General features: G+C 52.1%; 1 protein-coding gene across 4 annotated transcripts; it reads left to right on the forward strand.

The window, feature by feature from the left end:
- The first annotated feature begins 619 nt into the window (after positions 1 to 619).
- KCNC4 (potassium voltage-gated channel subfamily C member 4) lies at positions 620 to 35,090 on the forward strand. Of its 4 annotated transcripts, none has more exons than XM_044238875.1 (4): positions 620 to 1,364; positions 11,761 to 12,697; positions 14,728 to 14,931; positions 34,491 to 35,090. In XM_044238875.1, the coding sequence occupies exons 1-4, from the start codon at positions 687 to 689 to the stop codon at positions 34,514 to 34,516; spliced, it is 1,845 nt and encodes a 614-aa protein (XP_044094810.1). In that variant the 5' UTR covers positions 620 to 686; the 3' UTR covers positions 34,517 to 35,090. The 4 variants fall into 4 exon arrangements, with proteins under 4 accessions (XP_044094810.1, XP_044094811.1, XP_044094809.1 ...); XM_044238876.1 differs by lacking the exon at positions 34,491 to 35,090 and adding an exon at positions 20,724 to 21,955; XM_044238874.1 differs by lacking the exon at positions 34,491 to 35,090 and adding an exon at positions 20,786 to 21,955.
- Positions 35,091 to 70,250: the final 35,160 nt, after the last annotated feature.

The following is a 70,250-nucleotide window of genomic DNA, read 5'->3' on the forward strand; positions in this document are numbered from 1 at the left end:
CCGCTCAGCCCCGCCCGCCTTCGGAGCCCTGCGCTGGATTTATGAATGGGGGGAAGAGGCCACATGCCTCCGCCGCCGCCGCGTGTTGACCGCAAGCACCCCGGGCCCGCGGAGCTCCGGCTGCCGTGAGAGCGTCGGCCCGGCCCCGGCAGCCGCTCCGAGAACTTGTTGCTGCTGCGCTGCCACCACCGCGGGGAAGCCGGCGGCTCCCGGGACTCGGCACGGTCTGGGAGAGCCGGAGGGTGGCCCGTGTGAGTGTGAGCGCGCGCGCGCGCTCCCCGGACCCTCGCAGTGCGCTGGGACTGTGCGCTAACTCGCCTTCTGGGGGTGAGGGGGGGGCGTGTCCAGAGCCCGAGCGTCTGAGTGTCCAGTCCTAGCAAGGGAGGTGTGTATTTGCCCCTGCCTCCCTGGGCCCCTCGCCCGGGTCCTCGGCTAGCCTTTTTCTTCCCTGCCTCCTCGCCGAAGCTGCCTGCCCAAACCCCAACCACCTGTGCACCCGAGAAACCCAACTCCTCCTGCTCGGCGCCCCGGGGGGGAGGCAGGGGCAGGGCCAAGCCGCAGAGGGGGCCGCCGCCGCCTCCTGCCTCCTCCTCGCCTCCTCCCCCTCCCCCGTCTGACGCTGCCTCCTCGGGAAGGGTGTTTAGAGGGCAGCGGCCGCCCCAAGCCGAAGCCCCGCAGCGCTTCTTATGATCAGCTCGGTGTGTGTCTCCTCCTACCGTGGGCGCAAGTCGGGGAACAAGCCTCCGTCCAAAACATGTCTGAAGGAGGAGATGGCCAAGGGCGAGGCGTCGGAGAAGATCATCATCAACGTGGGCGGCACGCGACATGAGACCTACCGCAGCACCCTGCGCACCCTACCGGGCACCCGCCTCGCCTGGCTGGCCGATCCCGACGGCGGGGGCCGGCCCGAGTCTGATGGCGGCGGTGCGGGCAGCAGCGGCAGCAGCGGCGGCGGGAGCTGCGAGTTCTTCTTCGACCGGCACCCGGGTGTCTTTGCTTACGTGCTCAACTACTACCGCACCGGCAAGCTGCACTGCCCCGCCGACGTGTGCGGGCCGCTCTTCGAGGAGGAGCTCACCTTCTGGGGCATCGACGAGACCGATGTGGAGCCCTGCTGCTGGATGACCTACCGCCAGCACCGCGACGCCGAGGAGGCGCTCGATATCTTCGAGAGCCCGGACGGAGGCGGCGGTGGCGCGGGGACGGGCGACGAGGCCGGCGACGAGGAGCGCGAGCTGGCCCTGCAGCGCCTGGGGCCCCACGAGGGAGGTGCGGGCCCCGGCGCCGGGTCCGGGGGCTGCCGTGGCTGGCAGCCCCGCATGTGGGCGCTCTTCGAGGATCCCTACTCCTCCCGGGCGGCCAGGGTGAGTGGCAGGAGCCTGAGTCTCCTCTCAGGGGTTGCAAGGGGGCCCGTGGCGGTGGGGATAGGGGCCGGGAGGGGCCGGCAGAGACTGATTTACCTGGCCTCTCCCTCCCTCCCAATTCCCTCCCAGCTTCCCTGGGCCCCCAGGGGACTCACAACCCGCCCCCCCCCACTCCCCCCACACAGCCTCTCTTCTGCACGCCTCACCAAGAGATTGCACACACTTGACTTAACAGTTGGCCCTCGTCCCAGCTGCCTGCTTTGCCGCATCCCCTCAGAGGGAGTGGGGTACCCTTAGCTGAGCTCTTCCACCCCCTTCTTTGTGTGGGGACCGCCTGTCTTCATTGACCCCCTCCGCTCCTCCACAGGGCCAGCGTCCTGGAGAGCTGGAATGAGGCCTGTTGCCTGAGGCAGGCAGGTTTGGGGGGGAAGAAAACTGGGTGTGTTAAGGGCCTACTCGGTGGCAGGCCACCTCCTTTAAATGCTCGGGGTACCTCCGAATGCTGTGAAGTATGAGTTTTGCAAAGGGGATGCCAGCTTCAGCCCATGACAGAAGGAGCTGGGACCAGAACCCAGGCCTCTCATCCAGGTTTCTGGAGAACCCTTTTTTTCAGGGAGATAAGCCAAGATGTCTGTCCCATGCCATGCCCCTAAGGCTTCCCGGTCACCTGGGATGGCCTGGCTTCAGTTGGACAGCGAGGGCCTAATGTTCTGGACACTGCAGGCTCCCGTGGTCAGTGGCCAGCCACAGGCTGCCTGCGATGATCCCAGATGTGTTGCCACTTCTTTTCTTCCTGCTGCAGCACCGTTTGGCTTCCCAGAAAACCCTGGTTCAGGTTACTGCTTGAAACGGGTATATGGGGGAACAGGGGGGATGGCATAGGTTGATCTAGGCAAGGTCTAGTCCCTTCCCACCACCTCCTCCCCAAGTCAGTCCAGTTTCTCCCAACCCCCTTAGGTGAAAGGGGGTGGAGGGGCGGAGATCTGCTTGGAGAGCTTTAAAAAAAGAAAATTCCTGAAGGATGGCTTTAAGATTCTTTAAAAAAAGAGAACCCTGGGGGCTGTTGTATGGCTTCATGGTTGGCAGCCTGAAGCCTGGCTGGGGTCGGTCTGGGAGACAGGGAAGAACAACATGTTTTGGGTGTAGGGTTCGGGTCTTGCTGTGGAAGCTGGTCCTCACTTCTGGCATCCCCAGTTGTCCTGTTAATGAATCTCAGAACCCTGTCACCCTCCTCAGCACCTCCTGGGCTGGGCCTCAGCCTAGTCATGGAAGGAAAAGTTCTAATTCCCCACCCAGGGGAGGATGGGAGACCGAAATGAGACTGCAGGGTGGGCCAGGCTGGCGTCAATGCCAGACCAGGGCAGAAGCAGCTCCTGCCTGGGAGGAACAGAGGTCCCTGTGGTGGAAGCCTATAAGGCTGGGGCTGCAGGCATCCCCGGGGGAGGCCCCTGGTGGGCAGAGAACTTTCTCAGGACTGAGAGTGAAGCCGGCTGGGGGCTGGGGGGGTGGTTGGGGAACTGCCTTTGTTTCTTCTCCTGCAGTCCTGAGTTACAGTCCTGAGATCAGCTCAGAAGGTGAGGGCCCGGGGCATGGCCTGGCCAGGGTCTGCTGTGAGTTCTGGGGACTTCTCCTGCACCTCACTGACCCTGCTCATGTCAGTTCGAGGCTATGTGTGCTAGAGGAGAGTGACAAGTGTGGAATTAAGGTTCTTTCCAAATTGGAGGTGAGAGGAGGAGTCTTCATAGACCTTGGGGAAGGGGACAAGCCAGGGAGGCAGGAGTGCTGTGAGGTGGTTAGGAGAGTTAGGTCCTATTTCTGGGCATTCTGGGGTCTCTGGGGGACTTTTCACGTTCTCTGGTTCTCCTCTTTTGGATTCCAAGGGACTGTTCCATCAGTGAGCTTATGTTCTGCCAGACAAACCCCAGGGCAGGCCAGCCAAGGGGCTCTCTGAGCAAACTCAGAGCCTAGCTGGCCCTTTCAGTTCCTCCAGAAGCCCAAGATATTTGTCCTCTTGATATGGAATCCCGTCAGCCAGCGCCTTCTCATTGAGGTTAGGAGTCCGGGTCCAGGCAGGGTTAATTCTCCCCACTGAAGTGATGAAGATACCAGGATTCGGAGGCATTAGATGTCGTCAAACACAAGTAACCACAAACAGGACACCTTCCCTAGGTTCCAGCTTTCTGGTTGTGAATACTGATGTGAACAGCTATATGGAGCTTAATGGCACTTGTCCTAAAAGAGGAATTGTCTCCTGCTAAGGAGCACAAGAGGGAGGCAAACCTTCTGGTTCAGCCGTTCCTGGGACATACACGTGGGAATACATCATCTCAAAAAATTCGTAACTGCTCTTCACTGTACTTTGCATTAAGCTCTAGCACTCCCAGGAAACTTAGGGGGGAGGTGTCCTCCCCGGGTAGTGGATTGGGGCCTCGGGAGGGTAAAGGGCTTGCCTGAGATGACACAGCCGGATAGTGGCCCGCTGGGAGTCCAGGCCCCGCTCCTCGGACTGCCACATGTGCTTTCTGCCATACGTGCTGTTCTTCAGACAGAGAGCTGGCTTATTCTGGCCTGGAAGGTGTTCTGAGGTTCTGGGGCTGTGCCCTCCCTGCTTAACTCTGTTACCCCCAGGCCGGTACCATGGCGGCTCCAGCAGTGGCCCCTGGGTCTGTGGGCGTCCCTCCGGTCCTCGGGGCCTGGGGCGTTCACTAGAAGTGGGAGGGCAGTGGAGCAGCGCTCTGCGCCAGGCGTCTCTCTGCACTTGGCCCCTGGTCATCTGCGGAGTACGCCATGACAGGAGCAAAACAGATACAAACGGAAAGTGGACTGAGTGGAGCCTGTTGCCTCGCTCCTGGCCTGGCCTACAGAGCCATTCCCCATCAGGCAGGCTCCAGGCAGGCCAGGGTGCTCAGCCCTGCTTCCATCACTGGGGCCGGGCCCATGACAGCCGCTGCCGTGCTTCCGTTTCCGTGGCCTGGCAGCCGGCACGATAAACTGGCTGATCCAGTCCCCAGTCCCCACCTGCCCAGGGCCCGTTGTCCCAGGCTCTGCCGCAGCCCGCAGCCCGGTGGCTTCCCAGACTCAGGGGGACAAGTGGGGGTTTGGGCAGTATTGAGAGTGCTGAAATAGGCCTTCCTTTTTTCCTGAGGGCAGACAGGAGACCTGAGGAATGGGACCCCGGAGACACTCCTGTCTCTCACCCCCAACCTCTTGATGACCTAGGAGTGAGACTGGCTTTGCCTCAGTTACCAGCTCTATTGAGAAGGATAGTCGATCTCCTGTGGCTAAATCCGTACCTGGGTTAGTTTTCCCATAACGTTTCCCTTCTGAGTAGAGGATGTGACCCAAGGCTCCCTGTTGCCCCAGGGAGGCAGCTGGAGCTGGGTTTTCACCTGGATTCAGCCCCCACCGCATGTCAGGGGCTGTCACCCCTGCTTTCGAATCTCATCTGTCCTGTGTGAGGCAGGATCATTCACCTTAGTCTACAGTGAAGGAAACTGAGGCCCACAGGGACTTGTCCAAGGTCACACAGCTGGCCATAGAACTAGGCTCCAAACCCAGATCTAGTGAACCCATGTCTGTGTTTGTAGCACATCTGCAGAAGGCCTCTGACTTCTGGGGGGCCTTCTTTCCTCTCACCTGTCCCCTTACTTCTCCCTCCAGACTAAAGCTCCCATCCCCTCACTCCTTAGATTGCTTGCCTCTGATCTTGCTCTTTCTTTTTTTTCTCACTGTGGGACTTCAACAAAAAGAAAGGGGACTCAGTTCCGAGAGGAGACTAGGTGTCCCCTGGCCCAGGCAGGGGAATGAAACAGGGCTTCTTGGAAAGAAATGCAGAGCTCTGTTCCTGCTCCTTCCTTCAGAAGACCCCCTGCCTCTCTGGCCCGGACATTGCCTGGGACTAGCCAGTCGGTGGGCAGGACCCTCTGGTTCCAAGCCCGCTGGGCTCGGGAGAGCCAGGAAGCCAAGCCTGGGAGGTTGGCTGCCCTGTCTTCCCCAGCCCTCTAGGAAGGGAGTGCCAGCATGCGCCTTCCCGGGAGCAGGAGGGGAGTCAGGCCAAGTCTGCAGGCCTGTAGCTGCCCTGCCCTGAGGCAGCCTCCCAGTTCCTCCTGGGTTTGTTTTGTGTTTTTCTTTTCAGTTCTCAGCAGACCAACATTTGCCTCTGAACATCTTGTCTCCGGATAATGAGGTGTTTCTCTTTGTCACCATTTGGGGTGGGGTGTTAAGTGGGGGAGGGGCTAAAATAAACTTGGGCTATTTAGGGGCAATGGGGGAAGAACAGGCAGGAACAGAGCCAGGCAATTGGGGCTGGGGAATGGGGGGTCCCCAGGCCCCTGGCGTCCACCCGTGGACAGTGCTGTCTTGACATGCCCGGCACCAGCCAGCCCACCACAACCTTTGCCCCAGCTCCCCTCTAGGTTTTTTTTGTTTGTTTGTTTTCTAGCCTGGGTGATAGTGACCTAGCCCCTGGCATAGGGCTCCATCAGGCAGTGGTCTTGGCCAACCCTGGAAAGCCACAGAGTCTGAGAGCCCACGTGCTTGGAGGTATTGCTGGGCATACCTGTCATCTCTAGCCCCAGTTAGTGGGGCTGACCATGTTTCCTCATGACAGGCTCCAGGAGAAGAAGCAGGCAGTCACCTTGGCTCCAGGCATTCAGGAAACATTTATTGAGTACTTACTACATGCCAGACACCAGGCTGGGCCCTATAAATATAAAGATGAGTCAGACGTGGTCCCTGTTCCTGAAGAGAGCTAGGTCAGGGGGAGTAGATGGCAGCTGAGGAAAATTAGGTGACGAGGAATAGTAATAATAATACAAGAAAGATCATGAGAGGTGCCACAGGCATCTTAAAAAATGAAGTCCAAGAGGAGGTGCGAGGAGAAAGCGATAAATCCCGGTCCTGTGTGAGGTGAGGCGAGGCGGGGGAGAGCGTTGGCAGGCGGGGAAGCTTCCCCGAGGAAGCAGAAGATAAGCTGGATAGGCCCTGCAGGATAATGACTTAGCTCCCTTAAATAATTTTTAGAAGGAGGCAGGCTATAAATAAATATATAAATAAATAAGTTTTTCAATGTGGGTAGCGCTTAACCATGCAGAGTTAGGGAAGGGGTGAATTTTCTGGCCAGGGGACCAGCCTGGGCAGAGATGGGACAGCACAGAATATGGATAGGCAATAGCCAGGAATTGCATTTGGTTGGGTAAGTTCTTGGCCAGTGAGCCGGGCTGGACTGGATTCCTTCTGGGGCCAGACTCCTCAGTTCTCGGCACCCCGGAGGCTCTGAGAAGCCCCATGTGCTGGCTTGGCAGGAGGTGGGCATGGGTAAAGGCTGGCTCTGGCTCCTGGAGCAGAATGGGAGGTCTCGGGGCCAGGGTCTGCTCCTAGGGGAGCCCATGAAGGGAGAGGAGCAGGGGTATGTAGGCTGGGCCTGGACTCACAGGGCAGGCCCTCATTCAGGAGCCCAGGTACAGCAGAGAGATGCCTTGCCTGGCAGACTCTCTCTCCTTGCCTGCCTCTGAGCCCCCAGGGGCTGCCTGCTCCCTTTGCAGCTCTGCTTGGGCACTAGGATCTCACTTCCCCGGAAGCTTCAACTCCTTATTCCATCCCCACAGATATTCGTCTGCAAGCATCTTTGGCTGTGTTCTCAAATTTCTCTTCTCCTACACTTCATCCTTAATATAGGTTTTGGGCATGAGTCTTCTTATGTTTATCTGTCCATCTGTCTCCTTGGCCCTTTCTCCTTGGGCTCCCCTCCCCTGCCCCCGCTGATTGTATTCAGTTCCCAATGACTGGTGTCTGTCACCTCCCCCCTAGGCCCCCCCACCCCGACCCAGCCTGTGCCAGGTTCCTGAGACACTCCAGGCTCTGTGCTGAGTTTTACAAATATCATTTCTTTTAATCCTTAAAACAGCTCATCAGTTGGGCACTGGTCTCATCCCCTCAACACATCAAGCACACTGTAGCCTCAGGGCCTTTGCACTGCCTGCTCCCTCTGTCTCTTGAGCTCTCCTGGACCTTCACATAACCCCCTCTCTTACTCCTTCAGACCTCTGCTTAGATGTCACCTTGGCTGAGGCCTTGTCTCATCACCCGATTTGAAATGCTTCCCTCACCCTCATACTCCTTACCCCCTTGACTCTTATTTTTCTTCCTAACACTTAGAGCAGCTGGCATACGATATAGCTTACTAATTTGTTGACAGTTTCCTTCTACTCGAATGTAAGGCCTAAGGGACAGGGGTATTTATTTTGTTTCCTGCTGTTCTCCAGCACCCAGGACAGTGTCTGGCACATTGTAGGCACTCAGTTTCCATTCTATGAGCAAAAATCTGAAGGCTCAGAGAGGTTAAGAACTTTGCCTAAGGTCCCTCAGGCAGTCGGCAGCAGAGCCCAACTTGGACCCAGAAGTGTGGGACTTTAGATTTCCACCACCAGCTATCTCAGAATGAGTTCGATGAAGGAGGCTGATAAGAGAGCTGATCCACCAGCTGAAGCACCTGGGTCTCCAGACCAGCGGGTCCCCAAGAAGATAGAGCACCAGCCATGTGGGGTCTGAGGGAGCAGGAAGCTGGAAGAAGCAGCGCTTTCCTGCACACCTCTAGGTTCCTCTAGGTTTCCTGCTAGGAAGTTCCTGTCCAGGATGGTGAGAGCACCCTGTAGCCTTCCAGCAGGGACAGAGTAGCCGCTGGCCAGATCAGGTCACACAAGCGGTTTTCCACTTGAGCAGTTTTGTCTTCCAGCAGAATCTATGCCCCGTGTCCTCAGGTCTTAGAAAGAACTGACCGCTTCCGCCATGAGAACCAGGGTGAGTCACTCCTCCCCTGGGGAGAAAGCAGGGATTTTGTGATTTTTCTCACTCCAGATTCATCTCTGCTGTCAGAAGCTGCAGGCAGGGGTCTGTGGAGGCCCACACACCTCGGCTCTGTCATTGTCTTACTGAGCACATACTGTGTGCCAGACACTTGGCCATTAGAAGCTCCTTTAGTTCCTCAGTAACACCATAAGGTGGGCTCTAGTGTGTCCCCATTTTGTAGGGAGAGACAGGTACAGAGCACACCGTTTACCTAGCAAAGGCCCGGGGCGGGGTGGGGCCTAGGCCGTCTGACCCCAGGGCAACTTAGCTCCGTGGGCTAGCTCTCTTGTAGGCAGGGGCCAATACCGGGAGGAGGGGCCGGTGCTTGTGGCTCGCTGTCCAGGATGGCCTTGTAAGGGCTGCTCAGAGAGCTCCAGCTCCAGGCCTTGATGCCTAAATGGGGTGATTTTTGCAGCCACCGCCTTCTTCCTTGGCCCTTTTTTATCCCCCAAAGCCCTTCATCAAGAGAGTGGGAGGAAAAAAAAGCAGTGTCCCTACGCCAGAGGGGAAGGCCTGGTGAAGGGCCTTGATTGAGTTTGTTTAGGACCACCACTTAGGAAATAGTGCAGTTTGGGGAAAACTTAGGGGAGAAAAGAATAACTGGGGTCCCGAAGGGGGACCCATAACCTCAGGACTTAACCGGGGGCAACGTGGCCAGGGCCCAGATGCCTGCATTTGTCACGGCTTAGCCTCCTCGGGGAGGGACGGCTTTCTGGGGCCTGCCAGGCACTGGCTGCCAGCCCCAGAGCGGTCACATGAAGGGGTCACCAAGGAAGAGTGGACTGTCCCTATTTGTTTGGTTAGAGGGCCAAGTGGAAAGAACTCTGAGCTGAGAGGCAGGAGCCGTGGCCTCAGTTCGATCCTGAGCCAGTCATCTGCCCTCTCCCGTGAGTCTGCTGCCCTAAGAAATGGGCACACATGGGTGGCTACCCTTTCCCTGCCCCACCTTCAGGAAGGGCGGAGGTGAGTGGTAGGAGTAAATAGATAGAGTTCTGTGTTTTAAAAACACAGCAAAAGTGAGTGAATACTGCGGAAATTCAGGGAGTTGTTCCCTAACATGGGAGGAGGAAGGGACTTGGAAGGAGTTGGGCACAGGGGCCTCCCTCCCTTCCCCCCTCTCTGTGCCCTCTGCTCAGCCCCTTGGCAGCTCTTCCTGAACTTGTTTTTCCAAATCACTAATTAACTTCATGCTCAGCTCCCCCGTGGGCCAACTCTCCTGGCTAACTTCTCCTCGGAGAGAGCGAGCGGAGAGAGCGAGCTCCTGCTTCCCATGCTCCCTGGCAGAGCCTGGATATGCTGGCCCCGCCCCTTACCCCAACCTCCTCTGCTTCTGGGGATGGGGGAGTGGGCAGTGCCGGGACTCTGGGTTGCCAGCATCCTGCCGCCACCAGACAGGTCCCTCCACCAATTCGTCTCTGGATGGCCGTGGAGAGCCCCCAGCTGGAGCCATTTGCCTAAGGCCCACATCACTTGTAGTGCCTGGCCTGCCCACTGCTCAGGGAAGTAAAATGAGGTCAGAAAAGGAAGTTGAAATTTACCTTTACAGGAAAGCAGGAGACAGGAGAAGCCCCAGGCAAAGTTGTTCAAGGAGGGGAAGTGTTATCTGTGGCCTGCCACCTCCCTTCTCCTTCCTCAGTGATCTCATCAACTTGTCCCTGTTCAAGGGTAACACACGAGAGATCTTAGTGTGTGATGGAAGTCTGTCTTAATCCAAAGGTACACGTCTCTAAGGTTGAAGTAGCACTCATCAGGGAGTTGGCTGGGGGCAGGGCTGACGGTTCAGAGAAGACTGTCCTGGGTCTATGAACTGATCCTGCCTGGGAGGTGGTGAAGACAGTGTGTTGTAAAGAGAAGGTACAGCCTCTGAAGTTAAACCGTGGTGAGTTCAAGTGTGGTTTCCACCCTTTCCAGGCTGTGTTACCTCAGGCAAACACAGAACCTCTCTGATACTCAGTTCCCCATCCGTGAAGTGAGATGACGAGGCTTACATCGTCATAGGGTCATGGGGGGGGGGGACTGAAGGCGGTAACATGTACCCGTACCCAGCCGTGCCAGGACGGAATAGACAGCTAATGAATGTGCATTCCCAAGTTCTCTCCTCAGACTCGCTCCTGCTTCAGAAGCCCGGGAGATGCTGCTGCTTCATTTTCCCAGCTTCCCTTGTAGGAGCTCCCATTGGTGTTCAGCAGAAGTAAGAGCAAGGCATGCCTTCTCTCCCTCCCAATGCAGACTCTCAGGGAGCAGAGCATCTCCGAGAGGCACCATTAGACAGGAGGCAATGCCATAGTCAGGTGGAAATCAGGGCGGGGCAGGCGTGGGGGTTGCCAGGTGGTGGAGGGGCCACAGTCCTTCCTCATGCACCTGTTTGAAGTACAGCCCTCTGTTAGGGGAGGGCGGGCTGCAGCAGGGGGCGTAGACCTTGGCAACAGGTACCCTGACAGTGGTGAATAACAGATGAAGGCTCCCTAATTGGTGTTATTACACATGCATTTCCTCTCCATTCATAATGATTGGACACTTAAACCTCTGCCGAGCGCTGCTGTCATCGTTCTAGCTGAGATCCCAGCAGCTGTCCGGACCAGCCGCTGCCACACTCTGATCCCAATGGGTGCAGTTTATTTTTTGTTGGAGCTCAGTTGATTCTGAGCACACTCGCTCTGTCTCCTGCCGTGGAGCATGCTGTCTTCCTTCAGACTCTTCTCACTGTCTGGGACATTCTAAACTGAGAGGCAGGGGAGGGGGACTGGTATCGGGGGCCTAAGGAGGTGGGGGTGGGTCATGGCTGGAGCTTAAAGACTCAGTTGGCAGAGAGAGGCCACAGGTTATTCCCACCAGCCCCCTGTCTCTGGGCATATCCCTTAATGCAGCAGACCTCAGAGCTTAGCGTGCATCAGAATTACCTGGAAGGTTTGTTAAAACAGATTATGTGGACCCAGTATATCTCATTCAGTAAGTTTACGCAGGGCCCGAGAATTTGCATTTCTAATTAGTTCTCAGGCGGGGCTGCTGCTGGTCCTGGGCCTCGCTTTGAGGACCACTGTCTTCAAGTCTGGTTCCTCCAAGTGTGGTCTGTGGACCAGCAGCCTCACTTGAGAGTTTCTTAGAAAAGAGAATCACAGGCCCTGCCCTTGACCTCCTGAATCAGAATCACATGTTGACAAGATTCCCAGATGGTTTATATACCGGTTACAGTTTGGGAAGCTTTGAGGCACCACAGCACTGCAGGATCACGGAGCTGGGCATGGAGCGGGGCCGCTTAAGAGGCGGGGCCAGGCAGCTACTGTTCCTGTCCACTTGACTATCTTGCGATCTTCTGTGCACCAGGACAAAGATTGGGAAGTATTACCTTAAAACACCCAAGCAGATGGATAGAGACCGTCTAGGGAAGGGGTTTCAGCCCCTACTGTGTACCTTAATCCTGCCTCTCGCCACCTGACAACTGCTTGGTCACCTCTGCCCCACCTCCTCCACTCCCGTGCACAAGAGAACCCCCCCCCCAACCCCTTCCCCCTGCCCTGATAGCCACCCTGCTCTCCTCCTTGCCTCGCAGGTGGTGGCCTTCGCCTCTCTCTTCTTCATCTTGGTCTCCATCACCACCTTCTGCCTGGAGACCCACGAGGCCTTTAACATCGACCGCAACGTGACCGAGATCCACCGGGTAGGGAACACCACCAGCGTGCACTTTCGGCGGGAGGTGGAGACAGAGCCCATCCTGACGTACATCGAGGGGGTGTGCGTGCTGTGGTTCACGCTGGAGTTCCTGGTGCGCATCGTGTGCTGCCCGGACACGCTGGACTTCGTCAAGAACCTACTCAACATCATCGACTTCGTGGCCATCCTGCCCTTCTACCTGGAGGTGGGGCTGAGCGGCCTGTCCTCCAAGGCAGCCCGAGATGTGCTGGGCTTCCTGCGCGTCGTCCGCTTTGTGCGTATCTTGCGCATCTTCAAGCTCACGCGCCACTTCGTGGGCCTGCGCGTGCTAGGCCACACCCTGCGCGCCAGCACCAACGAGTTCCTGCTGCTCATCATCTTCCTGGCGCTGGGGGTGCTAATCTTCGCCACCATGATCTACTATGCTGAGCGCATTGGCGCCAGGCCCTCCGACCCGCGGGGCAATGACCACACCGACTTCAAGAACATCCCCATTGGCTTCTGGTGGGCTGTGGTCACCATGACGACACTGGGCTATGGGGACATGTATCCCAAGACCTGGTCAGGCATGCTGGTGGGGGCGCTGTGTGCCCTGGCTGGTGTACTCACCATCGCCATGCCTGTGCCGGTCATTGTCAACAACTTCGGCATGTACTACTCCCTGGCCATGGCCAAGCAGAAGCTGCCTAAGAAAAGAAAGAAGCATGTGCCCCGGCCGCCCCATCTTGAGTCACCCATCTACTGTAAGTCTGAGGAGACTTCGCCCCGGGACAGCACCTACAGTGACACCAGTCCCCCTGCCCCAGAAGAGGGTATGGTTGAGAGGAAACGGGCAGGTGAGATTGGGGGTTGGGAAGGAAAGCCACCTCTCCCCCCGTGGCCCAGGGAGTCCCCAGATGAACTAAGGCCCTTGGAATTTGGGGTTGTGCTTTACTACTCCGGGCTTCCCTGAGGATACTTTGCCTTTAAGAGTGCAGAGTATTGAGGCCCATCTCTATCTTCTGGTGTTCGAGTAGCTTTCTGAACGTCGGGGTTTGGGGAGTGAATGTCCCACTCAATTTAGGCTGTGATGAGCAGGGCATGGGGTTGTAAATTCCAGTACCACTTTTGCTGCTGCGCTGTGTGACCTGAGGCCAGTCACTTACCCTCTCTGATCCTCACCTGGTAAATGGGAATGATCTATTCCCAAGATGTTGATGAGACCCAAACAAATGACAGATGTGAGAGGGCTTTGAGAAGGAAAAACCACTTTACAAGCACCAGGCCTTGTCGTTATTAGCTAGACAGCAGGGACAGCTGTTCTTCCAAGGTGCATCAACGCATGAATCATTTCTTTCCAAACACTGGAGTCTGATGTCTCTTGGCCTAATAAATGTGATAACGTAACAGCAGTGGGAGGCTGCCTTCTGTTCAGCACAAACTAGATTGAGTCCTGGGCGCAGGGTTTCACATGGGATGGGAGGGAACCAAGAGGGAACAGCCAGACAGAGTCAGGCGGGGAAAAGGAAGGGTGGAAGAAGTGGCCTCTGCATCCTGGAAGGGGAGGGCCTGAGGGCCTGGAACCTTCTTGAAAGATGAGAAAGGCCGCCCTTGGGAAGATGGCTTCCACCCGAGTCAAGAGATGGGAAAGGAAATTGGCTTAACCGGCAGCAACTTCAAGTTAGGATGGAGAGCGGGAACTTGAGAATTAAATATGCGGTGGGCTCCCGAGGGAGGTCTGGGATTCCTAGTCTGGGGAGCCCTTGGATGCCAAGCCCTCCCAGGAGCTGGGGTGGGCCAGGAGACAAAGGTAGTAGCTTCTACAGCCAAGTTCAGGGGGCAAAGTGGGACTCATCCTCTGCGGGGGGATGCCTGACTCGAGACTCTCACTTGGCCTGTTGGTTGGGACCCGGCGTACATGCTGGGGCTACTCACTCTGTGGGGTCATTTGGGGGCCTGGGTCTTCCAGAGACCTTGATGGAACAGGACCCCTCAGGCTCCCCCGTCCTCCCCCACCAAAGTGCTACCTCCTTCCCTGATCCCTGAATGTAAATCTCCCAGCCAGTGCCCCAGGGGATTTCAGCTGTACCCCGAGGCCCCGTTCAGAGCTCAGAGGGAAACCTAGTGTCAGAATGGAGAAGGCCCAGCACCAGCTCCTCGATGCACACTTACCACGGCCCCGTCAGCTATGCCTCAGCCTGACCCTAACCGTTTGGCCATGGTCAGGGCATTTGTGGCAGATGCCGAGGCCACTGCCTTTAGACCGAGCGGGCCCCTCTCCAGAGCTGAGGGCACCCCCGTGCTGCTGCCTGACGGAGGCCGGGGGTTTGGGGCTAGAAACCCACAGCAGTGGGAGCTGCACTGGAGCATCTCTGGTTCAGGGTCTTCCCCAGGCAGGAGAGCCCCAAGAAGAGGGCTCTGAATCCTTCAGGCACTCCACTCTGCCTTCTTTGCCCAGTGAACAAGAGTAACTGCCTTTAGGGGGCCCAGGGAGATGGCTGAGGAAGCCACTTTAACCCTGACAATGCCAGCCCTCATCCCAGCAAGCCAGGCGTTCTCTCATCCAAGTGTCAGCCTGAGCCAGACCCAAGGAGGAAGCAGTCTGCCACCTGCCTCAGGCTAATCCCTCGGGGCAGCCCACAGCAGACAGATTTTAGGAACCCCTGCTTCGGGTATCTGTAACTCGGTGTCCTGGGAAAGATGCTAGGCCAAGGCTGAGAAGGAGGTAGGGCCCCTGCCCCCAGCCCCCCGCCCTCCCAGGCAGATGCCAGGCCCTCCTGGGTGGGGGAATTGACACTCTCGGTCTGGGATCTGAGACCCCAGGCAAGCCTGTGGGGAAGGCCTGGGCAGCCCCTCACACAGCCTCCTTTCTGTCTGCCCCCTTTAGACTCCAAGCAGAACGGTGATGCCAATGCGGTGCTGTCAGATGAGGAGGGAGCTGGCCTCACCCAGCCCCTGGCCTCTGCCCCCACCCCTGAGGAGCGCCGGGCCCTGCGACGCTCTGGCCCCCGAGACAAAAACAAGAAGGCAGCCGCCTGCTTCCTGCTCAGCGCCGGGGACTATGCCTGTGCCGATGGTAGTGTCCGGAAAGGTATGGCTCCCCAGGCCGGGCAGGTGGGGAGCCCCCGGGGAGCTGAGTCTCCTCAGTGTCCCCCACAAAACTTGAGGTCCCCTCCTCCCCTGAGGCCTTGGCCACCATCTCCTCGGCCTTGGACGTGCCCCCGCTTTTAAGATGGGTACTCTGATCTCCCAGTCCCTGGATTAGAAAGGCCTCAGGCCATCCCCTGGAGGTACACAGCTCAGCACAACCCACCCCAGTTGCCCACGGGGAAGACAGGTGCTAGAGGGTAAGGGGATACCAAATCAGGTGTTCCTGCCTTTGCCCTTCATTTTATCACCACCTCTCCCTCTGGTGCCTGCTGCGACCTTGAGGTCTGGCTCCCCCGGGTCACAGCCACCCTTTCCCTAGACCTCCCTGAAACACAGCTAGGATTTCCTAAGTAAGTAGTCCCGAGAGATGCCAACAACATTCAGGAGTCAGGGTAAGAATGAGGGGCTGGTGTGCGGTCTTCGGAGAGCCTAGCATAGGCCCTATCTCTGCCATCCCTCATGGGGTGGGGGTGGGGGTGGGGGGCCCAAGAGCCCAGGAGGGTCCCCCCCAGCTCTACAGACCTCTTGAGGCAGAGCCAGAAGGTGACCAGGAGGTGGGGATTGGGGTAGGAGTAGGTATGGAATGTGTATCCCTCTTAAGTGTGTTCTGAAGGAACCCCTCCAGGGTTCTGGGAAGTAGCGTGATCTCTCCATAAGGGAAGGTTGAAATTCTACAAGCAGGCCCCAGGCTGCAGCAGAAACAGGGCAGAAGCCGGGCGTGGAGCTGGGTATTCCTCGCCTGCCAAAAGGGGGTCAGAAATGATCGAGGATGGTTGAGGGCCAGTAGTGGCTGAGAACAGGAGTGTCAAAAGCAGGTGCTCCTGCCCCGTTCCTGATCCTTTTTTTGTCTTTTGTGCCCTGTTCCTGTGACATAACCTGCCTAAACACTTAGTTCTGGGATAAACCTCGAGTCTCCCCGTTCCCCCAAAAAAAAGCTTGTCCCTGGGTTCTCAGGCCACTTCTTAATCTTCCCGCTTTTAGCCAAATTTGCTCCCCCCACCCCTCCAAACTTCTCACTAGCCCCAAGCTCCAGACCAAATCTGGGTTGAATGAAGTGGGGCAGGGGCTGCTACGGGATTAGCCCAGGATGCCTAGGTCCTTCCAACGATGTCCCCTCGCCTGCCCATCCCAGACTGCAAGGCACCTTCCTGGCCCCTGGCCCCATGGGATCTCCAGGGCACTGTGACCCTAACCAGGCCCTGAGGGGTATGTGTCCTGCTCTGCTGGACATACGTCCTATTGGGTGGCAGCAGCGGGAGCAGCCATCTGGCAGCTGGAAGGAGAGGGCCCAGAGGCCCTAGGTACTCCTGTGGGGCAGGAGGGATCCCCACCTCCCATGTAGGACTTGAGCCGAGTGCTGAGCACCAAAGTTTTCCTGCTGGTATTGTGAGGGGCTCATTGGCAGCGTGGAAGAAGCTGCAGTGGGTCACACCCAGGGCTGGGGTCGCACGTGTGTGTGCATGGGCGGGAGAATCTGGATCGCACACAGCGCCAGATCCCTCTGGGTGCCTGTGTGGCCCGGCTGTTTTATTTTCAAGATGCCTCCACACTGCTTCTTGGCAACAAGCATGTAGCTCAGCCAATTAGAGTGACCTTCGAGAAGGAACAGGTGGGTTGCTGGGAAACAGGCCCTGCTAAGCAAGCGTGGCAGTTAGCATCGCCAAACTCCCAGGAAGCACTCGGCAACTTTCCCCGTGCCAGACCGTGCCTCCCTTCTCTGCATTCAGGCTCCGTGTCGGAGCTGGAGCGGGGAGCCCGGGGCTCCTTCAGCCATGGGCAGAGACCCCATGGTTAGACTCCGGCTGCCTGAGGATCACAGTGTGAACTTCCTGGGAGGAAGGGGACTGGTGCTGACTGGGGTTGCTTAGGATGGAGAAGAGGGCTGCTGGAGGTTATGGGGTCTTTGGGTGGCTGGAGGGGAGCTTACCTGGGGACAGTGGCAGAGCAGAGATCAGCTGGGGGGGGGGCCCTGAGGTCTGTCCTCTGGAGCCCAGATGAACTGGAACGCAGGGAAAGTCAGGGAGCCTTCCCCAGGCAGGCCAGATCCCTCAACCAGTGTGGGGCTCCCTGCACCACAGGGCCCCTCTGGAGCATGGATCCCATGGAGCTGCTCAGATGAGGGGCCATGCCTCTCTGACCCATGTGCCTTTTCTTCACCAAGGCTGTGCAAAATCCCGGAGTCTAAACAGCATAGCAGGAGCAGCTGGAACCAGTCTGGGGCTGTCTCCACTGGCATCGAGATACAGCTCACCCTATCCTCCGAGAAAGCTCCTGCTCTCCCACCCCTTCCACCCTCTCACCAGCCCTCCACCCGGACACCCGGGCCCTTAGCCGTGCCCCCGGCTCTCCCCACCTCTGGGCGCATGCCACGCTCACATGCCCTCCAGCCCTCATTTCTCCGTAGGCCCGAGGGAGCCGGGCAGGAAGCAGGAGAACCCAGACCCCCAAGCCTCTCCCCGAGAGCACCCAACTCCCCAGAACATTCGGCTCTGGAGCCTGAGAGCAAGGGGAAGATTACTCCCAGGGCTCCTCCTGCACTGGTGCCCGGCCTGAGCCGGAGCTGCTGGCATTACCCACCACTGCCCCCTGGGACTTGTGCCTCTGAGCCTTGCCTCCCCTCAGGTCCCACCTTCATCCCGGGGAATGCATTTCCACTCCTCATGGCCTTCAGTCGGTAACCAGCCTGCGACTGACTATCTCTGTCTGTCTGTCTGTCCATCCCACTCCGAGACCAGCAAAGAATAAGGCTGTCCCGCAGGCGCCCCATCTCTGCTGGGTGCACAGGGAGCTGGCTGGTCAGGGGAGCGGTGGCGCCCTGGGAGAGGAGGCCTGATGCTCTCCAGCTCTGGCCTGGCATGCAGGTGGGGTCCCTAGGGCCCCACAATTGGCTGGCTGCCAGGGCATGGGAATGCCCTCCTCCCGGGAGTGACACCCTGTGGCGGCAGAACCTGGCATCCCATCTGCACCCATATCTCTCCCGCGCTGCTCTCTCTGCTTCCACGAGTTTTTCTTCCCTCCTCCTCCTGCTGCCTCAGACTCCCAGCCCTGCCTGAGTCACCTGCCGCTCCCACCCAGCCTCTGCGCTCTGGATGGCTGCCAGAGCCAGAGACTCATCTAATTTCTATAATTAAGTGTATTCATTTACCTAACGAGCCCGGGAGCACAACAGGTGTGTGAGTCATTGAGGGAGAAGGGGTGCGCTCTGGGCAGGGGCAGCTGAGGGGAAGTGTGGGGACAGAAGCCATCCCACCCCCTCCTGCTCCTGCATAAGCATCCTGTCACTCCCGGCAGGGCAGGGCTGGGCTGCAGGGGGCCCCTCTCTAGCAGTGAACTGGGGGAGGCTCTCCAGGCCCCCTCTGTCCCAGGACCCAAGAGGGCCTCAGCCAAGACATTCCTGTTTTACCTGATGGGAATTAGACCTGACAGCGGAGCCTCGCAATTTTTAGAGTCAGATTACGCAGCTTTGGAGAGGGAATGACTAAGGTCCATAACTGCTCCTTCCAGGGTGGGCAAAGGTAAGAATGGCAAGACAGCCTTCAGGGACTCAGCAGGAGGCCGGGAAGTGTGGAGGTGCCCCCGAAAGGTGAACTGGGCAGAAAGTCCAGATCATTTCATGAGAGTTGGATGTTGTGAAAAGGCTCTGCCAGGACCACCCCCCTTTCAGTGCCCTCTGTCTTCAGCCTGGGGCAGACATAGGAATGTGCCTTCCAGAAAAGTCTGCAGCGGGTCCTGGGGATACCCCAACCCTGCTGCGGTCCATGGGGCCTGTCTCTGGCTTGCTCTCAGAATGAGATGTCCCCCCAAGAGGTGAGAAGATATGGGGGCATCCATGTGACCACCCTTCAAGAGGGGACAGGCCCCTTCAAGTGACAGGGACAGGGGCAGGGAAGCCGTGTAGAGCAGATGCAGACTCTAGGAGCCCTATCAAAGCTGGGGCTGAGAGCCCAACTGCTTCTCCTAGGTGAGGACAGATTCAGTCCTGTCCCAGCAGGGGTCCCTGGCCCTGGGGGTCCCGGCCCCAGCAGGGATGTGGTGTCCGGCTCAGCGCGAGCCCCACAGCGCTTCTGTGCTTGGGCCTGCTTTCCTGGCTCAGGGAGCTGAGGCGGCTATTTCTGAAACGGCCCTCAAGTTGTCAGGAGTCCAAGTTTCCACGGCACCCACCTCCTCTTTCCCTCTCTTCCCTCCCACAGGGACGGGCATGCTCATGGCACCCCCCTGGTGGGTACAGCTGTCCCTGGGCAACATGGTACGGGAGTGCTGGGCTGGAGCCCCTTCTACCTTTGGGAGATGGGCTCCTGCCTGTCCCCGCACTGGTTCTCTGGCTTCTGTTGGGGAAACACAGGACCTAGCTAATGACGGCGGAGTAGGCCATCTGCCACAGCAACCTCTCAGGACCTCTGGGCCCTGGGAAGGGGCAAAATGAGTCCTCGATTTATAGAGACCCACTGTATACCGGGCCCTGCCTAGGGAGGTGGCTGCTTGCCCAGGCCTCAACTTATCCAGACCTGGGGCCTCCCTCCTCAGGGAAAGACTCTCTCCTCTGCCTCTAATCTGAGAGCACAGTTTGCTTTGTGTTGCATGTGGACTTGGACCTGTAACCATTACTTTGTCTCTGAGAAGCCTTTCCCCCACAGCTGGGGCCCATGCTGTCCTGGCAGAGCAGGGAAGCAGCCCAGATAGGAGCTGTTAACCTTACTAACAACCTTAGAGGCATTTCTCAACCTGGGCATTGAGGAGGAGCTCTTCCCCTGGGCTGTGAGCTGAAACCAGGGTTGTGGGGGTGGGGGGAGTCCATTCACCATAGAAGCAGGAGTCAGAGGGGAGACGGAATACCAGCCCGAGGGCTGGGACTCCAGGAGTCACCTGTTGGCCCCTGGGTTGCCCTTTCCCAGAGTCCCCTGGGAGAGGGGGGGCCTCCTCTGCCCTGGCCAGAGTATCACCCCGAAATCCCTGCCCCCATGGCAGCCTTCTTGCCTGCCCTTCCTGTGTCAGTGCTGGGAAGGTAGAAGAAGGGAAGGCCCACGCCACTGACACTGCAGGCTGAGGATGGGATGGCGAGAAGGGCTCACTGCGCTTTGGGTTTCTCAATAAGATGCTTTTTTCTGGCTTTGTCTCCTGAGATGGACACATGGGTCCTCCCTGACCTTCCCCTTTGGTATCTACCCTCCAGCTGCTCCAACTCTGTTCCTGCCAGATTGAGGAAGAGGGGCTGGGCACCACAAGGCAGCACACTTAGGGACCTTCTTCACTAGCCCCCGGGGACAGTGGAATGGCCCCAGCTGGTGATGGCGGGTGGAGCTCTGTGGGGGTTCAGGAGCTGTGTGGGAGCCCAGGTTGGACCACAGGCCATGCTAGGAACCTCCCCCAGTGCCTCCATGCCAGGCTGCAGGGCTGTGGTCCTCCTGCCCCCCACACTGGAGTTGGAGTTGGGACGACCTGAGGGCTGGGGATTCCTGGAGCTCATTACCTGAGTACGTATGGAGATGAGCTGTAACATGACCTAGGAGTCACTTGGCCTAGCTCTGGGTAGGCAGCTATGGGTGGCCGGAGGGGCTCACCCCATTCCCCGACCCATCCCTGTGCTTCCCGCCTCTTCGCCCTGGGTCCCCTTGCCTTCCAGCTCTGCTCCTGGCCTAGCCCTTAGCCCACAGGCTGTGGGTCAGCAGCTGGCTTCCTTCTAACATCTCATTCTTTGTTTCTCCCTTTCTTTTGCTGAACTCCTTGCCCCCCCAGAAGGCAATGTTGAGCTGAAAGCGTGCGTCCCAGTGTCTCACACCTGTGCTCTTTAAACACAGAGACCTGCCGAGACGCCCTCTCGCCCAGCTATGCCCAGGCTGAAGTCCTCACCCTCTCTTAAGCGGCACCAACGTGAGAGAGGCAGGCAGACAGACAGAAAGCCAAGGCTTAGGGAAACTCTGGAACCCTGGCAAGAATCTTTCGCTGAGAAAGACTCAGAGATCCTTGTTTGCCCAGGACTGATGGAAAACCTCCCATGTGACCCTCTGGGCCCAGAGCCATCTGGGCCTGATGTTCTGTTCTGTTGTACATTGAAGATATATATATGCACATATAGCATCTATATTCATACATACTATATTCTCGTGTGTAGTGCACGTGCTTTTGGTGGTCTGTCTTCTTTGTCAGACTGTGTCTCCCCCAGCCCAGGCCCCACCCCCAGGCCCCCCGACCTTCATCCCCTTCCCCTTCACTGACTCCTTATTTCTGCTGGACACGTATGTGGAATGTCCCAGGAAAAGAGTGTCTGGGAACAGCCAGTCCCACTGGGGGGGATCCCAGGCTAGACTTGCCCTCTTGGGGTGGTGTCTCCTGTGGCTTGTGGTCTGTGGAAGGCCTGCTTTCCCCCCAGGGCCACTTCCCCACTAGCCCCATCCCACCCCATATTGGGGTTCTACCTCCCACCCTCGCCTCAGTTTGGGGGGGGACTTCCAGGGGCTCCTTGGCTGCTCCTTCCACTCCTTCCTCCTCCTTACCTCTGTCCTGGACTGAGGGGGGCGTTTTGTCTTTTTTTTTTTATTTGGGAGTTTTTGTTCTGTCCCCTTCGTCCATTTGTTTTCAAAGATGCTGCTGGGCAGACGGGCAGGGAAGAGGTCTGTCTGCCCATCCAGCTCAGGGGTCTGAGAAGGGGACGCCTCGGGCGAGTGGAGACCAGTTGCAATACTGTACTTCCTGGCCGGTGGCCAGAGGACCGTGCAATAGCAGAGGCCGGGTGACCCCTTCGACCTTGGCCTCTGCCCCTCCCGCGGCCCTCCCTCCCCACTCCACGCCCCCCACCTCCCACGCTGTCCCTTCCTAGTGTTGGTCAGTCCTTTTCTAGAGCTGTCCCGTCGTGTGTGTCTGAGGCATGCCGAGGCTGGGCCCTGCCACCCTGTCTGGATGTCCCCCACTGTCATGCCGTGCTCGAGCCCCAATAAAAACATCTGGAGCGTCCTGCTGCTCCTGCCTGAGTGACTGCCTCTGCTTCTCCTTTCTGGCTCTGTGTCTGTGGGAACATCCTGGGCTTCTATCCTAACACTTGAGAAATGCAGCACACTCCTATCATTGGCAGCTCCCCGCCCAGGAATCATTGCTACCTTACCACCCCTGCACTCAGAGCTAGACGTGAGTGCTCAGAGAGGAAAAAGGATTGCATGGGGTTGGGAAAGGAAGACCCAGCTCCCCCACCCCCAGCGTCCTGGTCTCCGCTGGTGCCCCCTGAGCCCCACCATAGCCTGGAAGGACAGAGGGGTTTGGAAGGAGTCCCCCTGTATTCCTGCTTGTTTCTGTGGGGGAGGGGCTCCTCCCTGCAATTGTGCTAATTCTATATGGGCCAAGGCCCTGGGGATGCCCAAGGCGCGGTGACGACTGGGTAACTGAGGCCAACAGGGGAGTGACAGCACATCTGGGACTACTGAGGGGTGGGGAATGACCAAATCCTGGGCCCAGAGAAGATGGGGGTCGTGGTATGTAGTGGCGACACGGCCCCTCCCGAGGATTTCCCCACTCACTCACGTTGGGGCACCTGCGGGGCTGACTCCCAGGAGTGCAGCTTCACGCTCAGCTGTCACCATCTTGAAATCACAGCAGAGGAGGCCCTGCGTGTTCATTTGGCACTGGGCTCTGGAAGCCACGCAGCCACATCTGGGGACATGTGTCCATCCACCTCACCCTCTTACTCCAGGCAGAAGCCCAGGGCCTCAGTTCAACGTCTGGATTCAAAGCTCTTCACATGCCAGCTGGGTAACTTGGGGGCGGCTCACCGAGCCTCCATTTCCCGGCCTGGAGAGAATGGGAATCACAACAGCCCCCATTTCAGACACCGTGAGTGTCCAGACCTGGCCTGGAGCCCTCGGTGTGCACATGATGGGTGCCCGGCAAGTTGTTAGTTCCCTCCTCACCCCTTGCTGTAGCTCCCAGGTCTTTGCCCACAGACTTTTGAGCTCTCCTCCATGTCTGGTCACAGGGGGCAGGGGCGAGGGAGGCAGAGCCGAGGGGATGGAAGAAGTGAGGGGACGCCTGCTCCTGAAGTGGGAGAGGAAATCGGGCTTGGAGCTGGAGCCAGCTGAGGCAAAACGATGGCAGGCAGCCAGTTGTCAATTAAAGATAAGATCTCCTCCGGCCATGGAGGGCGAGTGGGGGCTGCAGGGCCCCCCCCAGACCGGAGAAAGCCATTTGCAGCCAGGCTCGCCTCAGAGAAGCCTGGCAGGGCGTTAATGGGCGGGGACTGCTGGCTCTGTAATGATATTACGCATCAGGGCCCACGTCCAAAATGGTTGTTTTCTTGTTGTGGTTTTTTTTTTTTTTTTGAGGATGAGTGGAACCATTTTATGGTCAGGGGCCAAGGGCCAGCAAACAGCCCAGGGGTACCAACTGCCAGGGTGGCCCTGAGGGGACCAGGGCCTGAGGGGACCAGGAGATGCAGCTGGAGTCCCTAGTGACCGTCTGATGACAGACTTCTGGAGGGGAGAGGGGCTGTGTACAGGGGCGGAGAGTTCAGGGAGAGAACAGACCAGCCCTCTGCCTCACCTCACAGAAACAGCGGGCAGTGCGGTCAGGGAGAAAAGGCAGTGGCTTCCTCAAAAAGCAGTGCCTGAGCCCAAATTACCGAGCTGGTCAAGAGAACAGGACACAGGTGTCCAAGACTGACATTGGGAGTCAGAGAGACTCAGCTGTCTGGACTCAGGAGTTCTGGCTCCAGGACTTTATTTTATTTTATTGTTTTTAAAGATTTTTTTTTTTTTAATTTGACAGAGATCACAAGTAGGCAGAGAGACAGGCAGAGAAAGGAGGAAGCAAGCTACCCACCAGGCGGAGAGCCCGATTCAGGGCTCAGTCCCAGGACCCTGGGATCATGACCTGAGCCGAAGGCAGAGGCTTTAACCCACTGAGCCACCCAGGTGCCCCTGGCTCTAGGACTTTAATCCAGACTCAGGAGTCCTGGCTTTGTAAATTCCTAGCTGTGTGACCTGAGGCAAGTCACTTAACCCCTGTGAACCTTTGTTTCCTCATCCATGGAGTGGGAGTAAGGAGAGCGCGCACCTCACCGAGCTGTTGGCAGCACTCAGGGAACTCGCCTCTAAGGCCGTGGGTGCAGTGCCCAGCACAGAACCGTTGCCCACAGATATTGGGGGCAAGGGGAGTGTTGTGGAACAACTTACCCCAGTAGCCCTCCCCAGTTTGGTTTGCAGCCTCTCCTTCCAACTAAGTGCTACAGATTAACCTCATTTCGGTAAAGCCCTTCTCTTTGTGTGGAGAAGGCAGAGTAGGGGTCATAACACCAGACAGCTAACACTTACGGAATGTTGGCCAATATATCCAGTCCCTTAAATACGCATTCCGAGATTGGCATCCCCATTCTTGTTTCATGGAGAAAACTGCGGCACAGTACATAGGTTCATTTCTCCAAGGTCACACAGCTGAGAAGTGGCAGAGCTGGGATTCGAACCCAAGCTGTCTATTTCCATGAGTCCAAGGCTCCGCTGCTTTTTAAAAGAAATGGGGCTTCAAAAAAAAAAAGAAATGGGGCTTCTAAGTCAGAACCCCAAGGGTAGGTAGGGATTTGCGCTTTTAATGTTTTTCATTTCTTTCATCTCAATTGATTCTGATAACAAAGGTATTGTCCCCCCCTTTTTTAAAGATTTTATTTATTTATTTGACAGACGGAGGTCATAAGTAGGCAGAAAGAGGAGGAAGCAGACTCCCGCCGAGCAGAAAGCCCAATGCGGGGTTCGATCCCAGGACCCTGGGATCATGACCCGAGCTGAAAGCAGAGGCTTTAACCCACTGAGCCACCCAGGTGCCCCTGTTTTCCCCTTTTATAGATAATCGAGGACTGAGGAAGTGAGGGATCTGGTGGTATTCCCCCTCTCCCCCAACATACACACACATAAAACGGAATGTCATTAATTAATTAGCATGACTCCCAACTCGGAATTGGTTCCTTCCTCTGCAATCCGCTGAGTTTTATTGTCTGAGGCTCAGAAGGGGCTGACTGGGATGAGGTCGGATCTGGAGACCAAGTTACAGCAGGAGCGGCTCTGCCTGGAGAAGAAATGGGATTCCTGTCCAAGGGGAAGTGGGTTTAGCTTATTTTCTGATCCCAGAGAACGGACCTAGGACCAAAAGATGGAAATGTTAGGAGGACAGATTGGGGTCAAATAAAGAAGAACCTGACTTTTTGTTTTCCTTGCTATTAACAAATTTCACACACTGTATTAAAAGCACCCCATACCAAATCAACAGGGAAGGAAGGCCCAGTCCCGCTCCCATAGTCCTACGCTCCTCCTTGGAGGTGACTCTGTTAATTGGTGACACTGACAATTGGGTCCTTCCAGACTTTGAGAAAAAGGGAAGCTTTCTAACAACTGCCAAACCGGAATGGCCTGCCCTGTGGGTATGAGGTCCCTGTCTCTGGAAGTGTCTGGAGAGATCCTGGGTGGTCACGTGCCAGGGTTCGTGGGAAGAATATCTGCTGGGCGTGGAAGGTTGAATTAGAAGACCTCTTCCGGTTCTCACATGTTCTGCCTGGGGCTTGGGGGTGGCACCCCGCAATTCCGTAGTGGGGTAGGAAGGTCTGGAGCCCAGGTCTTCCTAACAGGACCCAGATGAACTCCTCTCCCAGCATGATTTTCCTCCCAGTCCTTTACTCTGGTGGGGAACTCCCTGGTAGACTCTCTGTTTGCCTCTTTCCAGCCAATCATGGCTGCCTGCCAGGACAGAGACTGGCATTTGTGGGGCATCTGGGCCGATGACTTGGTTGACACCCTGGGCTCAGGTTGATGATGTGTAGCCAGGCCCCACCCCTACAAGCCTCCTGGGGCTCTGACAGCCTCGTCACCATGAGCACCTGCCTTCCTTGCCAGGCTCTGGGCCTTTGTGGGGTCGACACGACAGGTGGCCCATGAACTGGCCCAGTCACTTGGGGCTGTGGTCACCACACCTGAGCCCCTGACAGCGTTTCTCTAAAGGCTACAAGAGCTGCCAGGGACGCTGGGCCCTGCTTTCTCCTAGGGAGGCTCAGTTGGGCCTGACCATAGCATCATGGGCTGAGGAAAGGGAGACAGGAGGAGAGCTGTTGGGTCTCCAGGTCAGAGGGTCAGAAGCCTTCTGCTATTGGTGCTGGAAGCTTCTCCTTTCCTCATGGGGCTGAGGGACCAGCCTGTCCCCCTACCCCCACCCTCACCCCCAGGCACTATATTTACCTGCCTTCAGGGCTATTCCCTAAGAGGCTCCTCAAACTGCAGGGCTCTGCTTTTTGCTGAGTTAGGGTCTCTGCTTCCCTACCTCAGCAATCCCCGGTGTGGGGAGAGGGACTGGTCAGAGGAGGTCCCTTCCTTTCTCTCTCTCTACTCACTCTCCCCTAGGTGATCTATCTTGTCCACACCTACGGTCTGAAACAGCTTCCAGGACCTGGCAATGGCCATGTTGGTAGGTCGGGCCCAGAACTCTCAACTCTATTTGTTCACTGGACAGACACACAGTGAGCTTTTTCTCTATTCCCAGCCCATGTTGGGTGCACATCAGCAGCCCTCCCCTTCCTACTCTCCACACACTCACCCTGCCCACTCAGGCCCCCCCTCGCCCACCCGACACTGGGCTCTGAGTTCACGGCTCTCCCCTCCGTGTGCTACCACAAACTCCCTACCTCCCCAGTCTGAGCCAGAAACTGGGGTGTCATTGTTAACCCTTCCCTCTTGAAGCTGAATTCACTCACTCACTCAGCACACATTAAATCTTTATTTACCAAAGGCCTATACCGCATCCTGGGGCACCGGCAGGGAACCAGGCCAGCAGGACCCCTGCCCTCAGGGGGCTCATGTTCCAGTGTCACGAAAGACCAGTAAAGATCTCTCCCACCCTCATGCCAACCCCTTATGGTCCCATAGTTCCTTCCTCTGAAATACACCTCACAAGCCCTCCACCTCTCACTCTTCCTCGCTGGCTCCCAGCTGCCTCCCTATAAGCTGGTCTCCTTCCAGCAGCCAGATAGGGCTTCTTAAATTGGATAGGAAGATCCTGTCCCGGAGGCTTACGCCCTCTGTGGCTTTCATGATCCCACTGCATTTGAATAAAATCTGAACTCTGTCAAGGTAAGGGGGAGAGGAACCTCAAGGGCCTGTGGCTCCTCAGGCCCCTCCCAGCCTCTGCCCTGTCACCCAGGCCTCTCCCCTTTTAGCCGCGGAGCCTTTCTTACACGCACCATCTCTTCCAGCTTTAGTGGAATACTGTGCCCACCTTCTCAGACTTCTTTTGCCAGGCTGAGTTCTCATCCCTCTGCTCTGGCTTTAAATGTCACTTCTTAGTGGCCCCCTCCAGTGCCCTGTGCTGTCTCCTACCACTGTAGCAGGCTCCTTTTCTCCCAGGGGCTTAGCACGCTTTGGAACGTGCTATTTGTCTGTTGCCTGCCTCCCTGTAAGTACCTGGGGCCCGGCACAGTGCTAGGGGCTCCATAAATATTATATGAATGAATGAACGGGCAGACCTGGCCAGGCCATGAGCAGCCGCTGAACTACACCCTCTCCTTTTCCTCCAAGCTGTTTCCAGCTGGCTTCTGCACCTCCCTTCTAGGGCATTCCTGGGAGTCCTTGGGGAGGAACGTGAAAGCTCTTCTCTTTACATTATGCATTTCCTGCCTGAGAAACTGTCAGAATAATGAGGAGGGCTGAGAGGGAGGGAGGCTGAGAGGAGAGCTCTCAGAGCCCTTCCTGCTCTCCCTTCTGGAACTCGGCTTCCACCTGCAGTTTGGGGAATTTGTGCAAACCCCCTCCCCCACCAGTGAGCTACCTGAGGAAGCTCATTCACCTTGGCTCCCCTGCGGAGGGGGGCACACCTTGCGTGGTAAGTGCTCCCCCTGGAATGGGGGAGTGAAGGAAGGAAGTGAGGGAGGCAGGAGGGATGAAGACTTGATGAAGAGGGGAGAGACAAGGCTGCAGGGGACAGAGGTTGGGTGTGTGGAAGAGGGAAAGAACACGAATTGCATGGGCCAGCATGGCCCTCAAGCCAGTCTGCCTCCCGGCATGTGCTCTTTCTGGAACTCTGAGCCTCCTAGTCCAGCTCAGGTCTCTGGGTGGGATGACAGTGTTCCTCTAGGGACATCCTGAGCCTTCAGCTCAAGAGCTTGGGGCCACTGGGGTATGACTACCCCTGAGGGGACCTCTGTAGGGACCAGAGCCTGGGATTCCTTAACCCGGGGGCAACTCCATTCCGAATATCCCTAGAGACCCCCTCACACCCCCCAACCCCTCCAGTTTCTCACCTGTAGGCCCCAGGTCCAAGGGCAGTTGCTTCAAATTCAATGATCAGTGATCAAATGTTCAAATCATATAACCAAGAGAAACACACAAAAACAGGCTTTTCTCCATGCCCTCAGACCTCACCCAAGAGGGGCTCAGAGAGAAGGTGTCCCACTTGGCCCAGGCCCGGCCAGCTGCCCGTTGGGAAGACCAAGGGTGAGCCCAGGAGGCCCAGGAGGCCCAGAGGAGCTGTTCCTGGACTAGCTGTTGCCATGGTGGCCCTCCCTTGGGGGGGCGGCTGCCAGGTTGCTATGGAGAGAGAGCTTCGTAGTCATTGCTGCCACCACTCTTAGTACAGAGAAGCTGCTGCAGGATCCTCACCCTTCCTAGGCCACTAGATGGCCAGCCTGGGGGCCTGTGGACTAGAGAAGCCCACAGCACCAAAAAACAGGAGTCAGAACTAGCCGCCTTCCCAATATCCCAGCTGCATCCAACCTCATGCCTCAGGACCGTCTCCTCCCCTGAGGGACAACACTGTTTGTACTCCTGGCAGATCGATTAGGGACCTCATTTCTCTCAGGACACCCCTAGAGGTGGCAACCAGCTCCTGGGGAGTCTGGGGATAGGATAATGAGGGTAGGGGGTATGTAAGGAGGCCCCAGTGGTACCACTTTCCCGCTGGGCCTCAGTGTGCTGGACTGTGACTAGCTAATTTCTCTGGACAGAACTGGAAAATTGGTTTTTAGAATCCTCCATCTCTCTTCCTGGGTTTTTCTGTACCCTCAGTAAATGCCACCCCTTTATCTACATCTCAAACACACACATTTCCGGGGGCCTTCTGTTCTCTTTGCCCTCTCTTCATGGTCTCATCTATGGATCAAAAAGTATCTTGTGCCAGTCATCTACACTCTAGTATAAATTAGGGTTCACACATATTTTATTTCCCAGGACGCAGGATTACTAAATTTCCTCTCAACTTATGGAGTAAGAGCCCCCTTCTCGATTATATGGAAGTCTGGAGAGTTCCAAGCAGGGTAGTTTTTTTGTTTTTTGTTTTTTGTTTGTTTGTTTGTTGTTTGTTTTGATCAGAGAAGAAAGCAGGAGCTCCTTATGTGAATCAAATTAGAGGCCAAGGTTCTACAAGGAGCTCTGGCTTCGCTTTGACTAATAAAAGAGAAAATGGAGCGCAAAAGTGAAATTAGAAGTGATATGCAGTAGAAGCTTCCTCTGTCTAGAAGATCTTCTCTCTCCTTTTTGTCCCCCTTCCATATTCCAGTGTTGACTCCTCTGCCTAGCAAACACTTATTCATCCCTCAAGGCCCACTCAACTGTCACCTTTTCGGAGAGCCATTCCTGGACTCTTCTTTATACTTTCACAGTACCTTGTACACCCTCCCCCCGCCAGTGTAGTACTTAGCACTGGGATAGCTTGTCGTCTGTTTGCTCATTTATGGGTGTTTCATTTATTAACACTCTTATCTCCAGCCCCTGCTCAGTGCTGGGAGCTCCATGATGAATGCATGAGCAGACAGGGAATGAATTAGCTCCCCGCTGCTGACTTTCCTCATGCGCACCTGTCATTCTAGCCCATGCCTGGTCTCAGAATTTGTCCAGAACAATTCCCTGGGATGCTGGGCCTCTCCCTCTTCTACCCCATCCCCGTGTGCCAACCAAGTCTCCCTTCCTGCCATCAGAGCCCCCAACCACAGCCCTGACTCCCCTCCACTTCCCAGGCTCTGACCACCTAGGCCTTTCTCTCCTGGAGCTAAGGGCTTCAGACTGGCTGTCACTGGAGTCTACCTAAGATGGCTAAGGGCTTACATCCCGGGTTCTTCCCTTCTCCGTCTTCCACCTGCTCAGTCTTCACGAGAGTGTTCTTTAGGAGCTTCCGGCCCTCTCCAACTCTCTGAGTGCCAATTTGGGCAAAATCCCTGCTGCAGGCATGGGCCATAGAGAGAGAGAGAGACTGGTGATGAATTTTCCCACAGGAGCCGGGGCCAGTCCCAGGTCATTGCTCGGCTTCAGTTTCCACATCTGTGAAATGGGAATTCTACCATCCCTACATTCATCCAAGGGAGGCATGAAGGTTAAATGAGGAAGTGGGTAGAAGAACCTTCTGGAACCCCTAGAGTACTACCTGAGGTGAAAGGTTATCATGTCTCTGACCTTCTCTCAGGGGTTGGGGTGTTCCTCCAGAAGAGAAGAGCGGATGCCTCTGGAAATAGTTAAGAGCTCACATTGAGTGGGTAACTGGCCATGTGTTGTTCTGAGCCTTCTGTGTGGCTGAGTCCTCAGAGGAGACCCAGGAGGTGAGGGCTCTTTTAATCACTTCCTTTTTACAGATAAGGAACCAAAGCACAGAGGTTAGCCTGACAGAGATCTCACAGACAGATTGCCCATGCCGATTTTGACCCCAACCCATTCCGCCTGGCTCTGGCCCCCACACCCCTGGCCACTGGCTCTGTGGCCACACGCAGCCATCGGTTGAAGCTGGCCCACTCGGCTCCACTGTCATCCATTAACTCCCCACACCCAGAATTTTGCCCTCCCCCCACGGCTTTGCTGCTTGTGACCTGTGTGACATCGGGTGAATGACTTAACCTCCCTGGAAGCTGTCCCCCTGACTGCGAAATGAGGCATCTCCTGGAGACTGCCCAGGGAGGATACACAGAGGTGGAAGGCATGAAACAGCCAGCCAGACTCAGCCAGGCGGACGGTGCTCTGGGCATGTCCCCCATTTATACTTAGAGAGACAATCGGGAGAGTAGGGCTTGGCAGGCCTGACTAGAAACCCTCTTCCAGAAATCCTTGCTAAGGCCATTCACTGTGGGGTGACAGGATGAAGGCCTTCCAGCATGATGCGGGGCCCTGGGTCGGAAATGCTCATGAGATGACCAGCTGGGGTGGCCATTTCCCTCTTGGCGACCCAGGAGGTCCCGTGTACGTCCATCCCAAGGCAGTGAGATGGCAGAGAGAAGCCCGCCAAGCTGCCTGCCCTCTCCCCTGTCCCCCAAGTCTTGTCCACACAAATCTGCAAGCTATGGGGAATGGGAGCCAAAGAGCAAGTAGGCAGGAGAAAGCGCTAGAGGAGAGGCAGAGAGAGCAGGGATCTTGGAGAAGGAGGGGGGGAGCGAGAGGGAGGGGGAGGAAGAGGAGTGGGGGCAGAGAGGAAGGTCGGAAGATGGAGGAGTGGGAGGGGAAGCATGGCGGGAGGAGTGGGAGGGGAAGCATGGCGGGAGGAGTGAGAAAATGCCAGGAGGGGAGGAGGGGAGGAGGGAGAAGCAGGAAGGACCAATCCCCGACTGTGGGACCTAAAATGAACTCAACAGGCTGGAAATAGAACAGCTGGGTAAACCCAAAACACTGTTTGGGTGTCTGCTGAGCAAGCACGTGAATGAACAGAACTGGGGGAGCAATTCGAGGAAGAAATAGATCATTTCATCTCAGAGGTAGGTCAGAACAGGAGGCCTTTATTCCAGCCCGCCCAGATTACTCAGGCTTCCTTTTCTGAGGGTGTTTTCTTTACGTAAGCATTATTTTTAACAGGCTGCCTTGCCGGTTGGGCTAGCCTGACGCCACCCCATCCTTGGCAAGTGGGAGGCTTCAGTTACTCGGAGACCAAGACCGCTCCCGGATTTTTATTGTAACCGTGGACACGTCTGGCTTCAGGGGAAGAAATCTTAATCCGCTCTCACTCTCCGAATGGAGGCTTAGGACTCTGAGCTGTGTCATGGGATACCAACTTTCCCTTGTTAGAACAAAACCCACTTCTGGGATGGGCCAGGACTGGCCTGGGGGACCCTGTCTCTCTTAGCACCCCAGGGCTCCATGATGCCTTTTGGTGGCCTCACCTGATGCCAGCACATTTCACCCCAGGAGGGGCATTGCCCCCCAGGGCTCTGCCATGGGACTCTTGCCCTGGCTGTCAGTGGCACCCTAATCTCTGCTCCCCACCCCTGCCCCACCCCACCCCCATAGCGCTGTTCCATCTCCCTCCACCCTTCCAGACCCTGGCACTCCTTCCCACCCAGGCTCCTAGGGAGACTCTTGGGTTTCAAAGGCCATTTCCTGACTCTTAGGGCCCTTGAGCCCCCTGAAGTTGCTGCCAAAGCTGTTTGAATGTTACATCCCACAGGAGAGATTCCGAGCTGTCCTCAGATGCCCTGAAGAGTAGTCTGGAAGTTAGAGGTTGGGCCAGCGCAGACTATGAAAATAGCTGGAGCCAGATGACCGCTGGAGACTCCTTTTAGCCAGCCCGAGGAGTCCTCTTCACTCTGGGGAAATCCATCATGGATTTCTCTGCAGTCAAATGCTCTACCACTGAGCTATACCCCCTATCATGGATTTCTCTGGAGTTCAGCTCAGCTCTCCTTGGGACGAACGTGGACAGGAACCGGGGAACCAGAGCTCTAGCTTTGCAATTACCACTGGCTGTGCTATCCTTGGCCACTTGCTTGCTGAGCAGCTGCCTTTGTCAAATTGGGGATGATACTGCCCACCTTAGCAGGTTCTCTCCAGGCTCGAATAAGATCCCATGTCCTGGCTGCTTAGTCCGATACCTGACATATTTCATAAAGCTTAACTTCCTTCCTTCCTCTCTCTCTTCCTTCCTGGATGAACACTGAGGAACCTTTCAAAACTGAGCAGGTAGACTAACCACTAGAGGAACTTTCGGGGGAGACCTAAATTGGAGAGAGAGAACACAGGCCATCCCACAGCCTCTCCAGGAGGTGCTGGGGCCGGGGAGTTAGCCCTGGGGGAGGATGAAGAGAGGAACGCTTAGGAGCCTGGGAGCTGGCACGTGTGGGTCCATTTCCCCAACTTCTGACTCTGTTTCCTCTGCTGCTCTGGTTTTCATCAGAAGGCATTCCCCACGAAGCCCCTGTTGGAGATCAATTCATGGCAACAAGCAAGGAGGGAGTTTTATCTCTAAGAATTTTCCTGTTTCAACTGGGTGGTTAGTCCTGGACATGGGGACTTGGGGGCCCAAGTGGAAATGGGCCCCCAGTGTCCATTGCCTTCCCAAACTGGATGCTTAGAAACACATCAGCCATAAGGAAGCTGATTTAAGACTCTTTGACCTCCCCCAACCCCCACCGCATACACCACCAAGAGAGACATTGAATGTGGAGTCATCTTGAACTCTTCCCTTCCCTCCACTGCCTCTCCTCTTCCTCTGAGCTGCAGGCTCTTGGACTAGAGGTGGCTTGTTCTATGCACTTCATGTAGAACTAGAAGTAAAACAAGTTAGCTTCCTCTTCTCTGACACTGATGCGCTGGGAGACCAAAGAGGGTGTTTCAGAAAATTCAGGAGTTCCTCTTGGTTCCTTGTACCATTTGTGACTCTTCCAGCTTTCCTTGTCCTTGTGTGAGCCTCCTCTCGTCGAGACAAGAGACCAGCATCTCCGAGAATGCCCATCAAGTACTCTGAGCTTTTCAGTTGTAAAGGGCAAGAGAAATCAAAGCCACCTCTTATCTCCATCCAGACGATTGCGATCGGGGCAACTGGGTGGCTCGGTAGCTGAGTGCCTGACTTTTGATTTCCACTTGGGTCGTGATCTCAGGGTCTTGAGATTGACTCATGTGTTGGGCTCTGTGCTCAGCAGAAAGTCTGCTTGAGATTCTTTCCCTCTGCCCCTCCTCCTACTCCCTCTCTCTAAAATAAATAAATAATTCTTTCAAAAAAATGCAAAACATAACCCAAGGCTGTGCCCTTGCTTGTCTCACTTGGCCAGTGCTGTGTTAATGCCAAGCTGAGATTCCTTTTACTTTGTACTCACCTGGCCCCAAAGGCTGCCAGGGTATCAGCTACTAAGCCATTAATCCATAAAAGCCATCTATACCCTTCCTTAGATCCCAGAAGGAATCTCAACTCTGTCCTGACCTCAGAAGCCACCTTGGCCTTTTCGTCAGTGCTTTCTTCGCTCTGAATCTGGGCATCACATCTGTAATTTGATGCCTAGGAAATATTTTTAGCTGCCAACCTTGATGCAGACGTCATCCCTATTCACCACAGGGGTATTGAGAGAGGAAAGAGTTGGAAGATTCCAACACCTTCTTGAAGGGTCTTCCTGAAAGACAAGTCTGGCCAGGTCCCTCTGTTTCTGAAAACCCTGCTATGGTTCCCTGTCAGATAAAAGTGAGATGCCTGAGACCATCTGGCCGCTCAGGCCTCAGTCCCTGACCCTCCCTCCCCACACACCCAAGTAGCAGTGTTCTTCCAACTTGTACCCTGTCCTACTTTTGGTCACACTCTTCCCTTTCCTTACAGTGACCCCCACTCGCTCCACCTTGTGAAAACTACTCATCTTTGGTGAAGTCTTTCCTGATCCGCGCAGCCCACCAGCAGAACTCTGGGCCCTCACAGACCCTGAGACACCTTTATGAGAGCATTTCTTCACACTAGGTATTTACCTGGCCACCTTTTAGAGAGTCATAGCTCAGACTCACCTTTTCTGTACTTCCGCTAACTTGGCCAAGGGACCTATGTAGATACTAGGATAGTAAATATATTACGGAAAATTATCCAAAATTTAGATAAGGCCAGAAGGAAGACTGTATATACTTGCAATGTCATAGTGAAGATTTGTTTAATAGACTTTGTTTAAGGACTTTTTAATTTTCTAGAACTGTTGCTATCAGCATAGGACTTTTGAACACTTGACATTTAAGTGTGAATGCCACAGGTTCAAATGACAATATTTAGGACACGTTGGGCCAAACAAAATGTATTATTAACATTAATTTCTCCAGTTCAGTTTTACTCTTTAATGTGGCTACTGGAAAAATTTAAATCACACACATGGCTCGTGTTATAGATCTAGGGGGACAGCGCTGTTGAAGAAGAGTGTTTCATTGTTTGACTTTGTCATTTGCCTTTACTAATAAAGACACAGACTGTCAAGTTGCATGTTAACTTGTAGATTTTTAAAAAGATTTTATTATTTTATCTGACAAGCAGAGGTTGCAGGAGAGGGAGATGGAGAACCAGGCTCCCTGCTGAGCAGGGAGCCTGATGCAGGACTCAATCCCAGAACCATGGGATCATGACCTGAGCCGAAGGCAGACACTTAACTGACTGAGCCACACAGGTGCCCCTTAACTTGTAGATTTTTGTCTGGTAGGGATTTATTTATTTACTTATTTATTTTAAAAGATTTTACTTATTTATTTATTTATTTGACAGACAGAGATCACAAGTAGGCAGAGAGGCAGGCAGAGAGAGACGAGGAAGCAGGCTCCCTGCCAGGCAGAGACTCCAATGCGGGGCTCAATCCCAGGACCCCGGGATCATGACCCGAGCCCAAGGCAGAGGATTTAACCCACTGAGCCACCCAGGCGCCCCAGCAACATTTTTTTTATTGTGAAAAATTGTTTTATTGTTTATTTTTTATTATGTTTATTACATAACAAATTTTACTATATTTAAGTGTATCATTTGAGGACATTAAGTACAATCACATTTTTGTACCATCCGTCACCACCGTCCATCTCCAGAACTTTCCCATCATCCCTGTGCCCATTAAACAACAACGCCCTCCTTTCCCTTCTCTCCCAGCCCCTGACAACCACTGTTCTGTGGTCTGTCTCTGTGAACTTGACTACTGTGCGGACCTCACAGAAGTGGAATGGTGCAGTATTTGTCCTTTGGTAATTGGCTTAGCATCATGTCTGGTGTGCGTGTCACGTGTTTTTTTATCTAGTCATATGTTAGTGAATATTTGGGTTGTTTCCATGTTTTGCCTGTTGTGAATAATGGGTCTACAGATATTTCCTTGAGATCTACTTTCAGTTCTTCTGGGTATATACCTAGAAGTGGAATTGCTGGATCGTACTTGTTTAATTTGCTGAGGTAAAAGCAACATTTCTGAGCACCTGTGTGGTACCAGCTCTGTGCTAGGCCCTTCCCACATGACATCTCATTTAATCCACATCACAACCCTGTGGGATGAAGATTACTGTCCCCAGTTTATAAAAAGTGAAGATTCCAGAAACTAAATGACTTGTTCAAGGTGACAGATAGTGACTGTGAGTCAAGTTTTGAACCCAGGTCGGCTTGATTCCAAGGTCATGTTCTTCCCAGGCAGCAGGCAATGAAAACAAATATGGTATTCAAGAGGTGGGGCCAGTTTAAAGCTTTTGGCAGCTAATGCTTTCTTTAATTAACAATTAACATCTTAGGGGCGCCTGGGTGGTTAAGCATCTGCCTTCAGCTCAGGTCACGATCCCAGAGTCCTGGGATCCTTAGTTCTCCCCGGGGTTCCCTGCTCAGTGGAGAGTCTGCTTCTCCCTCTGCCCCTCCCCCTGCTTGTGCTCTCACTCTCCCACTGTCTCTCAAATAAATAAATAAAATCTTAAAAAAAAAACAAACAATTAACATCCTAGCAGGAATCACAGAAGAATGGGTCATCACTTCCCCTTTCCCCAGGTCAAATGAAACACTGTCTTCCAGACGGTTCTCAGACAAAGCTCCTCTTTTCCCTGGCCTCCTACCACTCCTCCTCCCACATCCCCAGGCCTCCCTTATTTACTGGCTAAAGCCCACACGCCCCAGCTCCAGCCTTATGTCCACCAGAAATCTTCCCAGCTACAACCCCAGAATGGGTCCCTCCCACTAGTTTCCCTGGACTCCCTTCTGTCAAGCAGGCTCCCTGCCCTCTGTGTTACCCATTTATGTATGAACCCCCCTCCCGGCCCCATGCTCTCCGGGGCACAGTTCACACTGTCCCTTTGCATCACCTGTACCTCCCAGTGCCCGGCACTTGGGGAACAGTTTGAATCAATGAATCAATGAGTGACTCACTCAATCAATGACAGTAGGGAAGACAGGCACGAAGGAGAGAAAACCAGAATTATCCTCTTCTACTTCACTATTCGTGTAAGACCAGGCTGGGAGTTGCTCAGAATAATTTGTGTGCCGTATTTGGCACCACTGCGCAAGTCTGAGCCATTTTGGGGTTGGAAACTCCCAGGGAAAGAGATGGAATTATCCTCTCAGAGAAATATGCCCGAGTGGCTGGCCCAAGGAAGGGGAGGAGGAGGTTTCAATGTTGGTAGAGATTTCATGTCTTGAGGAAAACCGCATCCCCAGGGGAGGAATTGTTTGTGACACCTTTAACACAAGTATTCCTTCCCTCCCTCCTTCATTTGCCCCACCAGCCCAATGATCAGACCCATACTTGCTCTGAGCCAGCCGGGGGCGGGGGGCAGGGGGCAGTAACAGGTGACAAAGAATAGCCAGGTATCCAGGGTGACAGCTGCTCATACCCAGAGGGTAGTGGGGAGCACCAGCGAGGAAGGGGAGCTCATTGGCCAGAGTCCTTGCAGGACCTCTGTATCCTGTGCTGCACAAGGAACCAGCTTGATTTAGAGAGCTGCTTTAGAGACCTTTAAGCACCACAGGCCATGAACATGAAAATGTGTAGCAGAAAGAGGGACAGGATTTGAACTCCACTGAAAGAAAAGGGTTTGGGATTATTTGCCCAAGAGAGAGGGAAGTATTTTATCAACTTGGTCATTCATGATTATTTGTAAAGTGTGAGGATGACATTAACTCAAATGGTTCTCACATCAAACCTGGGAGATGAGTTGGCAGGACACTATCCTGTTGTGCATGCAAAGGAAATGAGGAGATTTAATGCTAGTTTTTCTGTCCCCAGTTCAGGGTTCTTGCTCACTCCAGGCTGCCTCTCCTAACTGCATAGATCCAAGGTGGGGATAGGGGGTGTCCCACATTAGGGGGTCCTAGAGACCAAGCCCATTATGGTGAGCTGTCTGGCTGCTCCAGGCAGTGATCTAAGGACTGGCCACAGGAAGGAGCACCTAGGGAGCACTATACAGGAAAGGATGGGGCAGTTCTGAGTCACCTGGGGCCAGTGTAGTCTGCTAGTAGGTGTTGAATAAATCACACATCTGTATGTTATTGTTCAAAGCATTAGAGTGTCCATGGTTGGGCTGAATCTTCCTGAAGACCTTGTGAGTACAGGTTCAGAGGGGCTGGTCCCAGCCCAGGTGACCAGCTGCTTGCTAGAATGTAGGCTCGGCTGTTTCATGGAATGGTGTCCCTGAACAGCTGGTTTTCTCCGGTATTTCTTCCTCCACAGAGCAGGAGGGGAAAGGGCCCTGCTGGGGCCCCGTGTGTTGAAGGTGTCTTCAGAGGGCCTCTGAGGGCAGCTCGACGCAGACAGTAGGGGTGGTTAGAAACATCTCAGGGGAAGCCCTGAAAAGGATCAGCACTCGGCAGGGACGTTCCAGTCCAAGAGGATGTCCCCGCTCCCCCCAAAGGGTTCGAGCAGGGTCTTGGGTCTGTGAAGTGCCTGTTTGGCTCCAAGGCCCTGCATGAGCTGCCAGCAGGGACAGGTGGTCCACTACGTGACTATGTGACAGGTAACCACAGGATCCTTTCTCCAGGATGAAGGGAAAGAGAAGCAATCAGAGAGCATCGAGGGCCTCAGGCAAAGGAAGAAATAATCCGAGCAGAGGGAGTCAAGGTTCTGTTGTGCCCACAGACTTCCAGGAGGGAACCAGCCGCAGAGAAGCCTCCCTCAGACAGTGGATGCCCCCATCAGGCTGATCCGGAGCTGCTTTGCCAAAAAGGAGAATCGGGTTGCGTGGAGCCATCCTCTTTCTCACTCAGCCAGATGGCCTGAAGGCGGTGGGGTGCTTCCAGGAGCCCAGCCCCTTTTCCCTGCTCCAAGGCAACCAGCCAGCCACAGGATCTGAGCCCCTGCAGCCCGGGAAGGCAGTCAGGTCATAGTGGTGGCCTCTTCTGACCCGAGGCATCCCTCATGGGATCTTCACGGACCTGCAAAGCCCCTGCAGCGTCTCCCCGTCTATCTTGTGGCCCATTTGCCTCAGGGAGGAGGCCAGGGCAGGAGCTGGGACCGGGGCTGTATGGTACCCGCTTTTTGAGGACAGCACTGGCACGTAGATCTCGCTCTAAACTCTGCATGGCTTCCTGCTCTGGGAAATGCAGGATTAATTGAATGACATGTAGTGATTCCGGGAAGAAGGAGGTAGGGGAGGGGGAGGGCTGGCTGCCAATCCTGCCAAGGAGACTAGGAAGTAATTCAACCCGTCACTTGATGCAGAACTGCTTTAACAGGTGTCGTTGGAGTAGTCACTTTATCCCTCATACAGCACCTCACGGCCTGAGCACGCACTTTGCTGGGTGGGCCAGAGCCCCCAGGGAGCCCACAGTGAGGGAGGCTGTGGCAGCAACGCTGCTCAGGTCCATCCCATCACCTATTTTGTGCTGCAAACACTGTCAAGGTTATGAGTAAACAATCTTCGAGCTGGCAAGCTCACTGCACAGTGGAGAAGATATCCAGAAACACATGTAGTATGTTTGCCCTTTCAGGGATGAGCCCAATTTCAAACATCCAGTAAACTCTGGTGAGGGCGGGGAACATGTGCCCTCTCTTATTCACACCTGTAATCCCAGTGCTGGGCACAGAGTCTGGAACAGAGTAGAGGCTTAATACATGTTTTGTTGAATGAGCGAATAAATGAACAAATGCTCAGACCATGAGTTGGACCACCAAGTTCACTGGAGCTCCACAGGGAATCAGGGCTCTTTGCTGGCTGTGCCCTAGAACCCCTCAGTTTCCTCCCATAAGACCCCCTTTACTTCTCTACCTTCTCTCCAGCAGACCCCACCAGACCTGCACTCTGTAATTTTGCATTCAGTGCCCCGTTCCCTGCCCCCTGAGCCCCAGTTGCTTAAGATAACCAATATTAGCAGGTCAGACACAGCTCAGATGCACTTGAAGATGCTTAGCCTGGTTGGAGAGCCCTAGACAGAACCAGATGTATTTTTAGCTCCTTGGGTATCTGGAAAGGTACTGAGATGCAGTCGTGGTTACAGACACCGTGCAAATCAGTATTCTGTGACTGGCCTCCCCACACCAGCAATTTCCATCAGTGTCTCAAAAGCAAGGGTTGCTATGGAGATGGAGTGCCAGGGCAACTGAACTTCCTGTTAGGAAACAGCAGCACAGGTAGAGCTCCAGGCCAATGGGAACCAAGGAGTTTCTTGGATGGCTACAGTTTCCGCTCCTGAGGGCAAATGATGGCAGGAGTCCTTGGCATCATCAGGAGGAGGTCAGCCGGGAGACGGAAGATGCTCTTTCTGGAACTCGATTCAGGGAGGGAATGATTCTATTTCTTCCTCACAGGTGGCATAGGGCTGGTTTGGTTCTCTCTCTGTTCCTTTGCCCAGGGACTTGGGCCACCTAAGAAGCAGTCTGGAAGCTGCTTGGGGAGAATGGTGGCAGGGCCATTCTCCCATCCAAGTACTAACCAGGCCCGACCCTGCTTAGCTTCCGAGATCAGACGAGATCGGGCGCGTTCAGGGTGGTATGGCCGTAGACTGGCAGGGCCATTCTGAGTAGAGATCAGTCCTGGCAGATACCTAGAATCCAAATCTTGTGAGGGACAGGGGGAGAGCAGGTCATTTTGGTCCTGGAAGCATTTGAGCTACTCTTGGGATGGTGTTGGGCAGGGTTATCTCATTTTATCCTTGCTTTTATCTGGGGAGGCAGCCCAGGCAGGGGGCATGGTCCCTACCTCCCTCATTCATTCGCTAAACAGGGCGCCTGGGTGGCTCAGTGGGTTAAGCTGCTGCCTTCGGCTCAGGTCATGATCTCAGGGTCCTGGGATCGAGTCCCACATCGGGCTCTCTGCTCAGCAGAGAGCCTGCTTCCCTCTCTCTCTCTCTCTCTGCCTGCCTCTCTGTCTACTTGTGATCTCTGTCTGTCAAATTCATTCGCTAAACATTGCCTGTGTGCCTGATAAGCTAGGCAGCTGAGAAAAAAAAAAAAATCCGGGACTCCAACAGGCTAAATTCCCCACCTACTGCTACAAAATTAGCAAGATGTAAAACCAAAAGAGCACCCGGGTCTGTCCAGTTCATAGATTCAGAGGGATAAGAGCCTAAAGATGTTCTTGAAGAGCATTTAGTCTGACCTTCACACTTCACAGAAAAGAAACTGAGGCCCAGAGAGAGCACAAACTTGGTCGCTCAGGGAGTTGGTGAAAAAACAAGCCCAGGATTCTTTGGCCCACTCTTCTCATCACCCAGAGCTCTTTCCAGAGAAATGTGCTACCCCAAACTTTTACTGGACACCCGCTCCGAGTCAGGTATCAGTTCAGCTATGAAATACTTTCAGTTGTTATTAACAGAGACCTGACCACAGTGACTTAAGCAAATGAGGAGTTTATTTTCTCATAAAAAATGTGCAGGGGCTCCATATCACTCGGCATCAGGGAAATACAAATCAAAACCACAATGAGATATCACCTCACACCAGTCAGAATGGCTAAAATCAACAAGTCAGGAAATGACAGATGCTGGCGAGGATGCGGAGAAAGGGGAACCCTCCTACACTGTTGGTGGGAATGCAAGCTGGTGCAACCACTCTGGAAAACAGCATGGAGGTTCCTCAAAATGTTGAAAATAGAACTGCCCCATGACCCAGCAATTGCACTAGTGGGTATTTACCCTAAAGATACAAACGTAGTGATCCAAAGGGGCACGTGCACCCGAATGTTTATAGCAGCAATGTCCACAATAGCCAAACTATGGAAAGAACCTAGATGTCCATCAACAGATGAATGGATCAAGAAGATGTGGTATATATACACAGTGGAATACTATGCAGCCATCAAAAGAAATGAAATCTTGCCATTTGTGACAACATGGATGGAACTAGAGCGTATCATGCTCAGCGAAATAAGTCAAGTGGAAAAAGACAACTATCATATGATCTCCCTGATATGAGGAAGTGGTGATGCAACATGGGGGCTTAAGTGGGTAGGAGAAGAATAAATGAAACAAAATGGGATTGGGAGGGAGACAAACCATAAGTGACTCTTAATCTCACAAAACAAACTGAGGGTTGCTGGGGGGAGGGGGGTTGGGAGAAGGGGGGTTGGGTTATGGACACTGGGGAGGGTATGTGCTTTGGTGAGTGCTGTGAAGTGTGTAAACCTGGCAATTCACAGACCTGTACCCCTGGAGATAAAAATATATGTTTATAAAAAATTTAAAAAATTATTAAAAAAAATATGTGCAGGGGCAGAGATCACAGGGCTGTTTGACACTTGGACAAAGTCATCAGGGTTGCAGTTTCCTTCTGGTTTTCTGTGTCACCACCTCCAACATGAAGGTTGATTCTAAACACCCAAGATGGCTGCTGGAGTTCTAGCCATCACATCTATGTTCCATGCTCAAAAAGGAGAAACAGAACAGAACAAAAGGGCCTGTGGGCCTGCCCTGCCTGCCCCACTGCCTCCTTTGCGAATCTTCCTGAAAACCCAACTAAGTCCCACTTGCAGCCCATTTGTACTTGCTCATTGCCCGAAAGGTTGAGAAATCTCATCTTTTACCGGGGCACATGGCTGCTCGAAATAAAATTGGGGTTATGGTGGGAATGAAGAGTGGGAGAATGATACTTCTAAATTTTCTGCAGTGAGTATAAGTTTATTTGAAAATGAGGGGGGAAAATGCAAATTCTACCCCTCCGACCTCCTATTTCATCCACACAGGGGATGACTGGACCTGCCTAGAAGCACCTACATTATGCTACTTTCATGAGAACAGCACGACATTTCTTTCTTTATTTTCATTTTAAAGATTTTATTTAGTTATTTGACAGAGAGAGATCACAAGCAGGCAGAGAGGCAGGCAGAGAGAGAGGAGGAAGCAGGCTCCCTGCTGAGCAGAGAGCCCAATGCAGGGCTCGATTCCAGGACTCTGAGACCAAGACCCGAGCCGAAGGCAGCAGCTTAACCCACTGAGCCACCCAGGCGCCCCAGCAGGACATTTCTTAAAGCAGGGTTTAAACCATCATAATATCAATGCAGGTCAGTTTGAACAAAATCTACAGACTTTGTGGATATCACCCAGGGTAGAGGCTTGGAGAAGAAGTGGCAAATTCACCAAGGAGCTATAGGAAATCTTGGCTTCATGCAAAGCCCGCTCACCAGTCCTGAGCCTCCCCCGCTCGCCAGCCCCCAGTTCATCTTGTCTGGGAACGCCTCCCACACACAGTCTCTGGGATGCTGAAATCCAATGCCCTCCGGGGCCGCTGGGCTGCTGGGAGGCATGCCCACCCGGAGTCATGCTGAGCAGCAGGGGTGGGCGCTGTGGGTTCGCCAGAAAGCCTCGGCCTTGGCTCTGCCGCTCACAGATGGCTCCGGTTATTTATGAATTGGAGCTGTTCTCCTCAAATCCCCGCAAGGTAGGTCAAGGACAAGGAGGAGACCCATAGTAAATGAAAGGCTGGGCCCAGGCGTCCCAACTCCTACCAGCCCCATGGAAAGACTTCAAGTGTGGCTCGCAGGCTGGGGGCATGGGGAGGCACCCGGGATCCCCCTGCAAGACTTGCTTTCAGTGTGGGGGTTCTTGATGATAGTTCTAAGTAATACACTGCCCACGGCATGATGCAAGTTTTTTGAGAAGGGGACAGTGAAAAAGCAGGCATCAGTCTATTCCGTATGAAATTGGGTGGTTCACTCACGGCAGAGCCCAGACACTCCTGTGTATTCAGAATCCATTCTCCCGCTCATCTTTACCAACAGTTTTATTTGAAAGCACTAATGGGCTCAGTTGCTGTATCCAGCTTCTCAACTCACTGGCAGATGCCCAGAGGGCTGCACCATAAAGTAGAGAGAAATATCTTTGGAGAGCCTGTCCATCCCTTAATAAAAGGCAAAGGCCCCAGAAAAGAAACTGCATTATTTTTGGCCTCACTCCTCCCCCTTCTTCTGCCTGAAGTGAGAAGATGCTTGGGAATGCAGGGGACCATCCCCACAATCCTGAAAATAAAAAGCCCCATGCTAGGATAGCAGAGCAGGAAGCTAGAAGGATCTGAGGTCCTTCGTGACTCTCAAGACAACATCCCTGCAGCTACCTACTTCCTGACTTCCGGTTATATGGCAAAAATCAAAACCCCATTTGGGTAGGCAGCATGGGTTTCTGTTAAGGGACGCCAAATGCAATCCTACTGATGCCCAAAGATTGCCAAAGGGCTATGCCTTTTTGTGCGATCGCAGATTTGCCAACCCATATGCAGTTTCTGTGCTCACTTCCCTTCCTCCCCAGGCCAGCTTGGAACAGACCCCCGCCTATGTATCAGGGAAAGAAACTGGCGGGATTCTCCCAGCAGAATTTCCAGCAGGCCTGGGCTTGCATCTTGACTGTTCATCTTTCTGTATCACTCTGGGGGAAAGTGAAGAAATTAAGTCCCAGGGACTGCTTTTACTCCTTCTGAGAGATAACATGGTATCCAGGAAAATCCTTCTTGGCTGAGAAGTCCCTGAGAATTAAAAATTTGATCTTCCCAGACTGGGGAACAGAATCTTCTCTCCTCCCATTTCAAACTATTGAGGCCACAGGACTGCTCCCACCACTGATGGTCCCATAGATCGTGGATCTCAATCCTTTGAGATCCATAAGATCTTAAGGCTTCATGGGAGGAAATGATGACTGAATCATTTGTCAGATTTTCCTCAATTCAACCAAAATCACTTTGAGTGCTTACCATGTATCTATGTAAGCTTCACAAAATGAGCAAATGGCTTTAAAAGATTCTTGCAAAGAAACCTGGATTAGAGATAATATTGATAATGCAAACATCAGAAACCATAAAAATACCTAGAGTGACCTTTCTCCTCCTGAATAAGCTCCTTATTAGCCAGCAAAAGCAATGACAACCTCACTGGACCTAAAAAGAAGTCGACCAAAAAAGCCAACATTTTCAAGATAATTCTCTAAAATATGGTTGACATTTTCTACTTTTAATGAAACTTATTGCCCTAAGAGTTTTTGCCTTCAGATATTAGCTATTGATAACAGAAAGCTTCCCAATTAGTAAGATATTTAAAAATTAAGCATCCAGACAATGAATATAAACTTCCTTAATTATTTCATTGATGCTTAAACTTACTAACCGTACTTATCCCACAAAATTTCATTAAATGTAGTAAGTGTGTACAAGAGTCTTCTGGTATTTCTTAGTGATTGCAGAACTCGAAAAGCCTCCTGCCCTTAGGGAAATACTTGCGTTTCTACCATGAAAAAATGGCTGTAATACACTAAAAGCAATATGGCAACAACTCACGCAAGCTTCAGTCAACAGATCTTATCGAAAGATACATAGAAAACATTGCTGAAAAGTTTAAGAAGTGAATATTATAGCAGAGTATGCTAGGGATGCCGGGTTGGCTCGGTAGAACATGTTTCTCTCCATCTCAGGGCTGTAAGTTCAAACCCCACATTGGGTGTAGAGATTACTTAAAAATAAAATCTTTTTAAAAAAAGAAAAGAAAAGAAAACAGGACAGGGGCGCCTGGGTGGCTTAACTGATTTAGCCTCTGCCTTTGGCTGATGTCATGATCCTGGGGTCCTGGGATTGAGCCCCAAGTGGGACTCCTTGCTCAGTGGGGAGTCTGCTTCTCCCTTTCCCTCTGCCCCTTGCCCCATTCGTTCTCTCTCTCTCTCTCTCTCTGTCTCTCAAATGATAGATAAAACCTTTAAAAAAAGATAAGTAGGTAAGTTAATAAATAAATAAAACAGAGTATGACTTACAGAAGTTTGCTTCATATTTGATTGAAAATAGAGAGCTTTCTAAAATCTTAGTTCGTGGGATTGCCAGATTTTGTTTAAATACTAGAAAGAGGCCCCTAGGTGGCTCAGTCGTTAAGCACCTGCCTTCAGCTCAGGTCATGATTCCAGGGTCCTGGGATTGAGCCGCTGCGTCGCATCAGGCTCCTTGCTCAGCGGGAAGCCTGCTTCTCCCTCTTCTACTCCCCCTGCTTGCGTTCCCTTTCTTGCTGTGTCTCTCTCTGTCAAATAAATAAATTAAATAAATAAACAAATAAATACTAGAAAGAATGATTTTTGACTCACCAAAGGAAAGAGGTGTGGACGAAGAGTAAGTGAGTAATTTCTCAGAAAAGAAAAAAAAATTCCTTTATGGGAAGACTGTTGGCTGAAATGAAAAGGGGAGCCTGGGACGAGGGTATAAAGGTAGAGCCACACTCGTTCTTCATTCACTTGGCGGCCAAGAAGTGAAAGCCAGATGTTCAGGAGCGCAGAGGGCTGTCATTCATGTCGTTAATTTTATAAAAACCAGGTCTTCAAAGTATTACGGAGTCATTACAGCACTTTGTAATGGGATAGAGAGTAACCCAGAAGATCTTCCATTTCACATAGGGGCTCCCCAGCATTCTCTCTGGGTAAGTACTTAAAAGTGTTCACAAACTTAGAGGAAAATCACATGTTTTGCTTATGAAGACGAATGTTCCATTTTTATTGCCCTTCTTTGTGATGACTAGTGGCTGTCAGATTTTTTTAAGAAGCACTCTCAACTTGCCCCTAAAAGATAAAGGTGACGCTTCATCATCTCTTAAAAAATAAACTCGAGCCAGGGAAAGGGCTTGGAAACAGATGTTTGGATGTTTCTATTGTTACACAATTTTGTTCCCAGCCCTGCTTGTAATACGTTTCCATCGCTCCTGTCCATCCACTGCAAAGGAACTGGCAACAGAATTTCCTAACTTGTTTTAGAATCTTTTAAATGAGAAGTCTCCATAGGTTTTGACTACCTTTTATTAAGATTATAAAAACATAGTAATTAATCATATATAATAAGTAATTATAAACATGTTTCTGTTTGCTCAGAAGAACAAGGGTGTAAGAGCAATCACACAGTGCTTACTGTGTTCATGGCCTCCCTGAGGATTGTCTTGTTCCATGGGAGGGCACCTTGCCTTCGGACCCAGCGGGAAGCTCGGGGACTGTTTCTGTCTATTTCCTTTCCCTGCCTCTCCTCTCCCTCGACCTCCCCCAACCCCCTTGCCCCAAGGCCCAGCACTGCTTTACAGGTGCTGCCTTAGTTAAGGGAAAGGGAAAGTTCAGGCCTGTGGGATTTCCCAAATCTCGTAGCTTGCATCTCGACACGTGTTGCTTTAACCTACTCTGGCTTCCTTATGGCCATGGGATAAACTCTTAACTTCTGTGCAGAATATAGAAATACTGTGTTTCAAGGTGCCTGGGTGACTCAGTCGGCTAAGCGACCAACTCTTGATCATGATTTCAGGGTTGCAAGATCGAGCCCCCAGTAGGGCTTCAAGCTGGGGAGGGGGTGGAGCCTGCTTAAGATTCTCTCTCTCCCTCTGTCTCTGCCCCTCCCTGCCCTCTAATTTAAAAAAAAAAAAGTGTTTAAAGAAATACTGTGCTTCTGCCTCACTTGGTCTCCATCAAGCTTATCAAACCTACTCTTGGCAATTCTTCTCTAGAAGCCTTCCTCCTGCCCACTTGTTTGAGATCTAGGTTTGCCCTAAGACCCCACTCAGAGCCCATGTCTTGCTTACATCTCTTCCATCCCGGCCTCGGTTGTCCTTTTCCAACTGTCCCTCCTCTGGGAGCTTTTCTAGAACACTTTGGGCACAGTTGGGCACTCCTAGCACCTGTCATGATGGGAACGGACTGTCACATCTGTGATCGCCCACCTGTGAGCCTCCGTGTGGGCCCAGCACCTGGAGCAGGGACACGCTGTACACAGGCCTCAAGACTTACTGTACAACACTGCTGGTGTCTACGACAGATGCTCACTGGTGACAGCCTGGCATCTGGGGTCCCTGAGATGACCTGTTCCATCGTTCACATGCACATTTTTCTATGGTGGGAGGAGGGGCCATGAGTTGGGACCCGAGATCACGGCCTGGCTGGCAGCAGAGGGGACCTACGGGGTGAAAAGCCATGGGGGTGCCATTTTGTTCTATTCTGGGCACAGCCGACTCCCTTGGAGCCCAGGGAACTGAGGGCTGGATGCTGGCTCACCCCTGAGGGGGAAGCGATGGTCTCAACTGGAGTTCTGGGCCAAAATACATTTCGTGATGCCCTGGGGCATTTGGGAGCATGAGGCACACTTTAAAAATACATGAGAATTTAAGGGCTTTTTTGCCCCCTACACCTGCTGGAAGAACATGTCCAATGTCTGGGCTAATATTAGGGCTGTTTATTTTCTACCGCTGACATTTCTTGGGCCATCTTCAATTGCTGCTGGAGACAAGGTGACTGATACTGACTTTGGCACCCTGAGTCCAGGAAGGATTACCAAGGCTGAGTAGGAGCACGTCTGGGCAACACAGGCATGCAGACAGATGCCCAGAAATATGTGGGCCATCATCTGACCCAGTCGTTCTGGGGTTCAAGGTGGCTCAGACATAAAGGAGTCTAGTTAGAGGGGGTCCTTTCATAGGGGTGTCTGATGGTCCAAAATCCAGCGTTATACATAGAATAGGAAACAGCTTTTCCAGTGGGGAGACTACTTTGTGAAACAAATGAAGGCCTGTAAGGCAACAACAGTCTCCATTCCCCCACTTTTTAAAAATTTTAGATGGGGGGCAGGGAAAGGGAGAGAGAGAATCTAAAGCAGTCTCCACGGCCAATGGAAGGGGCTCAGGGCTCGATCTCACAACCCTGACATCATGACCTGAGCAGAAATCAGGAGTCAGACGCTTAACCAACTGAGCTACCCCAGCGCCCCAATAGTCTCCCTTCCTAAAACGAGACCCAATTCTTCCAAGTTTTGTGGGGGGGGGGATGGTCTTCATTTGAGGAGGGCCACTTTGCAAACATCTCTTTGCCTCTGGGCTTTGCCTCCCCTTTGAGTACCAAGCTCCCCCACTCTCCATGGTCAGATAAGTTGGGGATAAAGTCTCTTTCTCACATTACCTTTAGTACAACTGAGGCAGATCGGAATTCTAATGGGGACTTCACATTAAAAAAAAAGAAGAAGAAGATAGAAAATAAAGCACAAAACAATTGCAATATCAAAACATAATTTATTGATGATTAGAACTTTAACCCCCCCCCCATTCTTCTTTAAAAGTCCCTAGAAAAATATCTCTTTTATTGTGTTTAGGCTCTTCCTAGGCTGGAAGACTTGCAAAACAGGTTCCCAAATGGCCCGGAGTATAAATGGTGCAATGGTAGAATGGTAATCCGCTCAGGCTTCCCAGGTCTAGAGCAGCAGAAGCAAACAAACAAATAAATGCACAAAAGCTACTTCCTTCCCCCCAGAGGACAGCTCTTGGCCAAACAGAACCTAAGACCACTGGAAAAGGACTGCAGCCAAAGCCCAGAGGGGCTGTTAGAGAGGCCTGCCCAAGAGAAACCCCCGAGTCCCCTCTCCCCATGCAGTCCTGGGTGTGATCACCCCACCCTGTTCTCCTGGCTGCTTGAGTTCCTTGCATTATAACATTTAATGTCAAAATGCTACCCGTCTGCACCGGCTGGGGGAGAGAGCTCAAGTAGCCATTTTCCATTTGGCACCAGGGAAGCCTGTTCTGGGCCCCAAAGAACTTAGAGCCAGGACAGTTCCACGGCGGGGTGGGCAGGAAGGCTGAGGTGCTACCCAGAACTAGACCCTCTCCTTCTGAAAACGTAGAGAGACTACACTGGCATGGGGGAGGAGGCGCTGGCTGGGCTGGATTGAAAGGAGCAGAACTTGGAATGCTGGCAGGCATGGGGCTGAACAAGGAGGGTACAGGCCAAGGTGCACAGGAACCAGGTAAGTCAGTCCAGCCCGAGAACGTGTTTTGACCCTTTGGAGGTCCTCACAAACACTGTCAGCTGCTGCTGTTCACCCATCCTAAGACCTCTCTCTCAGCCAGGCTTGCCAGGACAGCCCCACACAGGGGACAACTCATTTGTCTCCCCAGGAACCCTGGGAGGCAGGTCCTGGGGTGGTCCCCATTTTGCAGATGAGGAAATGAGAATTGAGTGGGAAAGGTGTTTTACACCTTGCCCAGGGGCAGGAACTCTTGTGTGGCAGGGCTGGGCTTTAAAGCCCTGAAGTCCAACCCCATCTGGTCTCTGCTCTTAGCGCTGGTCCTGCCACAGGTGCTGGTCCTGCCACAGCTGTTGTGGCCATGCCTGGCCCTGCAGGGCCCCATTTCTTTCCCTGATGTCCTTTGGCATTTGTAACCCTGAAGGACCTCAGCACCAGGAGATCCCTGAAATCATGGGTTCCCTAGGCCACTGAGGACCCCACACCTCAATGCACCGTTGTCATGGAGATCTTTGCTCCTTTTGAGGCCCCTTGCCATCTCCCGGTTAGTTCCTCGGGGGGACCCGACTTTCTCTCCTCGGCTTGAGGGGCCGGCAGAGCCAGCGGCAGCCCCATGGGTCTTGGTAGCTCCCACTTAGCAAGCAGCCAGCAAACCTCTACAGACAGGCAGCACCCCTGGGGAGGCTGCTGGTCATCCCTTGTGTGACCGCTTTGGCTCAGACGCCTGTGCACAGTGGGCTTTGCTGGGGGGAGGGGCATCAGCTTTCTGAGAGCCAAGGGGTTGGGGATCAGTGGGGCTGCTCCTCCACTCTTCATCAGGCCTTCTGGCTGCTTCCAGGCCACCATCTTTGCTCCATTCTGTAGTGGAACCACGTAGTGTTTGCTCGTTTGCTATTTATACTGCAGTTGCTGTCTGGGGTGTTTCTCTGAAGCAAACTGGTAAGCTCCCAAGCATTAAGTATACTTCTGGCTCAGGGCTGCACTCACACACATGGGTTCAGCTAGGACGAGGCCTGTCCTTATTCCCCCACAGCCTCCAGGTCCTTCCTAAATTGGTACCTTTCAGATACCTCCACTGTCCCCACGCCCTCCCATGAGCACAGTCTTAAATAGATTTGGAATCTGGCTCCCACAGCCTTCCCTGTCCCATGAAACATCCTTTCAGCCTCTCTCAGGGTTAGGCTATGCCCAGAGCCGCTGTCTTCTTCTCTCCCTGTAGCAGGATGCATGTAGCCCTCTGTGTTTGGTCTCCGTTTTGAACCTCCTGACTGCACTTCCCTCAGGTCAGGACCGCCTTCCGGGGAAGCAAATGTCCCCTAGGCCTTCCTAGAGCATAGAAGTAGCTAAATCACATGGTAATTTTTCCCCCAGTCAGCCTTATTGAGGTGTAATTTACACAGAGCAAAATATACCTTCTAGTGCATAGTTCCGTGAGTTTGGACCAATATGTACAGGCATATAAGCACCACCAGGGTGAGCCTACAGAGCCTCCCATCACCCCAAAGGGCACTTCTACACACCTCTGCAGTCAGCCACGCCTCTTACCCCCAGCCTCTCCCCACCGCCGGTCTGGATGGGTTTCATTTCTCCCCGCCGTGATTTTGTTTTTTCCGGAATGTCACATGAATGGAATCTGGTGCCTAGCCTCCCTCACTCAGCACAATCCTATTAAGCTTCACCCACGGTGTGGCACGTATTGCTAGCCTATTCTCGTTTGATGCTACGTAGTATTCCAAAATCAGGATGGGCCACAGTGTGTTCATCCATTCCCAAGTTGAAGGACATGTGGGGTTCTTTCCAGTGTTCAGCAATTACGAATAGTGTGGCTGTAAACATTTGTGTAGAGGTTTTATGCGGACATATGTTTTCATCTCTCAGGTAAATTCTAGGACTGGGATTTCTGAACGGCAAGGTAAGTGTATATTTAACTTTTAAGAAACTGCCAAACTGTTCTCCCAAGTGGCTGTATTATGTTGTGTTTCTACCAGCAACAGAGGAGAGACCCAGGTGCTCGGCCTCCCCACTGGTATTAAGCGTCGCCCTTTTCCCCCCAGCCCTGCCTCCTCCTGTTCTACAGAACGTGCTACATGGTACTTCGATGACCCATTGCTGGGCTTCTTTCCCTCCAGTGGCGGGAAATGGGACCTGTGGATTTCTATATTGCCTACGCAGAGGACAGACTTCAGGGCAGGATCTCACTAAGAGAGGTGTAAAGGCGGCAGGATTAAGAGGGAACTGCTACAAAGGACAGACAGTTGCTTCTGTCTGGAACATTCCAAACGAAGCCAGGGAGTCGGGTGAGGGGACGTTGATCCTGCGGGTGGACTGAGAGAGAGGCTGCCCAACAGCCTAGTGGCCCCGGATCTGGGAGTTGTTTCCACAGTGTGCCCGGCTGCTCACTAGAGGGTGCGAGCATAAGTGAGAGGACGAGCAAAGAGCTCCGGAGGAGGAAGGCCCAGAGAGGCACGGTGTGACAGAGAACACATGGCCTCAGGGTGGCAGGGAGTGCCCACCAGAGCAGGCCTGGGGCCTCTGGGGCAGCCACAGGGCAGTAGAGGGCAGAGGGCTGGAGGGCAGCAACCAGTGTGTCCCTGAGGGCCTGACCACCAGAGGCCCAGCCCCGTCTGGAGGCCCACACCACACCGTGCCTTCCTTGCAGACCAGCCCTGCAGGGGCCTCCACTGGGACAACGAAGGAGTCTCTTGACGCGGAAGGTCAGCCCTTCAGTAGACTTGTATGCTGGGGTACTGAATGGGATGAAGGATCTTTTCAGGAGGGCTGGCGGGCAAGTGGAGGGATGCTGAGGACTACATGCCTGGAGGAGGGGAGAAACAAGAAAACAAATCACTGACTGGCTCTCCAGAGTCAAAGGTATTCTGTCCCTCTTCTGTGCGCTGACAAGGACCGGAGGCCACCCGAGAGCTGGAGACATTCTGTAAGGAGAGGAGAGGAATAAAACCTGTGGGGGGCGGGGGGTGAGGGTGTGAGTTCGGGCTGTGTTCCCGCTGAGCAGAGGCCGGCTGAGTATTGGCATGTGGCCCCACACTGGGCTCCCTGATCGGGCTCCCTAATTGGCGGGAACCCTGCTTCTCCTTCTCTCACGCCCCCTGCTTGTGTTCCTGCTCTCACGTCTCTCTCTCTGTCAAATAAATAAATAAAATCTTAAAAAAAAAAAAAAAAAAAAAAAAGAGGTCATCTATTCCAAATTCCCCCTTCCTACAGGTGAGCTCTCTGAGGCCCAGGGTGGGGAAGGGACTTGCCAGTGGTCACATGGCTAAGTAGTAGAGATAAGACCACAACCGAGTCTCTGGACTCTATTTTTTTTTTTTTTTAAGATTTTAATTATTTATTTGAGAGAGAAGAGAGAACACAAGCAGGGGGAGCGGCAGAGGGAGAGGGAGAAGCAGACTTCCTGCTGAGCAGGAAGCCTAACGACGACTTGGGGCTTGATCCCAGGATCCTGAGATCATAACCTGAGCCAATATCAGACGTTTAACTGACTGAGTCACCCAGGCGCCGCTCTAGACTCTTTTAAGAGCAGTTATGAATCCAGAATCCTAGCAACTCCTCAGGGAAATCTAGTCTAGAAAGCTCTTGAAAAGCAAAAAGCTAAAAATGAGCCCAGATCTGTTTGGCCTGGTTCTTCTTAGCCAAAATGCCTACACTGGTGTTGCCTCTGGCTGCACAGGTTTAAGCCTAAGAGTGTGGTACAAATGGACATCTGTCTCCTTTAGAAAACCATTCCAACAAAAAGTGGGCTAGCTGCTCCTGGACACATCCAGGAAAAGTTGTGTGCCAGGAAGCACACAACCATGTGGGGCTGTTTCTAGTTTAGGGTATGGCAGAAGGGGGTGGGCTCTGGAGTGGGAGAAGAGGCTGTCCCAACACATGCTTCGGGAATCTTCCCTCTTGCTGACAGCTGTACAGTGGCTCAGGGAGGCAGCTAGTGGTGGAGGAGGCTGTGTTTACACATAAAAGTCTACAGTGACCTGACGCTTACACCACATAATCACTCACCATCACCCTGCTTTCCCCCAGCTTGTCAACACCATCACCAGGACAGATCACCATTTCCTGACATAAGTTTCCCTACAGTTATGGACCTGGGACCACCTCCAAACTGACCTAATGTAATAATTTTGTTCTGATACCTGGGTATCTCTCTCTTTCTGTCTCTACCTATCTCATCTGTCTTAGTCTATAAACTCTCCTGGGGCCACAGGCCCAAGCTTCCATATTGGGTTCCATGAGATTCCCCAGCTATAGCTGACTGGACCAGAATCAGAGTCTGTCTAAGTGTTGAATAATCTATTGGCTGGTCAGTAACCAATCAGATTCACTCACTTGAGAGTTTTTAAACGAGTGCTGCAGAATCAGTACTTCATTAGAAGTCAAAGTTTATGTAGAGTTGGGGACTTCACCCACCAACCAAAGCTACAAAGAGCCAAAGCTATCAGGAAGCAGAGAAGATTTTGAGTAAGCTAGAGAGAGGAAGATGGCATGCAGGTATAAATAGATGAGACACCATGGAGGCCCCAGAGAAAGAGAATCAGAGAAAATAGAATGTCTGCCTGGAGCTCTAGAGTTCCTGTTTTCCAGATCCAGTTTCCAAGAGACTGGGCTCTACTTTACTTCCATGAGCTTCACTGTAACCTTACAATAATTACCTCCTTTATTTTGGCTTGCATTAGTGCTTTTCTTCCTTTGCATCCAGCAAATCCATCCTAAAATGCCTTATTTTCATGTAATCTGATTTCATGTATTATAAAATTGCTGCTCATAAATCTCCAGGGGATGGCCCTGAAGTTGGCAATGGTGTCTATCTATGTCTCTCCTTGGAGATTTAGAATGAAAGGCCATTAAGAAGGTGACCCAGGAGAGGAAGGGGAAATTCTTCACTTTGGTGACTGCACAGAACATCTTCTGGAGAAAAGGAGCCCAGGAATGGAAAGAGGGCATCTATTTCGAGAGAGGAATTGTCTTTCATGGACTTGGCTTGGTCCCTGGAGAGGACAGGCTCCATGTTTCCTCCACCGGTTCCTTCATTCATCCCATAAGCATTGATTGTGCACAAATGTGAGCTTGGGGCTGAGGAAATAGAGAAATAAGACACAGTTTCTTCTCACAGATTAGTGAGGAAGACAAACCTGTTAGTATTTTGTTGGAGTGTACTAAGTCTTTATTATGCAACTAAGTCTTTATTATAGTCTGTGTTCCAGGTGAGTTATTTGTCTCTGCATCAGTTTCTTCTGTGAGGTGAAGGGTCCAGAAAAAACAGAAACCCTGAAACATTATTTCTCCCCCATCCCACTGAGACTCATGATGAGCGTGGCACTCTGGAAGTATCTGGAGAATTAATTGACCAGACGGTCTGGGCTGGGAGTCTGAACCGTGTTGTTCCTCTTTGTCCACAGATGGCTGACTTGGCCCTGACCAGTAAATGTGAGGGAAATACGTGCTTCTGAAGCTCCTGGGTCACAAAAGGACACCCAGGAGGAGTGAGGAATGTGGGTGAAACACTCAAATCTATGCTGGGGAAAGAACTCAGAGCATGTGCACTCTGGGTATGTGTGAGTGACATTGGTAGGGAGGTGCCCTAGGACTTACTGATCAAGCCACTCATCTGAGCATACAGTCAGTAGCAAGACCCAGGTTCACAGGGTCTGAGGGAGTTACCCAGATTTGAGAGTCTAACCAGTTGTGTACTCTAACCGGTTGAAGATTCTCAACACTAAAATGTCGTTAAGAACTCAATGCATGCTTTGGGACCTATGCACATGAAGAACGGGTTCGAAGAAAAGGTGTGGTTTTGATCATGTCCAGGCAAATAAGAACAAAGAGCATCACTTCTGTCAGCAGGCTGGGGAGCTCTAAGCAGCCCCCATGGGTACCTAGACTCCTCGGCAGGAATTCTTCTAGAGCAGAGATGTAGGTCCCTGGCTTCAGGGCACAATATCTTGGCCATTAGAAGCATAGACCAATCTCCTGCCCCCATACTCTGCTTCAGTGCCACGCAGGCAACTCTTGATTCCAGGCTGTTTGGGAGTAACATTTCTCAGGACAGTTCTGATTTACCACCAGTGCCCAAGGAGGTTAGTTGGCATGACTTAGTCCTTCCCTACATCTAAATGCAAGAGCATCTTCTTAAGGCAGAGAGAGCAGGACACTCTGTATTCAACACAGCATGGAAACAAGTGTCCAAACGGCCCCAACAGCATAATAGCTCATGCAGAAACAGTGCATTGTGTCACCAAACCAAAAACAAATTAAAGATTGACAAACATGGAACTGGAGGGGGGAGGGGGAGTTGCAAAAGTGACTCTATAACGGGCTATTCCCAGTAAGCTCTCAAGAGCACAGAGATGTGGGTCATGTGTATCTACTAATATAGCTCACACATTTTTAATTACTTAGACACTCAAGTCTAACTAAACTGCAAAGGACCTATATACACTCTCCTTTTCCTCTGAAGCCTCTGTTTTCAGCATTAACTAACCCCCCGCCCACCAAACACAACACCCGGGCAAAAACTAAATTTAGCCATCTCTTTTTGCTTGAAATCGTTTTCATAGGGGCTTAGACTCACTTGATAGGGCTGATATTGTAAGTGAAGTCAAGAAAGAACACATCATTAAAAATGTTCGGGGGCCAGCAAAATGTCTTTGAGATTGCTTGCTTTTTAGCTGGAAATGTGAAATAGCGTAGCGGGAGCAAGTAGATGCCTGCATTAGGAAGATAATAGAAATGTAATGCTATTCCTTGTGCTTCTTTTAATGCCACAGGCAATTCCGAGCTCCAGCAAATTAACGGTAGGATGTTCTTTTCTTTAGGAAAAAGAAAATGGGATTTATTGGTGAAATGGACAACCCACCACATTTCTGACTCAGTCTCTCCTCCTCCCCTGAAATAACTTAGCTGCTACTAACCTTGGAGTTCCTCCCCTCCCAAAGAAACCTGACTCCAGCCTTCCCCCTTGATACCAAGATCGCCAAAGTGTGACATTCAAGGCAGAAATGTTGCCCTGGGGGTTGAGAGGGACAGTGTTTCCATCTTTAAAGCCTGGTACATTTTGTTCTGAACTGCATTCCAAGAAGGTCTGAGTGTGAAGCAACATTGAGGAAGGCCCAGCCCTAGCACGGCCCCGCCCAGCACCCCCCTCCCAGGAGAGGGTACAGGGGCAAGGCCTCCTCTGATTAAATGTAGGTTAACTCTAAAAGTTTTTATATACCTATATTAAGTGGTATATGATTACATTGATTACATTAGGTGACTATGAACAAGACCATTTCTCTGTGTATAGGGTATTATAGACTAGTTCTCCAGGGGGAATCACCAAAGAAAAAGCCAAAGCTTCCTTGGACAGATCTGAGGTCTTCTCTGGACTTCAGTTTCCTTATCCAAAAATTGAGATGATTTGAGTCGGTGGCTTTTTGACCACGTGTGACTCTGCTTCCCAGGGGACATTTGGCAGCAACCTGGAGATATTTTGGGTTTAGCAGTACAGGGGAGTGTGCAGGCTACCGGCCTCTACAAATTCTGCTAATCAATCCTACAGTACACAGGACAGCCTCTTGCAACAAAAAAATTATTTGGCTCAAAATGTCAATAGGGTTGAGGCTGAGAAACCCTGAAATGGATGATCTCTAAGTTCCCTTCAAGCTATAAAAAATATCAGCCTTTTTGCATGAGTATTAATAACCCACACAAGCACACATGTTTGAGACCTCCTAAATTTTGATGACAAGGCCCAAGGCACTTTTCTCAGGTACCAAGAGGAAATCTGCTTTTGTCACTAACTTGTGGGGCTCACCTTCTAAGCCAAGACCAAGTCCATCTGTTGCCACCCTGTCCGTCATCCCCAGCACCAGCAGAACATTAGTCATCAAGGAAGCCATTCCGAGTTAGAGAGGCTCCATGGGGGCGGGGCCAGAGTCCATGAGGACCTCACTTCCGGGGTCAGCTATGTCATCACTTGTCACCAGATTTTTCTCACTGCCAGATTGCTCGCATTATCCGGTGAACTCTGTTCCCATCTGTGAGCCATGCCTGTCAGACTCCCAGGAGTGCAATCTCACTTCCCTGTCCATTTCTTTCCTCCATTGGGACTTAGGATTGCCGGCTCTGGAGACACAACTTCCCCTGAGCTGGGACTGAAGCTCTTTTAAATTCCCTCTGGAGACTTGGACTCACAGTCCTGACAAAGATAGGAGAATTCAAGTTGTAAGCTTTCATCCCAGGATTTGGAATGCAGGTAGATGTTTGAGGTTCATATCAATGACACGTGTGGCATCACTTCTTCTTCCTTCACCCATGGCAGACATCACCAATCAATCACAGAACTTTCCCCCTGTTGAACTGGAGCATGGCCAAACACAGCACAGCCACTTCCAAATGATCAGAGATGATATTCTAATATTAAACAACTTTCTATGCCAGTCTCTGAACCATTCAAGTGAAGATGGTAGGGGTTAGGAGACGCAAACAGATGAGACCCTCAGCTAGATTATAAGTTCCATGGTCTGGACAAGGGCAAGGTCTGCTTCATTTACTAGTCTATTCCACTGTACACAAGCTCAAAAACTGTTGAATGAATGAGGGTTCTCCCAACTCGTGGTCTCCCTAAGAAGCACATTGCCTGCCTGGCTGCAGGGATGAATGGACCCCAATCAATTGTTCATATCTGCACTAATGCAGGATACAGCAGCCCTGGGGAAGGAATGGAAGGAAGGAGGAAAGGTACTCTAGTGAACTCTACTCTCAGCCATAAAAGGGGACTGTAGGAATGATGGTTTCCATTATTTCTAAAAGAGGGGTAATGGCTGTGAGTGAGTACTTATGGAACTTTCCTGTGTCTATTATTTTTTATCATCTCTTCCCTGGTTCCCTGTAGTCATTAGAGGGCTTTAGGCATTTTAAGCTATCATTTATTGAGTGCTATGTTCTAACAGCTTTATAAACATTAACCCACTAGGTGATCACAATAGGTTGCCTCTCTTTTTACCCCCATTCTCAGAAACCAAGGCTCAGAGTTGTTAATTACATGCCCAGATGCACAGCTAGTGGGAGTCTCAGCTCAGACTCATACCCAGGCCAGTGTGCCTCCAAAGCTGGTATTCACAAACTTTTCAAACAGCAAGAGTCTAGGTACTTGTGCTTGATGGCTACAGGGTTGGAGGAAATGGTGGTCCATCCTTCTGAGTTTGCGGGGAAAGAAACCCCAAGAGAGGGAGTGGCAGGGGAGCAGCAGAGGGCCTGAGACATTAGGGAAGGCAGAAATAGGTCCCTGGGTGTTGGCCAAGATAAGAAATAGGTTCTCAGTACCTAAGTCCGGGATGCAGTATATTCTGGTCTACCGGTCTATGATCCTTGGTTACTACCCACGCCCCAAATCCCTTTGTCTACTATCCATTATTCTCCAGTCCACTGCCCCACCATCTCCTGGCTGTCCCTCCCTCACCTGTTAGGGCTGCCAGATTGAGCAAATAAAACAGGATGGTTGGGTTGCCTTCCTGGCTCAGCTGGTAAAGTATCTGACTTTTGGTTTCAGCTCAGTTCGCCATTGCAGGGTCATGGGATCAAGCCCCACGTTGAGCTCAGTAAACGGTCTGCCTGAGATTGTCTCCCTCTTCACCTCCCCCTCTTCTCTCTCTCTCAAAAAATAAATAAATAAAATATTTTTTAAAAACCCACAGGATGGTCAGTTAACTTTGAATTTCAGATAAACGATGAATGATTTTTTAGTATAAATATATATTCCATGTTCCATGGAATATTCCAGATATCTTTATACTAAGAAATTATTCATGGGGGTCCTGGCTGGCTCAGTCAGTAAAGCATGCAACACTCAATCTCTGGGTCCTGAGTTCAAATCCCATCTTGGGACTTACTTAAAAAAAAAAAGAAGGAAATTATTCATTGCTTATCTGAAATTCAAATTTAATTGGTCGTCCTGTATTTTATGTGACAACTCTATCCATCAACCCCTGCTTACTGCCCCACCAATCTCCTGGTTTCCTGATCCACCCCTGCCCTGCTCTGCTGCCTACCATCCCCAGTGGGGACCCCTATCCCCACACAAACTCCTGAGTTCCTGTGTCACATTCCCTGCTCAGCTTAGCCTCTCCCGGAGTCTTCCTTGAAGCAAAGAGTTGCAGCCCTGAGGACAGGACCCTAAGCATCTTTGCCCAAGTCACTCAGATCCTCCCAGGGTCATTAGACTCAGGTGCCTGACTCAGGCTCCCTGTAGGGGTGATGAGGAGGCTTCTGGTCTACAAAGTAATGAAGCTAATGAGCCGTGAAAGGTTGCTTTGCGGTTTGGAAAACGTCATCACTTTCCTGGCTCTGGGACAAAACAATCATTTTAAGATGTTTGGGGGCAGGGGGATTGAGAAGAGGATGGTTTGTTGTTTGTCTCCCGCTCCCCCCACCCCCGAACCCGCCAACTGCAGACAGGATAGGTTAATGAGCTGGGGAAGTAGAATGCACCCAGGAAATGATGTGGAGCATCATGGACCCTGGGGTCCATTCCCAAGGACTGTAAAACTCGGGGCTGGAGGCTGGAGTGGGTTGAAGCTGGAAGCTCATTGCCTTTTTGGGGGGCTCCCTCTCCTCCCTTCAGACATAACCATAGAGATGGGGAAGGGCTTAGCTTTCCTTCAGGAGTAACCCTAACAACTGAGGAATACGGGAAAAGGATGGGGGAGGGAGGGGAGAGGAATTAGAGGAGCCGCATTGTCTATACCTCCCTACCACTGTATGTACGTGAGCTTGCGCATGTGCGCGTGCCTGCCTGCTGCACATGCTCACACACACCCATTGCGGCGCAGGCGCTAGGAGGTTGGTTCCCACGCCTTTTCTGCTTGCTGTTCATGATGAGCCAGTTGCTTCCCCCTGTCTGGGCCTCAGTGTGCTCCTCTATAAATTTCAGGAGGAGTAGAATCTCTTGTCTTGCCTGTAAAGGCCCAGGAGTTTAGGATCTCCACGCTGCTCTAAATTCCCCGAGGGCAGGAACTTGGGTTCAACCCGTGGGTGACTGAGTAGAGCCCAGCACCCAGCCAGCCTTGGGGAGGGTCCTCAATGCCAGCTGCTTTGGGGGCTGCTGCCCTTAGGCCCAGAGACTGCCCCTAAATCAGAGGCTGCTCTCAAAGCATGAGCCGGGACCTGCCCAGGCTGCAGGGGCAAGAGGCTGCAGGAGGAACCCTCTTTTGAAGCCAGGATCCTAGATTCCTAAGCAGGTCACCCGCGGGTACCCTGTGCTGTGGCGCCTCAGGACCAAGCAGAAGACCCAGTGGCGGGAGAGGACACATCTGGCAGGTGACTCCCAGGGTCCCACCCCCAGTCACTCACACACCCAGAACCACTGTGAATGCCTTTTGATTTAGTTTAATTAAGCCATCTGCCCACATTAAATGGTAAATTATCTCCATCACTCCCATAATCCCAGAGGGGAGAAAGAGATAAAAGGGGACTGTCATCCCTTGAGTGGAACTGGAGGCGCCTGCCTCGCCTGCCCACCTGTGTGGCTTCTCTCTGGTGAGAAACAGCTTCAGGGTTTACAAATCCTCTGGTGTACCCCAGACTCCAGCATAACCTATTGCCTCACGCTTCCTGCTCTTTGGAGGGGAAGGAGCAGGGCTCACACATGTCTGACCATGGGCAGGAAAAAAATGAAAACTTCCCTTTTTTCCCCCTCTACCTTGAGGTGCTTGAGTGCCTATGACAGTTTTCTTCCAATAAGCATGTGTTATTTTGCACCTCCCTTAGCTTCTGGCTCTGCTGAGGGAGCCCAGTGTACCCTAAGTGGAGGTGCCCAGAAGGGCATCATGAAGTGACTTATGAACCTCCCTTGACTCTGCAGGTATGTGGCCAGAGGCTGAATGATGAGGGATTTCATTATAGACATCCTATATGCACGTTGGGGTTGGGGCTGGGGCATCCCAGGGTAAAGGCTATAGACCAGAGGATGGCCCTTGCTCTGGTTTGCAGCTCCAGATGTTAGATTTATAAGCATTCCCTTCATTGTTTGGACTCAAGAGGTATTGGCTTATAGTGATTAAGTCATAAGACGCTGATGAACCTGAAGCCAGTTATAAGACTGGGAGATAAGGCTCAAGACGGACTCACAATCATTAAACTCCTAAGAGACTGAGGAACCCAAGGCAAATGTAAAACAGGGTGACAGTTCCTACCAGGTATGCCCTTTCTGTTATCAAGCTAACCTCGAAAACTAGTAATCAGAAGGGTGCTCAGTGAGTACAGAGCAAAGGGACATTTTCACAAGTCTTTAGAAATTGTGATGAACTCTGCCTGGCCCATGGTAGTATCTGTCTCTATCCAGAGCCTGGGTGTCTCCTTCAGGTGGAACCGGAGACGCACTGACTGCTTTTATTCTGTGAAGGCACTCTTTCTGGGCTCTAGGCAGACCACAGACTTCAGTGGCCATACCTTTCCTTTGGTCAGTTCGAGAACTATTGATTGCCCTGCAAGTCTCTTTACTACTTTTTGATCCTGGTCACCTTTTTTGGGCTTGGGTATTTCCCGATCTCTTCATTACACAATTACAAAGCATCATTCGGAGTGGTTCTTTTTATAAATGGCTAAATTTATCTATTTTTGTTAAGTTTTAGCTATTTTACTCTCTGGAAAATGACTTAAGCTCCAGGTTCTGAGAATATCTTTCTGTAGCTCCCTAGGTACATAGGGTCCTTATGATGAATCATAAGTCAGGCCACCTGACCTCAGATGGGACTATATGCTGTTTCTGTGTGCCTTTGGGTCTCCGTCTGAGGCTTAGCCCAGGCAATTGCTAGATGTTAGTGCCCACTTACGTCAGGCAAGTCACTAAGCTTCCATGAGCCTTGGTTTCCTCTGGACAAAATGAGGGTATTCACGATGATCTTACAAGGTGTGAGGATCAAGGGAGATGGTCAAAGCTGCGTCTCAATCATGTGTCAGAGTGGACTGTGTCTTTATGATTCAGATACCAATTCCTGATGTGGAGAACAAAGGCAAAAGAAATATAGAAAAAAAATTAAACTTCTTTACAACTTACAGCCCACTGACAAGTCCTTGAGACAGGCAGAGTGACCTTCCTCCAGGAACTCAACTTCCTCAATGTTAATACTTCACTAGAAGCAAAAAGGCAACCTTAGCTTGACATTAGCCTGAACTCCAGGATCTTGTAAATCTCCTGTAACATAAAAATCCCTTTTGAAACTTCCTTTATCTGTATTCCACCTCCCCATATATGTTAGCAATCATCCTCCAGGAATATGGCTTACTGCCAAGCATACGGCCTATCCTACATCTGAAGGGTCCCATGACCAAAGGTTTGTAGACATTAGTAAATGAGCCCTCAAGATTCTGGAAACCTCACTTCCGATTCCTTAGAGACTCACACTGTCCCTAACCCCCTCCCAGCTTGAAAGTATGTAATCAATCACTACTCACAACCTCAATGCAGCTCTTTCTGCCCACGGGACCTGTCCCATGCTTTAATAAAACCACCTTTTTTTGCACCAAGGACTTCTCAAGAATTCTTTCTTGACCGTTCGCTCCAACCTTTCACATCTGTACTGATGTGTGGGGGTTTTCCAACACCACCAAGCAAGACTCTGACACCTGCTGGGTGTCCTACAGTTCAGCTCAATTCTGACACTATTTACCTGGAGATCCCACAGGTTAAGTAAGGGTTCAATTCTCCCATCCCCCTTCAGACACCAATTCAGAGTCTAGGTTGTCACCTGGTCTTCTGGTAGAATGGCTACAGATCTGGAGGTTCCCACGCCTGCCTCCTCGGGTTCAGTTAATTTGTTAGAGTAGCTCACAGAACTCAGAGAAACATTTCAATTACTAGATGGCTGGTTTATTAAAGAAGCAGGTATAACTCAGGAGCGGCCAGTTGGAAGAGATGCACAGGGCAAGGCATGAGGAAAGGGTGCCAAGCTTCCACACCCTCTCCCAGGAGCATCACTCTCCTGGAATGTCCATGGATTCACCAGCCCAGAAGCTCTCTGAATCCTATTCTTTCGTTTTTTATGGAAGATTCATTACATAGCCATGATTGATTGAATCACTGGCCATTGTTGAGTGAATTCAAACTCCTGCCCCTCTCCCCTCCCCAGAGGTAGATGGGGTGGAGGGGGTGGAGGACTGAAAGTTCCAACCCTCTAATCACAGGGTTGATTCCCCTGGCAACCAGCCCCCTTGCCTAGGTGAGGTCCAAAAGTCATCTCATTAATATAACAAAAGACACCTTTCTGGTTCATTAACAGGAAAATCCAAGGGGTTTCCTAGCTCTGTCAGGGACGAGGAAGACCAAATATGTATTTGTTCCACCGACTAAGCCAGACCAAATATACATTTGGTCTGGCTTAGTCGGTGGAGCACACGACTCTTGATCTCAGGATTGTGAGTTTGAGGCCCACATCGGGTGTAGAGATTATCAAAGGAAAAAAAAATAATAATAAACTTTAAAAAATAATAATACAATAAATCACAGTATCACAATCCTCCTTACAGTGACTGAAGGGAATAGCCTTGGGACTATGCTGACTTCATTTATTCAAAAAGCATTGATAAGCACCTGCCACGGGATGAGCACATACTTGCCCTGATAGAAGCAATAGTTTTAAATGATGAAATAATTACTTCACCACACACTAGCATGCTGATCATGAACATTGGGAATTTAGTGTGTGTTGGACAGAGTACTGATTGCCAGCATCATCTTACTTAGTCCATACAACAGTCCAATGAGGTGGACACTTGTATTACTCACATTTTGCAGATTAGTACTCTGAAGCTTAGAGAAAGGATTCAAACTCCTCAAAGTCAAGGCAGCTTGTCTGTGGTGTACCTGGGACTCAGTGTGAATGGCTGTAAAGATGATGCTCTTAACCAGGGCTCCAGAGAGGTATAGATTACAAATGTGGAAATCAAGATTGGTACAGAGTGGGCCCTCTTGCATGGTGTGTGTGTGTGTGTGTGATTCTCTTGCATGTGGTTTTTTATGCTCATGTGTTGTATTCGAAGATGATTGTGGGTTGAGGCTATAACACTTGGGTGGGGAGTGTAGGGAGGATTTCCCACAATAGAGGGAATAGTCATAAAAGAACCTGTAATGGACAAAGAGCATTGTCACCCCAGAGTCTGGGAGGCAGCCCCAGGGAAATCCCTCCTCCCTGTGGTGGGCTTCTGAGAGGTAGAAGATGGCATCCACCATTTCGAAGCAGCCAGGAACCAGAATGGGGCAGGGAACACGCCATCTCCCTTTGTAAGATCCCAGACCTCCAAAACGAGCACAGAAGTGAGCCAGGGCTCCCCATGTCTAACTCCGAGATTCCTACACTTCTCGGGAAGGTTCTGGTAACAAGTGCTGCCTGTCCTCTGGGGCTTTGCTTCCCTTGGTTCAGCCTGAGAGAAAGCGTAAGACTTGTCATCCAAGCTCAACCCTGACTGGGCAGGGTGTCTGGAAGTCATGTTCCACAGTCCTGTTTTACTGTCTGCCATTTATTTTGTGTTTGTTTTTCCCTAAATCGAGTCTTATCTAAGTAGCCCAGCCTGGTTTCTGACAGGCGAATCCAAAAGTTCTTGTGTTCAGGCTCCAACTAGAGCATTAAAGAGATTGCAGTCCCCCCTGAAACTCTGCCAGGCAGAGTGTTCTCGGTGTGCTCTTTGAGAGATAAGCTGCGGGGACAACCTTGCCCCATAGCACTATCACGAAGTGGTAGTTCACTCAATTGCTCTGACGCCCTGACACCCTCCCCTACCCCAAACAAGAGCAACGGATGCCCTTATGGTGCTGGTAGTAACCACAACCTAGCACCACAGCCTGTGGGTGCATATCCATCCTGGGGACCAGCAGCCCACTGTCATGGAGGATTGTGAGGAAGGCAGAGCCTCAAGGCCACCCTAGACCTCCAGAATCAGAATCTGCCTTTGAACAAGATCCCCAGGGGGTTCATTTGCACAGGGAAGTTTGAGAAGCACGGACCTAGGGTTGAGGCTCTTCAACCTGGGCCCATGAATTTGAATGAGGAATAAAATAGTTTAGGGGCAGCTGGCTGGCTCAGTTAGTGGCACGTGAGACTCTTGATCTCAGGGTTGTGAGTTCAAGTCTCGTTTTGGGTGTAGAGATTACTTAAAAATAAAATCTTTTTTTAAAAAAAGGAAAAAAATAAAAGAAAATATTTGATCACTATCTGTACTAGGCACAAACTTCAACAATGGATATAGGCCACGAGTGACAGAAGTATTAGCAATATCTGTCACTCTGTCACCAATGGACATCATGGGCATTTTCATAACACATGACAGTTGTTTTTTAGATATTTTCTTCAAGTAGTATATAGCTCAGCATGACTTCAAAATTACAGTAGTTACTAGCTCTGAAGCTAGATCATGCTCTTGAATATACTAGGGAAGCCTACATTTTATTATATCACAAAATCTTTAAGTATCTTTGATAACTATTTCAAAGGAATTGATTTCCCTTATAATTCCACATATTTCATTTGAAACATCAGAAATTCTATTCTGAGGAGGATATTTGGATCTCATCAAGTTGCTGTGATTCCAGGCGGTGTATGGAGAATTTCAGAGACACAGGGGAGGTGAGCGGGACCCATTCCGGAAAGCCCCAGAGATCATGTGTCCCCGCAGACAGGTGGCTTTCAGAGCAGGGCTGGCTGGCACCTAGTGGTCGCCCTCATGGCATCTTCATTCTCTTTTCATTAAAAAGTAGGTTTGATGGGGTCCACGCTAACAGATAAAACCCAAATTCCATGGCAGGTTGGCAGGGGATGGGGGATGGCGGTTGTCAGTCCAACAACTGAATTAAGAATCCGACTGAGTGTCAGGAAAATTAAAGACCCTGAAGCATCCCTGTAGTTGTTACTTTTATCACCACTCCCCTCGGCGTCCCCCATTCCCTCCCTCCCCCCTCACCTCCCTCCAGTGATCCACAGGAAACCCTTAAAAGGAAAACTGGCCTGTGTGCCCTTTAGGGGTGACAGGAAGGAGGCACTGGCTGGCTCTCTGCAGCCAGTGGGGTGGTGAAGACAGTCCCGGGGGATGAGAGTGGGTGGTGGCAGCTTTAAAAAAGAGGTTCCTTCGAGGGGGCCTGGGTGGCACAGTCCTTTTAGTGTCCGACTCTTGGTTTCGAATCAGGTCCTGATCTTAGGCTCGTGAGACCAAGCCCCATGTGGGGCTCCTCGCTCAGGGCAGGAGAGTCTCTCTCCCTCTGCCTCTCCTGCTCATGCTCATGCTCTTTCTCTCTCTCTGTGCAATAAATAAATCTTGAAGAAGAAGAAAGAGAAGGTGGTTCCTTTGGGGGAGGGTCACTGGACCTGAGGGAATGGGGGTGGGTATCTGGGAAGACATGACCCTGAGGCAGAAGAACAGGCCTTCATGCTGGTAACTTCACAAACCATCCGACATGTTGGGCTTTGCAAAGCTGACTCAAGGCTGCTCGATGCGGTTGTAGAAAAAGGCAAAACTGAAGTCCTCCTCTGCCCGTGAAAACCAGAGGGAAATCTGTAAGTCACATTACTTTTCACACACTTCACCTTGAGTGTCAGGGTGTTTTTGTTTTTGTTTTTGTTTTTGTTTTTGTTTTTGTTTTTGTTTTTGTCTACACGGTGGGGATAAGAACAACTGAGAAGCCTTCCTCACAGGCTTGTTGGGGGTCAGATGGCACAAGGGTGTGAAAGACGAAAGGGAAAGCTCTTCGAGGGAAAGCTCTTGTTTTCTATGAGAACATTTATCTCCTGCATGAGTCTCCTAAGTCTGTCATGATGAAATGCCTAACCTGAATGACTGAAATAACAGAAGTATGTTGTCTCACTGTGCTGGAGGCCAGCAGTCCAAGATGGGGGCACCCACAGGGCTGGTTCCTCCCAAGGGCTGTGAGAGAGAACCTGTTCTGGGCCTCTCCTCTGGCTTCTGGGGCTTTGCTGGTAATCTCTGGTGTTCCCTGACATGGAGAAGCACCAGCTGGGTGTCTGTGTGTGGGTCAGAGTTTCTCCTCTCTGTAGAGACATCTGTCCTATTGGATTAAGGGCCCGTCGGACTCCGGGATGATCTCATCTTGACCAACCACTGCGCCATGACCCTATTTCCAAATGAGATCATATTCTGAGGTACTGGGGGTTAGGACTTCAGCACGTGAGTTTCAGGGGGATTCTACGCAACCCCTAAACCTTCTGTGACCTCCTTGGGCACTCTTCTGTAGAGGCTAAGCCAGCAGAATGCACAGTGAGGTCAGGTGCAGGGGTGGAGTCAGGTGGGCTGCTTCCAACTCTTCAAGCACTTCCCACCTTCAGCTGAATGGAGTCTTCCGCCACCTCTTTTATTAAACATTTAAATATTTATTAAATGTCTACATATTCCACACACACAGGACATAAAAATGAATAAAATATTGTCCTTGACTTCAAGCAAAATGAGAGACAGGCATGTAAACAAATCATCCCAAGGCGGTATGATTCATGCAATAGGAGTTATGTGGAAAAAAGAAAAAAAAAAAAAAAAGAGGGGGCCCAGGATTTTGAGGAAGGCTCCTGCAAAATGGCAGCACGAGCACCGAATCTTTAAGGATGATCTTTGGCAGATGGGAGGCAGACGCGTTTCAGTTACAGGAAAAGCGGGGAGCGTTGTGGCCTGGCTAGGGTTATGGGCTGTGGGAGACAAGAGACAGAGATCAAAAGGAGGATAGGGCTCGGTATGAAGGGGGCTACCCATGACCTGAAGAATATGAACAATATCCTACAGCTCAGCTCTTTCTCCCCTGTCAGCTCTGAGAAGGCAGTGAGCTCATGGGTTGTGGGAAATGAGGCTGGAGCGGTGCACAGGGCTAGCCTATGAGTGAATGAGGGAATGAATGAGTCAATGAATAACTTTTGGGCAGCGGAGTGGAGAGGAGAGATTTAGGAGTGGGATGAATCTGGAAGCAGAAAATTACAGCCAGGAGAATTTGCTGTACTTCAGGCGAGTCTTATGAGGATCTGAATGCAACTCCAGGAAGGAGGCCACCTGGGCTGGGAGGAAGGTGGGAAGGGTGAAAATATGAATATGTTTGTAGGGGTTGGAAATCAAGGGAGCTCCTGCCCCCTGGTCTCCATTATCTCTGGGCTGGTCTGGTTCCTGAGGAAAGGGGCAGAAGAAGCTAGGTGAGGACTTCTTTTGGCTAAGGATCCTCCAGAAAGCAGTGAGAGTGGGAGGTTCTAAGTGTGGAGCTCAGCTGCCTCCAGGTCAAAAGAGAGATGCTGACTGTGGTCATGAGCCAGGATGGGCGATTTGGAGGGCAGGTGCAGTGGCAGGAAAAGGGGGCTCTGCAGTGGGTTAAACAGTGTCCTCCCAAAATTCACGTCCACCCAGAACCTCAGAAAGTGACCTTATTTGGAAATAGAGTTTTTGCAGAAGTAATTCAGCTAAAAATTGAAATGAGATTGTCCTGGATTCGGATGGGCCCTAATCTAATGACTGGCATCGTTATAAGAGACATGAGGGGACACAGATACAGAGGGAGGAAGGCCCTGTGAAGACGGAGGCCGGGACCAGAGTGTTGCCACCACAAGCCAAGGAGGGGCCACCAGGAGCCACCAGGAGCAAGAAGAGGAAGGACGCATTCTCCGCCAGGGCCTTCAGAGGGAGCCCAGCTCTGCCAACACCTTGATTTTGAACTTCTGGCCTCCAGAACTGCTTGATAATAAATTTCCCAGCCTGTGTACTTCATGATGGCAGCCCCCAGGGAAATTCACACTGGGCCAGACCACAGAGGCTGGTAGAGTTTCGGGCAAACGGTAGACTCAGGAATGGAGACCGGGTCAGGAAATGAGGGAGGTCAGGAGGGGCCGAGAAGTTCAGTGGGAGTTGGGGCTGAAGGTCTTGGGAAGAATGACAGGTTTAGGGGCGGGCTGAAAGGCCGGAAGGTTGATAGCCACACACCGGCCTGTTTGAAATGAAGGTTTTGGAGGCTGAGCAGCTCCAGGTGATTAGAGGTACTTGTCCGATCTGTGTCTCTCATAGAGGATGAACGCTCCCTGAAAAACAAATTCACCCTAAATGCAAGGCCATTTATCCTCCCTCAAGTTTGCTTTTTAAATCCCAGGCCTGGTGAACCACCTACACAGGTCTTCCAAGGAATTACTATTCCCTCTCTCTATTTGGTGGTATTTCAGACTCGGAGAGTCTATGTGTTCTAGGGAAGAGGGCACTCCATGGGGAGGGGACAGGGTGCTCAGTGCCAGGCCAAGAGCTGGTCTTCCGAGGCCTGGCCCAGCCTTGTAGAGGGGAGGCCCGCCCTGGGGCTTTCAGAAAGGAGAGCACTTCTGGGGACCTCTGGGACATTAGGTGGCAGAACTAAAATAACGGTCAGGGTAAAGCTGGGCCATTTGAGGAAATTCAGAAGGAAAAACCCCAAGCAGAATCTTAAGGCAGTTAAGAGACCT

The sequence above is a fragment of the Neovison vison genome, chromosome 2 (genome assembly GCF_020171115.1).
Source record: "Neovison vison isolate M4711 chromosome 2, ASM_NN_V1, whole genome shotgun sequence".
NCBI classification, from domain to species: Eukaryota; Metazoa; Chordata; class Mammalia; order Carnivora; family Mustelidae; genus Neogale; species Neogale vison.

Excerpts from the sequence above, each read along its gene's own strand:
- KCNC4 (XM_044238873.1), top strand. The coding sequence starts at position 687 with ATGATCAGCTCGGTGTGTGTCTCCTCCTACCGTGGGCGCAAGTCGGGG. Across the intron at positions 12,698-14,727 it reads GGTTGAGAGGAAACGGGCAG|ACTCCAAGCAGAACGGTGAT; the intron begins GTGAGATTGGGG and ends TGCCCCCTTTAG. Across the intron at positions 14,932-17,151 it reads CGATGGTAGTGTCCGGAAAG|GCTGTGCAAAATCCCGGAGT; the intron begins GTATGGCTCCCC and ends TTCTTCACCAAG.